The sequence below is a fragment of the Stomoxys calcitrans genome, chromosome 4 (assembly GCF_963082655.1).
Source record: "Stomoxys calcitrans chromosome 4, idStoCalc2.1, whole genome shotgun sequence".
Taxonomy (NCBI): domain Eukaryota; kingdom Metazoa; phylum Arthropoda; class Insecta; order Diptera; family Muscidae; genus Stomoxys; species Stomoxys calcitrans.
Window position 1 is genome coordinate 153,748,629 of NC_081555.1, and position 72,089 is coordinate 153,820,717.

At 39.0% G+C, this 72,089-nt stretch overlaps 2 protein-coding genes across 2 annotated transcripts; both read left to right on the plus strand.

Annotated features, from left to right (window-relative positions):
- The first annotated feature begins 905 nt into the window (after nucleotides 1-905).
- Nucleotides 906-53,452, plus strand: LOC131997055 (uncharacterized). The gene is made up of 4 exons (XM_059367321.1): nucleotides 906-1,154; nucleotides 1,210-1,377; nucleotides 1,452-1,560; nucleotides 53,373-53,452. The coding sequence occupies exons 1-4, from the start codon at nucleotides 906-908 to the stop codon at nucleotides 53,450-53,452; spliced, it is 606 nt and encodes a 201-aa protein (XP_059223304.1).
- Nucleotides 53,453-63,828: 10,376 nt separating this feature from the next.
- Nucleotides 63,829-67,512, plus strand: LOC131997302 (uncharacterized). The gene is made up of 2 exons (XM_059368016.1): nucleotides 63,829-64,789; nucleotides 66,909-67,512. The coding sequence occupies exons 1-2, from the start codon at nucleotides 64,170-64,172 to the stop codon at nucleotides 66,928-66,930; spliced, it is 642 nt and encodes a 213-aa protein (XP_059223999.1). The 5' UTR covers nucleotides 63,829-64,169; the 3' UTR covers nucleotides 66,931-67,512.
- Nucleotides 67,513-72,089: the final 4,577 nt, after the last annotated feature.

A 72,089-nucleotide genomic window follows, 5' to 3' on the forward strand; every position in this document is an offset into this window, starting at 1 on the left:
ATAGCTGCCATATAGACTGATCTGCCGTTTTTGGGTCTTAGGCCTATAAAAGGGCCATTAATTACCCGACTTCGTTGAAATTTGGAAAAGTGAGTTGTCTTTGTACTTGCTTTCCCTATGATTAATGCTCACTAAAAGTGGCATATTTCTTGGGTATTTATCCAAATGCTGGGTATTGACACTACTGCAGATTATTAAGTGAATAAACACATATTTCGCAATAACTTTCGATGTAATCCATATTCACTGTACAAGCTCCATCGATATCTCTTTCTTTCAGTTGGGGAATAGTGAGGACCGCATAATAAGTTTGAGGTCAGTGAAGCAGTAACTTGTCATCACGAGCATGCAGCTTACTTGCCGCCCCATCTAGTCAAGCAGAATGGGGCGGATGCATTAGGTCGTCTGCGCAATCTGGCTAGAAGAGTGAATGCCTGCTGACTGCAACCTATGTCAACTATGTAGCGTACACAAGTAAGAAGGGAAGGCAGTGTGTGCCAATTTCTGCGGAATAAGTCTTCTCCCCATCGCTTATAGTATACGTTTCAGCGTATCTTGTAAGCGATGAGGAATTAAAATCTAAAGTCAGCAAAAAAATGGGCTATATCAATGTGGTTTTAGACCATTGACCAGATGTTAACATTGACTGCATTGTGTTGTTCAAAGATAATCACTGTGTGTGTATATTACACAACAATATAACGATTATAGATATGTTCGGATAATCAACAACATTGGGGGTGGCTCGTCCGCACCTAAACACAGGTTGCTAAATTTTTGTATTCGTTTATTGTTGCTGATAAATCAAGCTATAGAAAGGTTTATGAAGTACCATATATAACAGCAATTTTCTGGCAACTTGAGTACACTCTGCTACTTCAGTAGAAAAAAGCAGAAGTTGCAAAATGTGGTTAGTTTATAAACCGGTAAGCGAATTGGTAAAAGTTCTTCTGCTGATCATATTAGTCGAAGGAATGCTATACGAAATAGTTTTGGAAAACGAGGAGATCTTCAGCAATTGTCCTGCATCCAATGGGATACATGACATTGTGGACACTACTGAGTTCTATTTCAAAATGGATGGTGAAGCTATCGATGTGGGTGGCAATGCAACTTGTAAAATGCAGGGTGTAAACAGTACAGATCGAATCGATGTAAGATACAAAAATTTCGAAAAAAAAATAATCGTATAATTAATTTTATATGCAGTTGGAAGTAGAAATATTTATATTTCGACGTGGAGTTTGGCAAATGACCCCATATTCAATGCGGATCAAAAACTTCTGTAGCTCCATGTTCAATCCAACGACTTTGTGGTATCAGTGGTGGTTTAAATATGTACCGGAAGATGAAAGGTTATGTTTGACTCATTATGGAGTAAGTATTGCTTCATGATACTACCGCCATAAAGTCATCGTAATTGGAAATTTCTTTGATATTTATTTGCATAGCATATTTATCACTTTACACCTTTTAGAGTGGATGCATCCATGGAATTTGCTCTAAATGTGGAGGGCCGTTATAAGGGCATTTTTCTGATGAAAACTTTTGCCAAGCATAGTATGCAGGCTCACAAAACCTTTTGTTTTGAAGTAATCGGTGATGTATATAAGAAGCCATAAAATCAATTGGCGGTAGACATGTAAGATAATCATAGCCAAAAATAAAAATAAAATAAAATTAAAAGACTATTCTTACTTGCCTTTATTTGTAGTTTGAAAATTGATTATCTTCTGTAGTGTTAGCTGAAATAGACAAAAAATCCTTGACAAAATTTGTGATAGTAGTTGTACTAAAGTTAAGTTCCCGTTGGAATGTTAAGTTCCAACAAGGTTAAAAAAATTCCAAACTAAGATTTTCTTTTACGGGTAACTTTTTTTGTTAATTAGAGCGCGCAACAAGCCGATTAACGGCTTAGGTGTATGTCTATAGTGGCATGGCAGAACAGAAAGACAGAAATATTGGGTTGCCCAAAAAGTAATTGCGGATTTTTCATATAGTCAGCGTTGACAAATTTTTTTCACAGCTTGTGACTCTGTAATTGCATTCTTTCTTCTGTCAGTTATCAGCTGTTACTTTTAGCTTGCTTTAGAAAAAAAGTGTAAAAAAAGTATATTTGATTAAAGTTCATTCCAAGCTTTATTAAAAATGCATTTACTTTCTTTTAAAAAATCCGCAATTACTTTTTGGGCAACCCAATAGTTAATTAGAGCGCACAACAAGCCGATTACTGACTTAGGTGTATGTCTATAGTGGCATGGCAGAACACAAAGACAGAAATTGTTATTTCTGACAGAAAATAGTTATTTTCAGCAGGAGATACAAGTTACCTACAGTGGCACCTGTCTCCTTGGGTGGAGAGAATATTCCATTTACATAAAGCGCAAAATACCAGAAAATTTAACTTTAAATCCAACATTTTTGAAAGGACAAGAAAGGCAACTCTTGCCCTATACACCTGTTAGATAGCGATTGGCCAGAGTTGGAGGTTTAGACCGCGCGTCATGCATTAGGTTTATACGGTAGAAGTCCGACCTATATGGTGTTGTGGTCTGGTGGACGGTACTTCAAAAGTCCACCTACTATTCAATAGGGCTGTGAGCATTCCAAAACCGCTTTGGTGTAGCTGGCTAGAACAGACATTTCAATTATTGGGTTCGACATGGCAAATCATCAGTCTGATCGCTAAATGCTGACAGACTGAAGATTGCAAGCAACAACGTTTGCAGGAGCTGTGAGGACTTCGAGGCAGAGGAGTCTATAAAACATCTGCTACGTGTGTGTCCCGCTCTGGCTGTCAGAGGGAGTTCCTGCGCCCTCTTGTCAACCTAATTTTACCTAACCAAATAAGGTTTAACAAGTAAGAGCGTGCTAAGTTCCGCGGGGCCGAATCTTATATAACCTCCACCATGGATCGCATTTAGCGAGTTCTATGCGCGGTATCTCTTTTTAGAAAAACAAAAGAATATTGAATATAAACTGTTATGCTTTTGGAGCTATATCAAGTTATCATACATGAATGCTGAACATTGTAGAAGTCATTGCGAAATATTTCAGTTCATTCGTATAAGAATTGCGCCTTGTAGGGGCTCAAGAAGCAAAATCGGAAGATAGGTTTATATGGGAGCTGTAACAAGCTATTGATCGATTCCGACCATATTACACACGTATGTTGAAGGTCATGAGAGAAGCTGTTGTACAAAATTTCAGCCAAATCGGATGAGCATTGCGCCATCTAGAGGCCCAAAAAGTCAAGATTCCAGATCGGTTTATATGACAGCTATATCAGGTTCTATACCGATTTACGACATACTTAGCACAGTTATTGGAAGTCATTACAAAATACCTCATGCAAAATTTCAGTGAAATCGGACTAGAATTGCGCTCTCTAGAGGCTCAGGAAGTCAAGACCCAAGATCGGTTTATATGGCAGCTATATCAGGTTCTATACGCATTTACGCCATACTTAACACATTTGTTGGAAGTGATACCACAACACTATATGCAAAATTTCAGTTAAATTGGACAAGAATTGCGCCCTCTAGAGGCTCAAGAAGTCAAGACCCAAGATCGGTTTATATGACAGCTGTATCAGGTTCTATACCGATTTACGTCATACTTGGCACATTTATTGGAAGTCATAACAAAATACCTCGTGCAAAATGTCAGCCAAATCGGATGAGCATTGCGACCTCTAGAGGCCCAAAAAGTCAAGATCCCAGATCGGTTTATATGACAGCTATATCAGGTTCTATACCGATTTACGACAAACTTAGCACAGTTATTGGAAGTCATAACAAAACGACTCATGCAAAATGTCAGCCAAATTGGATGAAAATTGCGCCCTCTAGAGGCTCAAGAAGTCAAGACCCAAGATCGGTTTATATGGCAGCTATTTCAGGTTTTATACCGATTTACGCCATACTTAGCATAGTTATTGGAAGTCATAACAAAATACTTCATGCAAAATTTCAGTTAAATTGGACAAGAATTGCGCCCTCTAGAGGCTCAAGAAGTCAAGACCCAAGATCGGTTTGTATGACAGCTATATCAGGTTCTATACTGATTTACGACAAACTTAGCACAGTTATTGGAAGTCATAACAAAACGACTCATGCAAAATGTCAGCCAAATTGGATGAAAATTGCGCCCTCTAGAGGCTCAAGAAGTCAAGACCCAAGATCGGTTTATATGGCAGCTATTTCAGGTTTTATACCGATTTACGCCATACTTAGCATAGTTATTGGAAGTCATAACAAAATACTTCATGCAAAATTTCAGTTAAATTGGACAAGAATTGCGCCCTCTAGAGGCTCAAGAAGTAAAGACCCAAGATCGGTTTGTATGACAGCTATACCAGATTATTAACCGATTTGAATCAAACTTACCACAGTTATTGCAAGTCATAACAAAACGACTCGTGCAAAATTGCAGCCAAATCAAATGAGAATTGCGCCCTCTAGAGGCCCAAGAAGTCAAGACCCAAGATCGGTTTATATGGCAGCTATATCAAAACATGGACCGATTTAAATCATACATAACACAGTTGTTGGAAGTGATACCAAAACACTACGTGCAAAATTTCAGTTAAATCGGATAGGAATTGCGCCCCCTAGAGGCTCAAGAAGTCAAGACCCAAGATCGGTTTATATAGCAGCTATATCAGGTTCTATACTGACTAACGCCATACTTAGCACAGTTATTGGATGTCATAACAAAACATCTCATGCAAAATTTCAGCCAAATCGGATGAGAATTGATATGGCCCATTTGAAATCCTCAACGACCTACACCTGTATTAAATAACTGTGCAAATTTTCAAGCGGCTAGCTTTACGCGTTCGATCTCTATCGTGATTTCGACAGACGGACATGGACATGGCTAGATCGATTATTATCGACAAGACGATCGGGAATATATGTATATACTTTATGGGTTCCTAGACAGATATTTCGAGGTGTTACTAACGGAATGACTAGATTAGTATACTCCCATCCTATGGTGGTGGGTATAACAAGTAAAAGTGTGCCAAGTTCGGCGGGGCCGAATCTTGGGAACCCACCACCATGGGGTTCCCATGGTGGTCATAGACCGATTTGGACCGTACTTAGTACAGTTGTTGAAAGTCACAATAGAACACTATGTGTAAAATTTCAGCCAAATCGGACAAAAATTTCGATTTCCAGGGGTTCAAGAAGTAAAATCGGGAGATCGGTTTATATGGGAGCTATATCAGGTTATAGGCCGATTTGGATCGTACTTGGCACAGTACGATGAAAATCACAACAGAATACTATGTAAAAAATTTAAGCCAAATCGATTCCAAGGGCTCTAGAAGACAAATCGAGGAGCTCAAAAAGTCAATCCCCAACGACCGATATCAGTATTAAGTATTTGTGCAAATTTTCAACCGGCTAGCTTTACGCGTTCGAACGCTATCGTGATTTTGACAAACGGGCGGACATGGATAGATCGACTCAGAATCACGAGACGATCAAGAATATATATACTTTATGGGGTCCAAGATCAATATTTCGAGGTGTTACAAACGGAATGGGAGGCCACCGTAGCGCAAAGGTTAGCATGTCCGCCTATTACGCTGAACGCCTGGGTTCGAATCCTGGCGAGACCATCAGAAAAAATGTTCAGCGGTGGTTTTCCCCTCCTAATGCTGGCAACAAAGAGTTGTCGCACTGCGGCACGCCGTTCAGACTCGGCTATAAAAAAGAGGTCCCTTATCATTGAGCTTAAAATTTGTATCGGACTGCACTTATTGATATGTGAGAAGTTTGCCCCTGTTCCTTAGTGGCAAAATTTGCATTTGCATTTTGCCCCATAGCCTGGCTCCTTGGCTTAGTGTGTTAAGACTCCCAACATTCGTCTTCCAAATTTGGTCTAGATCGGGCTATATATAGATATAGCTGCCATAGAGACCGATCTTCAGCTTAAGGGTCTAACGGCCTTAAAAGGCGCATTGATCCTCATATTGGTTGCCCAAAAAGTAATTGCGGATTTTTCATATAGTCGGCGTTGACAAATTTTTTCACAGCTTGTTACTCTGTAATTGCATTCTTTCTTCTGTCAGTTATCAGCTGTTACTTTTAGCTTGCTTTAGAAAAAAAGTGTAAAAAACGTATATTTGATTAAAGTTCATTCTAAGTTTTATAAAAAATTCATTTACTTTCTTTTAAAAAATCCGCAATTACTTTTTGGGCAAACCAATATTTTGCTTAAATTTGAAATAATGAGCACGGCCGAACTTAATGCATATTTACTTGCCAGTGTTTAGAGAGTGCATTAAGCCGATTACTGGCTTAGATGTATGTCCATATTGCCATGGGGCGGATTGATATCCCCACCCTCTTTTCAATTGAACCTAACCTTACCTTTGGACACTCTAAATGAAACTCCTTAATAGATATCTTGATGTCCCAAAAGCTTTAACCATTACACGATTTGAATTCTCCTTGGAATAGCACATACACATAAACATGGAAAACTTGTGAACATTTCAGCCTAGCCCAAAGTTCAAAATTAAATTTTCTTCATTGTTTTGTTTTTTGTTTTCGAACAAAATGCTCTTTAATCGTTTTTTCACAATCCTAAACCTGCTAATGCATTTCACTTTCAACTCTAATGTAAATATCCGTTCCATGACAAATCAAGCAAAGAAGCTAAGTGACCGACCCCATGACAATACCATTAAGGCAATAATTTAAGGTGCGGTAAAAGAAAAGAAACGAAGGAAAAAAACTTCAAAATTAGCATTTTTATGCCATACACCCAAAGTTGAGATAGCTGGAAAAAGGCGTTTAACGGCTACAAGCATTTAAGTTGATTTCCTTACACTCCTTACGCCAAGAAAGTGTGGTTTCTTGGCAAACTTCCGCTAAAACCAAAAAACTCCAGTTATGGAGTCGAATCTTCTTACTTGCTTTTCTTCTTCTTCCTCGTTTGCATAAGCACATATGTAGAAGATTTCCCCTTATACTTTTTTTGCATTATTATTGCTTGATTTTTTGTTTTCTTTACCACACGCCTTCCCACACCCATCTATCTCACCGTTTTGGCAGAGCACCAAACACCAACACCCAACAAAGGTAAGTTTCATTGAGTATTATCCTTAATGTTTGTTGTTACAACTATGAGTGCGTTTGTGTGTGGCAATGCGTTGGCACGTAGGTGTATACGGTTGAATGGGTTTTGCGCTGTTTTGCATACGCCACCACAGATGCTGCTCCTAGAACTTGGTATATTCCTGCCTTTTTTTTTACCTTCTCTGGAGTCCTGGCAATCGGAGCAATAGCAACACACATGTTAACATGGCTACATGTGTCTGCATGTTAAAGCATTATCCTTAGATGAGGTGTCTGCATTTTTGGCATTACCAATGTTTAGAGTGCTTCACCGGTTTGCCTGCTTTGTGCTTGTCTAACAACTGCTGCTGCTGTGTGTGAGTGTGTGTGTGTGTATGAGTGTCACTCATTGCTAGCATTTCCCATGAGAGCATATGAGGGCGACAGAGGCTTTAACGCCTGATTTCGCCTTTCCCATTAAAGGAAATGTCTATTTGAATGCATGTTTTGAATGTCATCTCCACAAAGTCAACGAGCCAAGTTAAATCGTGGTACACTTAGAAAAATAAGGATTTTTGGCATAAATGTAAATTATCATTAAAGCAATGGTGTACGCTCCTACAAAAGGAAGGGCGGTATACGAACTATGTTATTCATTTTGTAACATCTGTAAATCTTGAGAATACCATGGCGCAGAGGTTGGCATGTCTGCCTATGACGCTGAATGCCTGAGTTCGAATCCTAGCAAGAACAATAGAATTGGCTTGGTATTGGTGTTGGTAGGAAAAAGTAAAAGGCAATAAATTAAAACAAGTAAAAGCGTGCTAAGTTCGGCCTTGCCGAATCTTATATACCCTCCACCATGGGTCGCATTTGTCGAGTTCTTTTCCCGGCATCTCTTCTTAGGCAAAACAGGATATAAGAAAATATTTGCTCTGCTATTCGAGCGATATCAAGATATGGTCCGGTTTGGACCACAATTAAATTACATGTGGGAGACCTGTGTAAAATGGCAGCCAATTCGAATAAGAATTGCGCCCTTTGGGGGCTCAAGAAGTAAAATAGAGAGATCGATTTATATGGGAGCTGTATCGGGCTATAGACCGATTCAGATGATCATAATAAACACGTATGTTGATCATAATAAACATGAGAGGATCCGTAGTACATAATTTCAGGCAAATCGGATAATAATTGCGACCTCTAGAGGCTCAAGAAGTCAAGACCCAATATCGGTTTATATGACAGCTACATCAGGTTATGGACCGATTTGAACCATACTTGGCACAGTTGTTGGATATCATGACAAAACACGTCGTGCAAAATTTCATTCCAATCGGATAAGAATTGCGCCCTCTAGAGGCTCAAGAAGTCAAGACCCAAGATCGGTTTATATGACAGCTATATCAGGTTATAGACCGATTTGAACCATACTTGGCACAGTTGTTGGATATGATAACAAAACACGTCGTGCCAAAATTCATTCAAATCGGATAAGAATTGCGCCCTCTAGAGGCTCAAGAAGTCAAGACCCAACATCGGTTTATATGACAGCTATATCGGGTTATTGACCGATTTGAACTATACTTGCCACAGTTGTTGGATATCATAACAAAAGACGTCGTGCCAAAATTCATTCAAATCGGATAAGAATTGCGCCCTCTAGAGGCTCAAGAAGTCAAGACCCAAGATCGGTTTATATGGCAGCTATATCAGGTTATGGACCGATTTGAACCATACTTGGCACAGTTGTTGGATATCATAACAAAACACGTCGTGCAAAATTTCATTCCAATCGGATAAGAATTGCGCCCTCTAGAGGCTCAAGAAGTCAAGACCCAAGATCGGTTTATATGGCAGCTATATCAGGTTATTGACCGATTTGAACCATACTTGGCAAAGTTATAGGATATCACAACAAGACACGTCGTGCGAAATTTCATTCCAATCGGATAAGAATTGCGCCCTCTAGAGGCTCAAGAAGTCAAGACCCAAGATCGGTTGATATGGCAGCTATATTAGGTTATTGACCGATTTGAACTATACTTGCCACAGTTGTGGGATATGATAACAAAACACGTCGTGCAAAATTTCATTCCAATCGGACAAGAATTGCACACTCTAGAGGCTCAAGACCCAAGATCGGTTTATATGACAGCTATATCAAAACATGGACCAATATGGCCCATTTACAATACCAATCGACCTACACTAATAAGAAGTATTTGTGCAAAATTTCAAGCAGCTAGCTTTACTCCTTCGGAAGTTAGCGTGCTTTCGACAGACAGACGGACGGACGGACATGGCTAGATCGACATAAAATGTCACGACGATCAAAAATATATATACTTTTGGGGTCTCAGACGAATATTTCGAGTAGTTACAAACAGAATGACGAAATTAGTATACCCCCCATCTTATGGTGGAGGGTATAAAAATTAGTTTATTTTGTCTTCCTGCCACGTCTTACAAAATCTTCAGACTTTAGCTTGAAAGCCTAAATTAATGCCCTGTGATCGGTGTATATGCAGAACACTCTAACCTCCAAAAAGTATTGGAAATGCTTGAGAGCTAAATATGCTGCAAGAAGCTCTCTATCGTAGGCACTGTGCTTGGTTTAAGTAGGAATGAACTTTTTTGAATAAAACGCAGTTGACCTTCACTCATTATTTGCCAATTGTTTTAGCACTCCACCCATGCCGGTATCCGATTCATCTATCCAAAGCGAAGTTGGGGCATTATGTCTTGGATAAGGGAAAAGGGCCTAAAATGGCCAATTGCTGTTTGCGTTGTTCAATATCGTCGACTAATTCATCAGTCCAAGTGATTTTTGTATCTTTACAGTTTATGATGCCGTAGCATAGTTACGTGCAGATTAGATTTACACTGTGCTGCATTGGGCATGAACGGACGATAGAAGTTCAACATCCCTAGAAATCAACGAAAATTTTTTTCACTTTCGGGGAATTGGTGATTTTTGATAACTTCTGCTTTTGCAGGGAGAGGCTTTACACCATCGGTTGTCACCAAGTATCCCACAAATTCTATTGCAGAAACACCAAATACAGACTTGTTCTTATTAATGGTAACTACAAATTTAGAGAATCGTTGAAATAACTCTTTTAAGTGTTCATAGTGTTTCTATTTATGGTTTGAAGCGATGAGAATATCACCAATGTACGCATACGAGAAATTTAGCCCTTGGTAAAGCGCTAAAAGGATTGTGCGGCATTACATAACCCAAGGGCATCCTGGGAAACTTAAATAATCTTATTGCCCTCTTTTCAATAGCGGTTTTGTAGACAGACATCTGCTGGTAAGCCTTTACAAGGTCCACTTTGCTGAATATTTTCTTACCCCTCAACTTGTGACCAGAATCCTGAATATGAGTCACTGGGTAGTGGCGTATAATCGCCATTCTCTATTTACTTTTCTGACTAAATGCAATGGGCCGGTCCAAAGACTTTGTGAAGGGCGACAGATTCCTTTTTTCACCATCAAACCGAATTCTTGTTTCACAACTTTTAGTTTTTCAGATGGTAGTCTCCTTGCTTTCGAATACAAGGGTGGACCTGTTGTTTCGATATGATGTTTGACAGAGTGTTTGTTATTCGAAATCCTACCTTCAGCTGGCGTCAGAGGGTGCAGATATTAATCCGCCCCATGCCACTATGGACATACACCTAAGCCAGTTGTGCGCTCTAAAAACTACGAAGTAACCTTTAAAAAGAAAATTTTAAGTTAGGAATTCCGTGCTACTTACAAAATCCTTAATTGTTATCAATGCCATTCCCCTAAGTTATGCCTGATATGCCTAATATTGTGTCCCCACCTAAGTGCCGATTGGATCTGTTAAATGATCCAACGTCTCATCATCTTCCCATGCATGCCCCACACATTCTATCACTTGCCGCACCGATTTTACATAAGTGAGCTCGTAGTCCTATGTGTCCCGTTATGATACCGAGAGCTGTACTGACCTCCTTCTTGCTTCCTTTCAGTAATAGCCTCGTCTTCTCACGATCTGGATCCCCCCATAAGATTTTCGCCATCCTACCGACCCTTTCGCTGTTCCACAATGTTGAATGCGCATTCGTCGCCCACTCCCTTAACTCGCACTGCGTCGACCCGAAGGGCTTCGGGTTAACCAAGTTTATTGACGGCAGTCCTCTGGCCTTAACCGCCAAATCGTCTGCCCTTTCACTCCTCCTTAATCCGTTATGGCCTGGAACCCAAACGATGCTGATTTTGCCATCCTCAGAGAAAACGTTAATCTCCTTCTTACACTCCCAGACTGTTCGTGACTCTACCGTACTGGTTGTTATTATCCTTATGGTAATTTTACTGTCGGTAAAGACGTTCACACTCGACGTCCTTAGCCTTAGCACCACACCACTTCATGCATTCGGTGATCGCCCGAATCTCCCCCTGCAGGACCGTATTATGGCCAGGCAATCTAAAACAGATCTCAGTTCCTGGTTCTTGATGTAGACACCAGGCCCTCTGTGTGCTCTAGCTTTAATCTATGCGTGTAACATGATCTTCCAGATGGCAATACTAGGGATCCGTCAATCCAAGACTGTGCCTATGGCAGCAGTGCCTCGGACTCGACATCAAGGTTCATCTCAGGTATCCGATCGCAAACCTTTTTCCGTCCTTCCAGGTTTCTTGTCGATTATACCGCGATGGTATGAGCTGCTCCCATCCTTAATCCATTCTTCCATCGCCTTGAGTCTCATAGTCGCAGTGGCTGCCTCACACTTGATCTGTATGTCAATGGGTAGGTATCCGACCCATTGACATACAAATTAAGCTTGAGGCAGCCACTGCGGCAATGAGACCTTAGAATAGTCTCCAGTGCCCTAGTGGGCGTGGTCCTCATCGCTCCGCCTATGCTAAGACTTCCCTTTGGCCCTTCTGCATAGCTCGTTTGGATCCTTACCCCTTAGAAGTATTATAACATGGTCTGCGTAGCAAACGAGTACAAATCCCTACTCAATCAGCATCCGTAATAGGAGTGGCAATAAAATGCCCCCCCTGTGGCGTGCCTTGTGCCACCTTCTCGCTTATATTTATGCCATGGGACACACCCGTTTTATCCACCTGTATCTTAGCATATGGTTTATCCAGTCTCTAAGGACCGTTATTATTAACCTTCGATCAACGTCATTATTCCAAGATTCCGGTGTCTCCGTGAGTCCCATCGTATCGTGTTAGAAATGGGTCTCCATCAAAGGCCTAAACATGTCCTCCGTTATCTCTGCTCTCACTTTCAGTTTAAACATGAGTTTTGAGAGCAACTTTTTATACCCTCCACCATAGGATGGGGGGATACTAATTTCGACATTCTGTTTGTAACTCATCGAAATATTCGCCTAAGGCCCATAAAGTATATATATTCTTGATCGGCATGACATTTAAAGTCCAACTAGGCATGTCCGTCCGTCTGTCCATCCGTCCGTCTGTCTGACGAAAGCACGCTAACTTTCGAAGCAGTAAAGCTTGCCGCTTGAAATTTTGCACAAATACTTCCTATTAGTGAAGGTCGGTTGGGATTGTAAATGGGCTAAATCGGTCCACGTGTTGATATAGCTGCCATATCAACCGATCTGGGATCTTGACTTCTTGAGCCGCTAGAGGGCACAATTCTTATCCGATTTGGCTGAAATTTTGCATGAGGTGGTTTGTTATGACTTTCAACAACTGTGCTAAGAATAGTTCAGATCGGTCCATAACCTGATATAGCTGCCATATAAACCGATCTGGGGTCTTGACTTCTTGAGCCTCTACAGGGAGCAATTCCCATCCGATTTGGCTGAAATTTTGCAACAACTGTGTTAAGAATGTGACAAATTTCGGATAAGAATTGCGCCTTCTAGAGGCTCAAGAAGTCAAGACCCAGGATCGGTTTATATGGCAGCTATATCAAAACATGAACCGATTTGGCCCATTTACAATTCAAACCGACCTACACTAATAAAAAGTATTTGAATTTGACTTTTTGAGCACCTGGATGTTGTTATGACTTTAAAAAATCTTTGCTATAAACCGTATACCGCTAAATTTAATATAAACTCTGCATTGCCTTATCTTAGAGGTTGCCTTGTGTTTTTTTTTTTTCACCATGTACCAATTCCTAGGCAAAAATGTTGTTTCGATTTTATGAACATTAGGTGAACATAAATTGAATGTTAGTACATATTTACTTCCTGCTATCAGAACTTACAGAGTACTTACTTTCTACGAATGTGGGTGGAAAATAGGTGTGTGTGTATGTGTGTGCGTGTGTGTCAGCATTTGCTCCTTAGGTGTAAAATAAATATAATAATAAAAGGGAATCGATATTACAAATTTCCTTTGCAGACACATCTACAGCGTGATAGAGAGAGAGAGAGAGAGAGAGAGGGAGAAAGCGAGAGGGGAATATGATATTTGAGCTATTTTTGATGATGATTGGCATTAAAGTGCAAAATGATGGAATTTATGGCACAAATGAATTTAAATGTATTGCACTGGGATCACTTAGGCAAATCATTTAGGGAGCAATAACGGCAATGTTATTAATATTCTTTATTTTATTTTTTTATTTCTCTAGCTGGTGGCACATATATTTCGAAATTGTTATGGGCAATTAAATTGAAAATTATTTTGTTTGCCTCTGACAAAATGTTTTGTAATCTTATTGTATCAAAATTGAAAGCTATTTCTAGAACTTTTAGATATTAATGATTTAAAACCTGAAGCCAGTATTCTAGAACTGAGAACTAGCTAACATTACCGAAAATTTTCTACCCATCTTTCCCTTTGCAACACATCAAAATATCCCTTTACGATCCTTTAAAATACAAATTTTATGGATCTTCGTAAATTCTAAGACAATTAAACAATTTTATTATATTGTGTACTAGCTGGACAGGGGCCGCTCCGCTGCGCCTTCTTTAACTTCGCCCTGAATGTGGATATCGTGCTTCTGTAGCTTATGTCCGCCTATGGCGCTGAACGCCTGCGTTCGAATCCTGGCGGAATTTCGGACAATATTTAAGCGGTGGTTATCCCCTCTTAATGCAGGCGACATTTGCGAGGTACCATGCCATGCATGGTCTTGTAAAAAAATTCTCCACAACGAGGTGTCGCACTGCGGCACGCCGTTAGGACTCGGCTATGAAAAAGGTCCCTTATCGTTGATAAACTCAACTTGAATCGGAAAGCACTCACTGATGTGTGAGAAGTTTGCCCCCGCTCGGTTTCTGGGTAAATTTTACTCTACTTCCGAATGCCTTTCTTTTGAGTCCCATATTAGCGTTTTGGTAAATATTGCGGGTTTAGGGGGTTTTTCGGGCGTGGCCAATTGATCATTAAAGTAATCGTGCTCTACTTTCCGAAACATTTCATATGAGTCCCATAATGGCATGATCGGTAAATAAGTTGTGATTGACGGTCAACAAATTTCCACCCCAAATAGCTTTTATATAATAGGGAGGTATTTTGGGGTGGGGCGGCTCTCCTAATACATGGCTAAATATTGTCGTCATTGATCAAACGAACGCATTACCAATCTTCGAGATCTGGTATTTTTGAAATTTGGGTAATAAGAAATGATTTTTAGGGAGACATTTCGACCCAAATATGGATTTCAAATTCGTGTCCACCCTCAAATCCCTTTTACTTTGAACCCCATATTGCCATGGCCGGTATATATGAACCGTTTGGAGGGTGTTTTGGGGCTGGTGCGGCCACCGGCACTTTGCCCTGAAAATAGATATCAAATTCGTACTTTACTCCCAAATATCGTTAATTTCAGCACCATATTGCTATAGTCGGAAATAAAGTTCAGTTAAAGGGGTGATTTAGGACGTACCCCCAAAATTGGATACCACATTCATTTTCTACTCTCAAATACCTTTCATTCGAATCCCATGTTGCCATAATGGGTCAATTAACCCATTCGACGTATTTGTAGGAGGAAAAGCGATACCTTGACCTGAACGCAAATTTTAATGTCACATTTTTAATCTACTCCCAAATATCTTTCATTTGAATCTCATATAGCTATGGTACCCATTTTGGGGGTATTTAGGGGTGGGGCGACCTCCCATTACATGGACCTAATTTTTTATGCCATATTTGTAATCTGCCACCGGATACTTTTCATTATTTTTTGATTCTACAGAACAAACAAAGTCTCATATAGTCATGATGGGTCATGTGCCCATTTGGGGCTCTTTTGGGGGGTGGGGTGACCTCCTACACTTCGATCTGATTTTGTATGCCAGATTCGTAATCTACTCCCAAATACCTTTCATTTAAGCCCCATATTGATATGGACTACCAATTAGTCTGCTTTTAGACATTTTGGGGTTAGGGCGACTACTTGAACCCAATTTTTTATACCATATTCGTATTATACTTTTCATTACCTTATTACCTTTCATTTGGTATCCATATTGTCTTTATCGGTCCAGTTGTGATTTTGGCTGGTATTTTTGGGATAACGGGGAGGGTCCGCCTGACCATATTAGTAATCTACTCCCGAATACCTTTCATTTGAGTCCCATATTGTCATTATCGTCAAATAAACCTATTTTATGGGGTTTTGGGGCTGGGGCGGCCCCCCAGGTACTTGGACCCAACTTTTATTATGAAATTCGTACTCTACTCTTGAATACCTTTAATTTGAATGCCATATTGTCCTGATCGGTCCACTTTAATTTTTGGGTAGTACTTTTGGGGTAAGGGGAAGGGTCCGCCCTCTCCCGATATCAAAAAATTACATAGCCTATGTTTCCTTCCTTGTCGTTCCTTTTGCAACACATCGAAATATCGATTTCCGACCCTTTTAAGTAAAAATCTAAGACGATCTAGCCATGTCCGTCCGTATGTCTGTCTGTACGACCGTCTGTTGAAATCACGCAAGAGTCTTTAAAAATAGAGATACTGAGCTGAAACTTTGCACAGATTCTATATATAGGACTATATCTTGATATAGCCCCCATATAGACCGATCCGCCGATTTAGGGTATTAGGCTCATAAAAGCCACATTTTTTATCAGATTTTGCTAAAATTTGGAACAGTGAGTTGCGTTAGGCCCTTCGACATTCCTTCCGATCGGTCCAGATTTGGATATAGCTGACATATAGGCCGATTTCTCGATATAACGTTTTGGGCCCATAAAAGGCGCATTGATTGTCCGATGTCGCCGAAATTTGGGACAGTCAGTTGCGTTAGGCCCTTCGACATTTCTCTTCAATTTGACTCAGATCGGTCCAGATTTGGATATAGCTGACATATAGACCGATCTCTCTATTTAAAGTCTTGTACCCATAAAAGGCGTATTTATTGTCCGATTTCGCGCAAATTTGAGACAGTGAGTTGTGTTAGGCTCTTCGACATTTTTCGTCAATTTAGCCTAGGTCGGTCCAGATTTGGATATAGCTCCCATATAGTCCGATCCTCCGATTTAGGGTCTTAGGCCCATAAAAGCCACATTTATCATCCGATTTTGCTGAAATTTAGGACAGTCAGTTGTGTTATGCCCTTCGATATCCTTCTTCAATTTGGCCCAGATCGGTCCAGATTTGGATATAGCTTACATATAGACCGGCATCTCGATTTAAGGTTTTTGAGCCCACAAAGGGCGCATTTATTCTCCGATTTCGCCCAAATTTGAGACAGGGAGTTGTGTTAGGCTCTTTGACATTTTTCTACAACTTGGCCCAAATCGGTCCAGATTTGGATATAGCTGCCATATAGACTCATCTCTCGGTTTTAGGTTTTGAGCCCCTAAAATGCGCATTTATTGTCCGATGTCGCCGAAAAAAGGCGCATTTATTCTCCGATTTCGCCCTTAAAATGAACTTTAATCAAATATATTTTTTTTACACTTTTTTTCTAAAGCAAGCCAAAAGTAACAGCTGATAACTGACAGAAGAAAGAATGCAATTACAGAGTCACAAGCCGTTGAAAAAATTTGTCAACGCCGACTATATGAAAAATCCGCAATTACTTTTTGGGCAACCCATGGGTTTGTGTGATCGCACTTGTATCCCTCAATGTCCAGAGTCACTAGCACCAAGATCCGACGCTCGCTTCCAGTCACCCCTAATATGGGAACAGACGCAGATGTTGGCCAATAGTTATTTGAAGGTGCCAATAACTCGCCTTGTCATCTTTAGTATCCTTGGCACTCAGTATTTAATTTTGTTACTTACAATTGAACAATGACTTGTACTTATTAGTATTTGGTCCAATTCGGAAAATATTTTGAGATAGAGATATAGCTACTAAAAAGATTTTGTTACTTACAATTGAACAATGACTTGTACTTATTAGTATTTGGTCCAATTCGGAAAATATTTTGAGATAGCTGCTATGAGGCATAAGGTACACCTTTTTCACTGGATTTTGACGAAAAGTGGTTTACATATATACCCGAGGTGGTGGGTATCCAAAGTTCGGCCCGGCCGAACTTAACGCCTTTTTACTTATGTCGATTGCGTGGGTCGTCAACGTTAGGGGTGTCCGTTCTTACTATTCTTTTGTATCTCAAAGTAATTCTATTAAATTTCCGGAGATGGGTTACTGGCCCAGCGCCCCAACCGCATGGGTTTGTGTGATCGCACTTGTATCCCTCAATGTCCAGAGTCACTAGCACCAAGATCCGACGCTCGCTTCCAGTCACCCCTAATATGGGAACAGACGCAGATGTTGGCCAATAGTTATTTGAAGGTGCCAATAACTCGCCTTGTCATCTTTAGTATCCTTGGCACTCAGTATTTAATTAGGAGCCAGTGCCACCTGACCCCTCACTGAGACTGTCCTCATAAAATCGTCAAAGCTACTCCTCATAATATCGAAGATTTCCATTATCCGCAACCTGTGGATGCGCCCGGTTGCTTTCAGCTAAGGCTCCCGTGTTAACGTTGGACATCACACATGGGTCCCGTCGTATCCTGTGGAACATGCGTTTTCATCAAAGGCCTTAACATGTCCTTCGTTGTCTCTGTTACTACTTTCATGTCTTCTTCTAATGTTTCAGTTTGGTCATAGGATTTTGAGAGAAACTTTTTCATTTTGACAGCGTCATTAACGCTATCGATCTGTTCGCAGAACAACTTCCAGGATGTAGGTTTCGCCGCATTCCAATAAACTGCCATTTTGCTGATGATTATCGATAAAATGTCATTAAAATTTGTTTTTCTTAAAGAATTTTTTTGTTAAATTTAAAATTTAACCAAAATCAAGTATCAAAATTTCATTGACATTATTCTTAAATGTATTTTTTATTTCTGTGTTACTTTCTCTCCTCTTAACAAATTTCTTAATATGACTTAATATGTAATAACCTAAATTTTGGTATTACTTCATGAATTGTGTCAAATTTTGTGTCATTTCGTGTTAAACGAATCCTGGGAGATTTCTGCTGTTTTGGGCTAATTTTATTTAATGCCAACGCACCTTTTCAATTCATATACAATATTGCAATGGCTGTGTTATGCATACAGATACACACACACACACACACACACACAGACGCACACAAACACACATACACATGTACATGTTGTAATATTTATTTGAATGTGTAGCGTATTTTGCAACATTTATGTCCTGTGAATACCAAGCAACACCTTTATGGCCCTGACTTTCCATTTTATTGGGCTAATAAAATTTGTGAAAAATACACTCGCCATAATATGTCGACTCTGGGGAAATCTGCATTCGCATTTTGTAGCAGATACTCTCGGAATGGTGGTACACGCCAATTTCATTATTTTTACTTGGTTCACGTTTTTTTTTTTTTTTTGTCTTTCTTGCCTTTGTGGAGAGGTAATGGAGTTCAATGACATGCAAATGGTTGGCTGATTCAACATACATGCATATCCCCTCACCTCACTGGGATGCTGAATACTGATGACATGACCTTCATAGGCAGAGGGGTTGTGTTTGTTTGTACTTGAATATTTTTATTAAGATCGCGGTTGGTTGGATTTCTTTGCACTAAAATGGAGGGAGGCTTATTGACACAATCTGGTAAAGGATGGTGTGGTGGCTTTGTATCCTACTTAGAAATGCAATACACGTGTTGGAAGTTTTTGGTATTGTTATCTCTCAGTGTTAGAGCTTTATAGTTAAAAAGTCGTTACTTTACACATTTGAATTGCATTACAAGTGTTGGTAGGATGATATTTTTGCGGGGGTGAAGTGAGGTGTTCTGCAACTATTTTAGTGAATGCTAACAATGATAGCTAAGGAAAGCAAAACAAAAAATCTTTTTCAGACAGAACAAGTAAAAAGGTGTTGTATACCCAACACCTTGGGTACATATCAAAAACAACCTTTTGTCATAATCCGGTGAAAAATACATAACCTATGCCCTTATAGCAGCTTTATCGAAATATGGTCCGATTTGGAACAAATTTGACACAGATATTGAGTGGTACAAGTCACTGTTCAATTTTGTAGAATCATATGTTGGTCTTTTTGGTAGCCATATCCAAATATAGACCGATTTGAACTATTTAGAACTTGGATCTCGAAAAGCCTAACACAAGTCACAGTGTCAAATTTCAGCAAAAGCGGATTATAAATGTGACTTTGAAACGAGATATCGGTTTATATTGCAGCTACAATATATCAAAGTCTGAAGCGATTAGGGCCAAATTGAAGAGGGCTGACAAAGGGTCTAATACAACTCAGTGTCCCAAATTTTAGCAAAATCGGATAATAAATGTGTCTTTTATGGGCCTAAGGCCTTAAATCGAGAGATCGGTCTAATGGCAGCTATATCCAAATCTGGACCGATCTGAGCCAAATTGAAGAGAATGTCGAAGGGCCTAACAGAACTTACAGTCCCAAATTTTAGCAAAATCGGATAATAAATGTGACTTTTATGGGCCTAAGACCCTAAATCAAGAGATCGGTCTATGTGACAGCTATATCCAAATCTGAAGCGATCTGAGCCAAATTGAAAAATAATGTCGAAGGGCCTAACAGAACTCATTGTCCCAAAATTTAAGCAAAATCGGACAATAAATGTAGGTTTTATGGGCCTAAGACCCTAAATCGAGAGATCGGTCTATATGACAGCTATATCCAAATCCGGACCGATCTGGGCCAAATTGAAAATGGATGTCGAAGGGCCTAACACAACTCACTGTCCCAAATTTCAGCAAAATCGGATAATAAATGCGCCTTTTATGGGCCCAAAACCTTAAATCGAGAGATCAGTCTATATGGCAGCTATATCCAAATCTGGACCGATCTGAGACAAATTGAAGAAGAATGTCGAAGGGCCTAACAGAACTCATTGTCCCAAATTTAAGCAAAATCGGATAATATATGTGGTTTTATGGGCCTAAGACCCTAAAACGGAAGATCGGTCTATATGGCAGCAGTATCAAAATCTGGACCGATCTTAGCCAAATTGAAGAAGAATGTCGAAGGGCCTAACACAAGTCACTGTCCCAAATTTTTGGTAAAATCGGACAATAAATGCGCATTTTATGGGTCCAAAATCTTAAATCGAGAGATCGGTCTATATGGCAGCTATATCCAAATCTGAACCGATCTGGGCCAAATCGAAGGATAATGTCGAAGAGCCTAACACAACTTACTGTCCCAAATTTCGCCGACATCGGACTATAAATGTGTCTTTTATGGCCCTAAGACCTTAAATCGAGAGATCAGTCTATATGGCAGCTATATCCAAATCTGGACCGATCAGGGTCAAATTGACGAAGGATGTCGAAGGGCCTAACACAAGTCACTGTCCCAAATTTCAGCAAAATCGGATAATAAAGGCGGATCGGTCTATATGGCAAATATATCCTAATAGGAACCAATCTGGGCCAAATTGAAGAAGAATGTCGAAGGGGCCTAACACAACCCAGTGACCCAAATTTTAGCAAAATCGGATAATAAATGTTGCTTTTTGGGCCTAAGACCCTAAATGGGCTAATCTGCCTATATGGGGGATATATCAAAATATAGTCCGATATAGCGCATCTTCGAACTTAACCAGCTTATGGATAAAAAAAGAATCTGTGCAAAGTTTCAGCTCCAAATCTCTATTTATAAAGACTGTTGCGTGATTTCAACAGACAGACGGACAGACAGACGGTCATGGCTAGATCGTCTTAAATGTTTACCCTGATCAAGAATATATATACTATATAGGGTCGGAAATGGGTATTTCGATGTGTTGCAAACGGAATGACAAATAATATACCCAATCCTTCGGTGGTGGGTATAGAAAGGTTTTTTATGATGTGCCAAAAAGGGGTTTTGGACTTCCAATAACTGTGCTAAGTATGGCGCAAATCAATTCATAACCTGATATAGCTGCCATATAAACCGATCTTGGGTCTTCACTTCTTGAGCTGCTAGAGGGCGCAGTTCTCATCCGATTTGGCTGAAATTTTCTATGAAGTGTTTTGTTATGACTTCCAATAACTGTGCAAAGTATGGCACAAATCGGTTCATAACCTGATATAGCTGTCATATAAACCGATCTGGGATCTTGACTTCTAGAGCCAATAGAGCCCGCAATTCTCATCGAATTTGGCTGAAATTTAGCATGAGGTGTTTTGTCATGACTTCCAATAACTGTGCTAAGTATGGCGCAAATCGGTTCATAACCTGATATAGCTCCCATATAAACCTATATGGGATCTTGACTTCTTGAGCCTCTAGACAACGCAATTCTGGTCCGATTGGGAAGAAATTTTGTACAACGGCTTCTTTCATGACCTTCAACACATGAAATTTTGCACGTAGTTCTTTGGTAGCACTTCCCATAAGTGTGTTAACTATGATTCAAATCGGTTCATAATCTGGTATAGCTGTCATATAAACCGATCTTGGATCTTGACTTCTTGAGCCAATAGAGCCCGCAATTCTCATCCGATTTGGCTGAAATTTCGCATGAGGTATTTTGTTATGACTTCCAATAACTGTGCTAAGTATGGCGCAAATCGGTTCATAACCTGATATAGCTGCCATATAAACCGATCTGGGATCTTGACTTCTTGAGCCTCTAGAGGGCGCAATTCCCAACCAATTTGGAAGAAATTTTGTACGACGGCTTCTCTCATGACCTTCAACATACGTGTCTAATATGGTCTGAATCGATCAATAGCTTGATACAGCTCCCATATAAACCGATCTCCCGATTTTGCTTCTTGAGCCCCTACAAGGCGCAATTCTTATCCGAATGGACTGAAATATTACACAATGACTTTTACATTTACTGCCATATAGACCGATCTCTTGATTTAAAGTCTTGGGCCCATAAAAGACAAATTTATTGTTCAATTTTGTCGACATTTGGGACAGGGAGTTGAGTTAGGCCCCTCGACATCTTTAATAATTTGGTTCGGATGGGTCTAGATTTGGATATAGCAGCGATATATACCGATCCGCCGATTTAAGGTTTTGAGCCCATAAATGACACATTTATTTTCCGATTTCGCCGAAATTTGGAACAGTGAGTTGTGTTAAGCCCGTAGACATTATTTTTATACCTACCACCATAGTACACCGTCGGTCTATATTCCAATATAGCTGCCCAAAAGTCCCATATTTTGTTCTACAAAACTGTACAGTGACTTGTATTTATTAGACCACTCAATGTCCGTGCCGAATTTGGTGCCACTCGGACCATATTTCGAAATAGGGTCCATAAACTATGCAGTTTTCTCTGGACTATGATGAAAGATGTAAACCATGTATACCCGAGATGGTTGGTATCCCACGTTGGGCCCGGCCGAACTTAATGATCTTTTACTGTGTTGATTGAAACTCAAGTTCGAGGCCAAGTAAAGTTGATTTTGTTTCATAAAATCGTTTTTTTTATTTATTTATATCCGATATTCCGTCCTTCCGCTGAAGGACATCACATAGAGAAACGTTTCGTGTCAAAGTTCTTATATCAATCAGTAACAAAACAAAATTGAATATCATCATTTGAGTGAGAGATTTTTATGACCCCAACGTACGTGCGCCATGTGCAACAGTGCGAACGTTTAAATGGTATATCAAATACGACCATATTGTAAGAAAATCCCAACTGTCATAACTGTCGCCATTTTGGAGGACAACTTTGTTATGATGTCTTGTATTTCAGAAATTTTCATTTTTGTTGGTTTATTTTGACAGAAGGTTGGTAGGTTGTCGATGGAGATGTTCCTTCAATCAAGGTGATGACTTTTTTAACACAGTCCCATTACACGGTGAACGAAACACAACATTTGATAAAGCACCTTTCGTATGGAATACAAATAATTTTATTTTAGGAAACTAAAGAAAAATCACGTTTCACAACTTGAAGGTTTGTGGTAGGTGAGTAATTGAGGAATTAAGAGATTGTTGGAAACTGATATTAAAAGAAAATGTAAAAATTTGATTTTTAAAAGTTTTTAATAAATATAAAATTTTAAGTAAATATCATTAAAATTAGACTCAAAAAAAGTTTTATAAGATTTTTAATAAAATTTTATAAATGCTTTTTATCAAACAAAATAAAAACGAAATAAATTACAATAAGTAAAAATGTGTTAAGTTCAGCCATGCCGAACGTTGGATACCCACAACCATGGATAAATGAACCATCCTCTTTTATACGAACCCCATTATCACATCCCACGAACATAATATGAAAATGGGAGCTGCCCTGGATCATATTTGATTCAGCTCCCGACAACTCTTATACAAGTCATAGTTTCAGCGAAGTCGGGCAACAAATCTGCTTTTTATGGATTTAAGACTCTTAATAGGAGGATCGGTTTGTATGGCAGATATATCTAAATATGCCCTGATCTGAACCATATGCTGGTCGGATGACGGGAGGCCTAATACAATTCACAGCGTCAATTTCCAGGAAAATCGGGTTATAAATGCACCTTTTATAGACTCAAGATCCTTAATCGTCAGATCGATCTATATAGGAGCTATATCTGAATAAAAACCGATCTGAACCATATTTGAGTCGGATGTCGGGAAATTCTAATCAACTAACTCTTTCAAATTTCAGAGAAATCGGATAATGATTGTGTATTTTATGGGCATATGACCCTAAATCAGCAAATCTGTCTAAACGACAGGTATATCTAAATATGGTCCGATCTAAACCATGTTGAAGTGGGATGTCGGGAGGCTTAAAACAACTCACTGCTTCAAATTTCATCGAAATAGGATAATAAATGCTTAAGGGCTTAAGACCCAAAACCGGCATGTCGGTCTATGTGGCAGCATATGAGTGAAGATAAATTCCGAACTTAACTAGTGGAGACACAAACCACTGACTTAACAGCCCCTGTTACTGGCATAAGCAGAACACTGTTAAGCAATTTTGCACAGAATTAATTAATTAAAAAAAAAATTTGGTTCATGAAATGGTTATTTCAAACAATACAAAAAGCAACAATAAGATCTAAAAATAATAAAGTGATCAAACATTTCGGCTTGTTGTGCGCTCTAAATATTAACAAGTTAAAGATTCGGCCCTGCCGTACTTAGGGCAGGGCCGAATCTTGGAAAACCATTATCATGGATTGTGCTAAAAATGAATACAAAACAAGACTTTAAACCGAGATATCGGTCTATATGGCAGCTATATCCATATCTAGACCGATTTGGACCACGTTTCAGAAAAACTTCGAAGAGCCTAACACAACACACTGTCCCAAATATCAGCATAATCGAATAATAAATGTGGCTTTTATGGGCCTAAGACCCTTACTCGGAGGATCGGTCTATATGGCAGCTTTATCCAAATCTGGACCGATCTGGGCCAAATTGAAGAAAGATGTTGAGAGGCCTAACACAACTCACTGTCCCAAATTTCAGCAAAATCGGATAATAAATGTGGCTTTTATAAGCCTAAGACCCCAAAACGGCGGATCGGTCTATGTGCTTCTATATCTAAATCTGGACAGATCTGGACCAAATTGAGGAGGGATATCGAAGGGCATTACACAACTCACTGTCCCAAATTTCGGCGACATCGGACAATAAATGCACCTTCTATGGGCCCAAAGTCGAGAGATCGGTCTATATGGCAGCTATATCCAAATCTGGACCGATCTGGGCAAAATTTAAGAAATATGTCGAAGGGCCTAACACTACTCACTGTCTCAAATTTCAGCAAAATCGGATAATAAATGTGGCTTTTACAGGTCAAATTGCCTAAATCGGTGGATCGGTCTATATGGGGCCTATATCAAGATATAGTCCGATATAGCCCATCTTCGAACTTAACCTGCTTGCAAGGTAAGAATCTGTGAAAAATTTCAGCTCAATATCTCTATTTTTAAAGACTTTGCTGTTTCACATCAATACATGCGTACAAGCGTTCGTTGACCACGCCCTTAACTCTGACGGCGTCGACCAGAAAGGCTTCGAGTAAACAAAGTTTATTGCGCGCAGTCCTCTGGCCTTCACTGCCAAATTGTCTGCTCTTTCATTCCCCCTTACTCCAATATGACCTGGCACCCAACCGATACAAATTGTGCCATCGAAAGAATTCGTTTATCTCCTTCTTACACTCAAAGACTGTTCGTGACCTTACGGTCCTGGTTTTTATTGCCTTGATTGCCAGTTTGCTTGTCGTAAAGATGTTAATACTTGACGTCTTCGCGTTAACACCACACCATCTCACGCGTTTCGTGATCTCAGTGCCTGGGTTCTCAGTGTAGACCACCAGGCTCACTTTGTCCTCTAGCTTTGATAAATATGTATAGCACGACCTCCCTGATGACATTACCAAGAATTCCGTCAATCCAAGCAGTGTCTCGCACTCAACCTCAAGTGTCGTCTCAGGTATGCGATGGGAAACGTCTTCCCTTCCTTCCAGGTTTCCTATCGCCGCCTCTGTTATACCGCTGTGGTATGACCTGCTCCTATCCTCTATGCATTCACCCATCGCCTTAAGCTTCATAGCCGCAGCGGCTGACTTACACTTAATATGTATGTGAAAGGGTCTGACATCTAAAATAGTCTCCAGTTCCCTAGTAGGGGTGGTCCCCATCGTTCCGCCTCTGCCAAAACAGCATGTGCTCTGAACCTGTTGTACTATCCTTATGTTGGACTTTTTCTCTATCGCTAGCTATTTTCGTCCGCCTGTTCGTCCGTCCATCTATCCGTCTGTCTGTCACCCTATAGTCTTTTAAAATAATGATATTGAGCTGAAACTTTGCAATGATTTTTTTTTGGCCATAGGCACTTTAACTTCGAAGATTATATCTTAATATAGCCCCGATATAGACCGATCTGCCGATTTAAGGTCTTAGACCCATAAAGCCAACCAAAGACGTACTACCCAAAAATAAAAGTGGACCGATCGGGACAGTATTGGATTCAAATGAAAGGTAGTCATGAGTAGAGTACGAATTTCATAATAAAAGTTGGCTCCAAGTACCTGGGGGCCCCAAAACCCCTTAAAATAGGTTTATTTCACGATCATGACAATATGGGACTCAAATGAAAGGTATTCGGGAGTAGATTACGAATATGGTCAGAAAGTAGGAATAGGCTTTATAATTTATTGATGACGGAAGGGGGCAGACCCTCCACCGTTACCCCAAAAACACAACCCAAAATCAAAAGTGAACCGATCGGGACAATATGGGTATCAAATGAAAAGTATGCGGGGGTAGATAACGAATCTGGCATACAAATACACACCCAAAAAAACACCCAAAATGGACACATTAGCCAATAACTGATACATGGGGCTCGGTTTGTTTGTTTCGTATAGACTGAAAAACGGCAGAACCGACTTTCTCGAAATTTTCGCATAATGTGTAGGATGGTCTGGAAGGAAACATAGGCTATATAATTTTTCCTTACCGGAAGGGGAACGGACCCTTCCCCTTACGCCAAAAACACAACCCAAAATCAAAAGTGGAGCGATCGCACAATATAGGTATCAAATGAAAGGTATTGGAGAGTAGAATACGAATATGGTGTTAAAATTTGAGTCTAAGTACCCATCGGGCCGACCCAACCCCAAAACTGCCCCAAACAGACATATTGGACGATCTTTTCAATATAGGGCTCAAATGAAAGGTATTCGGGAGTAGATTTCGAATCTGGCATACACAATCAGATCGAAATATAGGAGTCATGCCACCCCTCAAAAACGCCATTAGACCCATTAGGACTATATGATACTTGGCTGAAGCGATTTTCTTAAAATGTTCATAGATTGCGTACGTTTCTCTGGAAGGAAACATAGGCTATATAATGTTTAGATATCGGGTGAAGGCGGACCCTCCCTTTTACCCCAAAAACGCAACCCATATCCGAAAGTGGTCGGATGGGTACAATAAGGGTATCAAATGAAAGGAATTGGAGACCGAAACATGAATATGGTATTAAGTACGGCAGAAGATTAGGTTAGATTACAAAAATGGCATAGAACTTTAGGTTCAGGTTGCCCACCCCCAAATACCACCAACAGGGCATATTGGCCGACCATGGTTATATGGGACTGAAATGAAAGCTATTTGAGAGTGGATTAAGAATATGCCATTAAATTTGCGTTCAAGTCTAGGTGCCGCTTTTCCTCCTACAGATACGTCAAATGGGTTATTTGACCCATAATGACAATGTGGGACTCAAATGAAAGGTATTTGAAAGTAGAAAACTAATTTCATATCCAATGTTGGAGCCAAGTACGTTTTGGGGGAACGCCCTAAAGCACCCCCTAAACTGAACTTCATTTCCGTTGGAAATAAAGAACGAATTCGATATCTATGTTCAGTAAAAAGTGCCAGTTGCCGCCCCACACCCAAAACACCATCCAAGCGGTTCATATTTACCGGACATGGCAATATGGGGCTCAAATTAAAGGGATTTGGAAGTGCAGCACGACTTTGATATCCGTATTTGAGTGGAAATGTCTGAGGTGCCATTCCTCACCTAATGAGTACACTACCCTTAGGAAGAACTTTCCACCAGGAATCGAGAAGTGGCAAATTCTTACACATCAATGAGTGCTTTGCGATTTAAGTTAAACTCAATGATAAGGGACCTTTTTTATAGCCGAGTCCGAACGGCGTCCCGTAGTGCGATACCTTTATGGGGAAAATTTTTTAAATGACCGTCTGTCTGTTGAAATCACGCTACAGTCTTTAAAAATAGATATTGGGTTGCCCAAAAAGTAATGCGGATTTTTCATATAGTCGGCGTTGACAAATTTTTTCACAGCTTGTGACTCTGTAATTGCATTCTTTCTTCTGTCAGTTATCATCTGTTACTTTTAGCTTGCTTTAGAAAAAAAGTGTAAAAAAAGTATATTTGATTAAAGTTCATTCTAAGTTTTATTAAAAATGCATTTACTTTCTTTTAAAAAATCCGCAATTACTTTTTGGGCAACCCAATATATTGAGCTGAAACTCGCACTGGGCTGTATAAGACTATATCTTAATATAGGACCATATAGACCGATCTACCGATTTAAGGTCTTGGCTCCATAAAACGGAAATTTTTTATACTTTTTCGCAGAAATTTGCCATAGTGTGTTGTGTTAGGCCCCTCAAACAACCGTGCCTTGGCTCCATAAAATGGACTTTTATTACGCCATTTCGCTGAAATTTGCCTTAGTGAGTTGTTAGGAACCTCAACAGCCGAGCTGGATCACATTTCTATATAGCTGCCCTTGATCGAACCCCCGATTTTCCTGAAATTCGGAACACTGAGTTGTTTCACACCTTTTAAACGTTTTTGCCAAGTTTGGTCCTGATAGGACTTTATTTTGTTCGACGCACCACCAAAGGATTGAAGTGTACTCATGGAGATATTCTGCTTGAAACACCTCGAAATTTTGATATAGGACCCCATAAAGAATTTATATTCTTAATCGTCTTGACATTCTGAGTCGAACTAGCCATGTCCGTCCGTCCGTCTGTCGAAATCACGATAGCTGTCGAACGCGTAAAGCTCGCCGCATGAAAATTTGCACAGATACTAAATGGGCCTTATTGATTCAAATTTGGATAAAGCTCCCATATAAACCGATCTCCCGATTTGACTTCTTGAGCTCTACCAAGCCACAATTTTTGTCGGAATCGGCTGAAATTTTTCACATGAAGTTCTGTTATGACTTCCAACAACTGTGCCAAGTACGATCCAAGTCGGTCAAGAACCTGATATAGCTGCCATATAAACCGACCTCCCGGTTGGACTTCTTGAGCCCCTGGAAGCCGCAACGTTTGTCCTGTTTGGCTGAAATTTTGCATGCGGTGTTCTGTTTTGATTTCCAACATTTGTACCAAGTACGGTCCAAATCGGTCAAGAATCTGATATAGCTCCCATATAAACCAATCTCCAGATTTGACTTCTTGAGCCATTACAAGCCGCGATTTTTATCAGCGGTACAAATCGGAGTATAACCAGATATAGCTCCTATTTTGTAGCAGAATCCATGGTGGTGGGTTCCCAAGATTCGGCCCGGCCGAATTTAGCATGCTTTTAGTTGTTATAACTGCCATGGATTCATATATCTGGAATTTTTCCCCAGATTTGACTAAATATGGTAAATACATACATATATCCAAGGTGGTGGGTATTCACAGTCAGGCCCATCCTACTTAATATTAAATTTGTGCTCTACTCCCATATACAACTTTTTTAAGTTCCATATTTAACCCTGGATGAAGCTTCACTCCTTAACAAAATTCTTAAACCTTGAAACAATTTCCTATATTACAGCTTCATCATTCATATTCAAACTCTCTATGCTGGTCAAAATTTTATTTCAAACCACCTCGTTGTTGCAATTGTTTGCAAATCCTTTGAAATTGTAAAAACGCCAATAAGGGTAAAACCAAAAAAAAAAACTCTCAAACAAAACTTTCAATGATTGTAAACCTTGAGGCTGCCTCAATGTTGAAAACTAAAAGCACCAAACAAAACAAAGCCCATGGCCATGGACCATTGGCCAATGTTATCAGTTACTCGCTGGACCACAATGTGCAACAGATGGTTTACAGGACCCTGAATGTTATATCTCGGCGCTTATTCAGTCAATAAATAACAAAATGTTACACTCTTTCATGCATATTTTGGGAAAATTGGAAAGAGAAAAATCCGGCAGCAAAAAAAAACAAAATGGGGAGAAAAAAAGCAAATTTCATTGAATTCAATTGGAAATTCAATTGCATTGCAAACAACCTAGTCCTAGCCACCTTCACCTCAGCCACAGGATATGCCAATGCATACATGTACCGAGCCTTCACCTCCGCCTCAGCCAATGCTTCCGTTTCCTGCTTCTCTTCCACTTCATGCTTCCTGCCATGCCAAGCAACCCATCAAAAGGGGAGAGAACACATTATCATTTGGCATTCTTGTGGGTGCAACATTGAAAACCCAAAAACAAACAAACAAACAGCTTCCATAAAGGATGGAATCGGGGGGGAGAAAAAAAAGAATCCCTGAAAATAGTGATTGTGATGCTGGATTTAGAATTCGATACGAATGTTGTGAATGCAGTTTTTTGTGGTGTGTCCTTCTTTGGTCCAGCCTTTGATGGGCCCATGGCCACACACACTGCCCACCCCTTAAGGTTTTTTTCATAGCACGCCGACGCCTATTTGGATCAGACAACAATTCAGGACTCGAGAATTCCGTAAATGCAACAAATGTTGGTAATGATTTTTTCCTATGCCATGTTAGTGTTGTTTTTTTTTTGCATTGATGGCAATTGCTGTAGTTTTCATTGAGATTTGCAAATAACCAAAAAAAAAAGAGAGAACGAACATATGTCGATGTTTCTTTAATTTGGGGCTTATTTTTATGTTTATAGGCTATTTTTATTGTTACGGAAAATTATTTTCTATATTTGTTGGGAGTTTTCAATGAAGTAATGAAAATATGGGTTTTAAAGCTGAAAGCATTAAAGGCGGAATAAGGGAAGTGCTGGTATGTAATTTAAGGTCCTTTTAGTTGATGTAGGTCCTGACTAAAGCTGACCTATCTCTCAAATGATGTAAATAAGGATCAATTTTTTTTCTTTTATTGAAATTAACAAGTAAAATCGCGCTATGTTCGGCCGGGCCGAATCTTGGGGACCCGCCACCATGAATTCTGCCAAAAATTTATACAAAACTAGCTGAACCGGACCCGCTCCGCTGCGCCATCTTTAACTCTCTAATATCTTTTTAGGGTGGGTACACTTCGCCCTTAATGGGGATATCGAATTCGTGCCATTGTAGCCTATGACGCTGAACGCGTTCGAATCCTGGCGAGAACATCGAACAAAGCGGTGTTTATCCCCTCTTAATGTTGGCGACATTTGCAAGGTCAATGCCATGTATGGTCACATGAAAAATTTTCCCCAAAAAGGTGGCGCAATGCGGGACGCCGTTCGGACTAGGCTATAAAAAAAAGTCCCTTATCATTGAGTTTAAACTTGTATCGGAAAGCACTCATTGATGGTGGTAATGTTCTTTCTTAGGGTAATGTTTTCAATAGGGAAGGGATGGCACCTCAGACATTTCGACTCAAATATGAAAATCAAATTAGTGCTGCACTTCCTAATCCCTTTAATTTAAGCCCCATATTGCCATGGCCGGTATATATGAACCGTTTGGAGGGTGTTTTGAGGCTGGGGCGGCCACCGGCACTTTGCACTGAAAATAGATATCAAATTCGTTCTTTATTCTCGATGGAAATTAAGTTCAGTTGGGCGTACCCTAAAACCTTTGCATCCAAAATTGGATATCAAATTCGTTTTCTACTCTCAAATATCTTTCATTTGAGTCCCATATTGTCATAACGGGTCAAATAACCCATTACCGTACCTTTAGGAGGAAAAGCGCCACCCAGACTTGCCATAATGAGTCAAATGGCGATTTTGGGAGGTGGCGTGACTCTCTATAGTTTGACCTGATTTTGTATGCTAGATTCGAAATCTACTCTCGAATACCTTTCATTCGAAATGAACGTCCAATATGTCTATTTGGAGGAGTTTTGGGGTTGGGGCGGCCCGATGGGTACTTAGACTCAAATTTTAATACCATTTTCGTATTCTACTCTCCAATACCTTTCATTTGAAACCTATATTGTGCCGATCGCTCCACTTTTGATTTTGGGTTGTGTTTTTTGTATTAGGGGGAGGGTCAGCCCCCCTTCCGATAGCGAAAATTTATATAGCCTATGTTTCCTTTCTAACCAAACTACTACGCAAAATTTCGAGAAAATATTGGGTTGCCCAAAAAGTAATTGCGGATTTTTCATATAGTCGGCGTCGACAAATTTTTTCACAGCTTGTGACTCTGTAATTGCATTCTTCTGTCAGTTATCAGCTGTTACTTTTAGCTTGCTTTAGAAAAAAAAAAATTGTAAAAAAGTATATTTCATTAAAGTTCATTCTAAGTTTTATTAGAAATCCATTTACTTTCTTTTAAAAAAACCGCAATTACTTCTTGGGCAACCAATAGGTTCTTCAGTTTTTCAATCAATACGGAACAAACACACTGAGTTCCATATATCCGCGATTGGCTAATGTGCCTATTTTGGGCGTTTTTGTCTTGGTGGGGTGACCCCCTATACTTCGTCTTGAATTTGTATAACAGATTCGTTATCTACTCCCACATACTTTTCATTTGATACCCATATGGTCCTTATCGGTCCATTTTTGGCTTTGGGTGATGTTTTTGGGGTAACGGTGGAGGGTCCGCCCCCTTCCGTCATCAATAAATTATTAAACCTACTCCTACTTCCTGACCATATTCGTAATCTACTCCCGAATACCTTTCATTTGAGTTCCATATTGTCATGATCGTCAAATAAACCTATTTTAAGGGGTTTTGGGGCAGGGGCGGCCCCCCAGGTACTTGGACCCAACTTTTGTCATGAAATTCGTACTCTACTCTTGAATACCTTTCATTTGAATCCCATATTGTCCCGATCGATCCACATTTAATTTGAGTAATACTTTTGTGGTAAGGGGGAGGGTCCTCCCCCTCCCTATATCAAAAAAATGTATAGCCTATGTTTCCTTCCAGACATCTATGCAAATTTCAAGGTAATCGGTTCAGTCGTTTTTGAGTCTATACGGAACAAACAAACAAACACAAATTGAATTTTATATATAAGAAGATAAATTTAGTTGAAGGGCATAATCTTATTCCACGTACCAAACTTCTGTCAAACTAACCGGTTTACATGAGAGCTATGTCAGGTTACAGACTGATTCTCTATATACACCGATTCGGATTGTACTTGGCTTAGTTGTTGAAAGTCTTAACAGAACACCATGTGCAAAAATTCAGCCAAATCCAATAAAAATTGCGGCTTGTAAGGACTCAAGAATAAAAATCGGGACATCGGTTTATATATGGAGCTATATCTAAATCTGAAACGATATGGCCCATTTGCTTTTCCCAATGACCTACATCAATATTTAGTATCTTTGCAAAATTACAAGCGGCTAGCTTTACGCTCTCGTGATTTCGACAGACGGACGGAAATGGCTAGATGGACCCCGAACGTCGAGACGATCATGAATATTTATTCTTTATGGGGCCTTAGATGAATATTTCGAGTATACCACCATACCATAATAAGTTACAACGTCCTAAGTTCGACCGGGCTGAGTTTTGAGTTATGCCATTTAAAGTTTTCAAAGTAAAATTTAGATTTTTAATGGATTTTTCATGAAATTTCGAATGATGGCGTTTGATGGCGTTACGAATTAAGGACCATTTCCCTCTAGAACGAAGGTTTAGGAGATACAGCCATTTTAAGTTTTCCAAGTAAAATTTTGATTTTTAATGGGTTTTCAATGAAATTTCGAATTTTTTTATTGGAGTCACGAATTAAGGCCCATTTCCCTCTAGGATGCATAGTTATGGAAATACATATCGGACCATATCGGTCCATGTTTTGATATAGCTGCCATATAAACCGATCTTGGATCTTCACTTCTTGAGCCACTACAGGATGCAAATTTTATCCGATTTGGCTGAAATTTAGCATGAGGTGTTTTTTTTATTATTTTCAACAACTGTGCTAAGTATGGTTGAAATCGGTCCATAATCTGATACAGCTGTGATATAAACCGATCTTGAATCTTGACTTCTTGAGCCACTAGGGGACGCAATTGATATCCGGTTTGGCTGAAATTTCGCATGTTTTGTTATGATTTCCAACAACTGTGCCAAGCACGGGTGAAATCGATGCATAACCTGATATAGCTGCCATGTAAACCGATCTGGGGTCTTGACATCTTAAGCCTTTAGAGGGCGCAAATCCGCTCCGATTTCGCTGAAATTTTGCATGACGTGTTTCGTTATGACTTTCAACAACTGTGCAAAGTATGGTTAAAATCGGTTCATAACCTGACGTAGCTGCCATATAAACCGATTTGGGATCTTGACTTCTTGAAATCCTTATTCGATTTGGCTGAAATTTTACACAATGACTTCTACTGTGGTCTCCAACATTCATTCCATTATGGTCCGAAGCGGATCATAACTTGTTATACCCACCACCGAAGGATGGGGGTATATTCATTTTGTCATTCCGTTTGCAACACATCGAAATATCCATTTCCGACCCTATAAAGTATATATATTCTTGATCAGCGTGAAAATCTAAGACGATCTAGACATGTCCGTCCGTCTGTCCGTCTGTCCGTCTGTCTGTTGAAATCACGCTACAGTCTTTAAAAATTGAGATATTGAGCTGAAATTTTGCACAGATTCTTTTTTTATCCATAAGCAGGTTAAGTTCGAAGATGGGCTATATCGGACTATATCTTGATATAGCTCCCATATAGACCGATCCGCCGATTTAGGGTCTTAGGCCTATAAAAGCCACATTTATTATCCGATTTTGCTGAAATTTGGGACAGTGAGTTGCGTTGGGCCCTTAGACATCCTTCGTCAATTTGGCTCAGATCGGTCCAAATTTGGATATAGCTGCCATATAGACCGATCCTCCGATTTAGGGTCTTAGGCCCATAAAAGCCACTTTTATTATCCGATTTTGCTGAAATTTGGGACAGTGAGTTGCGTTAAGCCCTCCGACATCCTTCGTCAATTTGGCCCAGATCGGTCCAAATTTGGATATAGCTGCCATATAGACCGATCCTCCGATTTATGGTCTTATGCCCATAAAAGCCACATTTATTATCCGATTTTGCTGAAATTTGGGACAGTGAGTTGCGTTGAGCCCTTCGACATCCTTCGTCAATTTGGTTCAGATCGGTCCAAATTTGGATATAGCTGCCATATAGACCGATCCTCCGATTTAGGGTCTTAGGCCCATAAAAGCCACATTTATTATCCGATTTTGTTGAAATTTGGGACAGTGAGTTGCGTTGAGCCCTTCGACATCCTTCGTCAATTTGGCCCAGATCGTTCTAAATTTGGATATAGCTGCCATATAGACCGATCCTCCGATTTATGGTCTTACGCCCATAAAAGCCACATTTATTATCCGATTTTGCTGAAATTTTGGACAGTGAGTTGCGTTGAGCTCTTCGACATTTTTCGTCAATTTGGCCCAGATCGGTCTAAATTTGGATATAGCTGCCATATAGACCGATCCTCCGATTTATGGTCTTACGCCCATAAAAGCCACATTTATTATCCGATTTTGCTGAAATTTGGGACAGTGAGTTGCGTTGAGCCCTTCGACATTCTTCGTCAATTTGGCCCAGATCGGTCCAAATTTGGATATAGCTGCCATATAGACCGATCCTGCTATTTATGGTCTAGGCCCGTAAAAGCCACATTTATTATCCGATTTTGTTGAAATTTGGGACAATGATTTGCCTTAGGCCCTTCGATATCTTTCTTCTATTTGGCCCTGATCGGTTCAGATTTGGATATAGCTGCCATATAGACCGATCTCTCGATTTAAAGTTTTGGGCTCATAAAAAGCGCATTTATTGTCCGATGTCGCCGAAATTCGGGACAATGACTTGTGTTGGGCCCTTTGATATTTGTCTTCAATTTGGCTCAGATCGGTCCAGATTTGGATATAGCTGCCTTATAGACCGATCTCTCGGTTGAACAATGACTTGTACTTATAAGCATTTGGTCTAAATCGGATGATATCTATAGAGCTGCTATGGGGCTTAAGGTATGCTTTTTCACTGGATTTTGACGAAATGTGGTTCACATATATACCCGAGGTGGTGGGTATCCAAAGTTCGGCCCGGCCGAACTTAACGCCTTCTTACTTGTTTTTTATCCTTTTCTTTTCTTTATTTGCTTAAAAAGAGACACCGGGAAAAGAACTCGACAAATGCGATCCATGGTGAAGGGGTATATAAGATTCGGCCCGGCCGAACTTAGCACGCTTTTATTTGTTTTCTACGTAATAATTATACACTACACCACTACTGTGGTACTGGGTATTATAACTTAGTGAATTTGTGTGTAACACCTAAAAGGAAGAGAGACAGACCCATTGATAAGTATACCGATCGACTCAGAATCACTTTCTGATTCGATTTAGCTATACCCGTCTGTCTGTCCGTCCGTCTGTCTGCCCGTCTGTCCATGTTAATTTGTGTGTAAAATACAGGACACAGTTTTCATCCGATCGTCTTCTAATTTGGTACAGGTATGTTTTTCGGCCTAGAGACGAAGCCTATTGAAATTGGAAAAAATCGGTGCAGATCTGGATGTAGCTCCCATATATATGTTCGTCCGATTTTTCAGTAATAATGCAATATAATGGTCATTTGTTAACCGATTCTCACGAAATTGGCAGGAGGGATTTTTTCTTGACTCTCGACATTACTGATGAATTTCATGGAAATCGGTTCAGATTTAGATATAGCTCTCATATGTATATATCGCCCGATTTTCACTGCTAGAGCCACTGCAAGCACATTTATTGACCAATCTTGCCAAAATATTGCACAACGCTTTCCTCGATGACTACCACAATATACATAGAGTTTGGTAAAAATCGGTTCAGATTTAGATATAGCCCCCATATATATGTTCGTCCGATTTCAAGTAATATTACAATTCAATGGTCTTTTGTTAACCGATTTTCTCGAAAATTGACAGGAGGAGGGATTTTCTCTTGACTCTCGACATTACGGTGAATTTTATAGAAATCAGTTCAGATTTCGATATAGCTCTCATATATATATATCGCCCGATTTTCACTCCTAGAGCCACTGCAAGCACATTTATTGACCAACCGTGCCAAAATAGTGCACAACGCTTTCCTCTATGACTACCACAATATACATAGAGTTTGGTCAAAATCGGTTCAGATTTAGATATAGCTCCCATATATATGTTCGTCCGATTTGCAGTAATATTGCAATTAAATGGTCTTTTGTTAACCGATTTTCTCGAAATTCGGCAGGAGTGATTTTTTCTTGACTCTCAACATTACTGGTGAATTTCATAGAAATCAGTTCAGATTTCGATAAAGCTTTCATATATATATATATCGCCCGATTTTCACTCCTGGAGCCACTGTAAGCACATTTATTGACCAACCATGCCAAAATAATGCACAACGCTTTCCTCTATGACTACCACAATATACATAGAGTTTGGTCAAAATCGGTTCAGATTTAGATATAGCTCCCATATATATGTTCGTCCGATTTGCAGTAATATTGCAATAAAATGGTCATTTGTTAACCGATTTTCTCGAAATTCGGCAGGAGGGATTTTTTCTTGACTCTCAACATTACTGGTGAATTTCATAGAAATCGGTTCAGATTTCGATATAGCTCTCATATATATATATCGCCCGATTTTCACTCCTAGAGCCACTGCAAGCACATTTATTGACCAACCGTGCCAAAAAAATGCACAACGCTTTCCTTGATGACTACCACAATATACATAGAGTTTGGTCAAAATCGGTTCAGATTTAGATATAGCTCCCATGTATATGTTCGTCCGATTTGCAGTAATATTGCAATTAAATGGTCTTTTGTTAACCGATTTTCTCGAAATTCGGTAGGAGTGATTTTTTCCTGACTCTCGACATTACTGGTGAATTTTATAGAAATCGGCCCAGATTTAGATATAGCTGTCATATATGTATATCGCCCGATTTTCACTTTCAAGAGCGACTGCAAGCGAATTTATTGACCAATCTTGCCAAAATTTTGCACAACGCTTTCCTCGACGACTACGACATTATCTGAGAAGTTTGCTCGGAATCGGTTCAGATTTAGATATAGCTCCCATATATACATTCGTCAGATTTTGGGTTATTTGCCATAATGTTGTCATTTGTCAACCGTAGTTTTTACAGTTGGAACATATTTGCTCGCCGAGGTCCATCAAAATTGGTTCAGAATTGGATATGGCTTCCACATTGTACTTATAGGGTAGGTGTGTGTGGTATTATACAGTCGACACCGCCCGACTTTTGCCCTTCCTTACTGTTTTTTTTTTTTTCTAGTCCTTTCTTTAATTCTCCACCTTCCTATTGCACCTAACACAGTTCTCGCTCAGCAAATCTATTCGCCATCACCCTTGTATACACACAGTACACACACACACACACTCACATACACACATTACTAGGCCCACATTCACAACCGAAACCCTTCATAGTCAATGAAAGGGACTTGCTGGTTATTCCACTCAGATTTTAAATCTGCGTTAAGTTCTTGTTTTGTTCTTTGGAGTTGCTGAGTTTTATGGTTCAATAAAATTTTATTACATTTCGATATTTCCCAACATGGTGTTAATTTACACCCAAACAACGGTCATTCCAACTGCCGTTACGGTTGCTGTTGCCGCCCCCTCTTCCCTAGCCAACATTTCTGGTTTCCTTCCTTTTGATTTTTTTTTTTTTGGCGTGTTGGTGTGTTCGTGCTTTCACAATTGATTGTGAAATTGGAAAATCTATGGAAATGGGAAAAAAAGGATATGCATGTGTTGTGCTGGACAACAGATGTAGCTGATTTTTTCTGCGTTTTTCTGATTTTTTGTTGTTTTGTTGTTTTGAAAATGTTTACAATTGTTTGTGTGTAACGACTATTGTTAGTGGCTGTGATTAGTTTGTTGCCTGGCTGCCGTTGTTGTTGGTGTTATTTTCCGGTACGACATCAAGGCAAACGTCATTATTACCACTAGAGGACTCGAACGGCAATCACAACCCACTAAGCAAAGCTCTTCAAATCACTACTTGGAACACTTAATTGGAGATTAGGAATGTGAAAAGTGGGATATAAAAATCAGTTAAATTTTGAAATTGAAACATATCGAAATTCTATGAAATAGGAAATTTTATAGGTATTACAATTTAGTTAGTTAGTAAATTTTGCCTTTAGAGAATTTTTCACTGAAATTTTGTTTCTAGAAAAAATTTTACTCAAATTTTGTCGAAATAATTGTAGAAACAACTTCATTGAAATTTTTTCTCTAGAAATTATTTTGCGGGGCAGGGCCTGGGCAAAAAAATTTAATTTTCATTTAGGAGCCCGATTCCTTCAGTCTCTAGAGAACACATTTTTTTTATCAGATTTTGCTGAATTTTGCTAAATGACTTTTATGCTATGAAATTTTATCACGAATCCAAATCCTGCATAAAAATCAAAATCGAACCTCAATTGCCTTTGAAAATTGCTAAATACGAAGCAAGTCTCGGTCAAAAAAATAACAGGACGAGGCATTGAATATTTTAAGGGGACCTTGTTGTAAGAAAATTTGAGCACTATCCAGCAAAACAAAACAAATAAACCACCTCGGGTATATATTGGGTTGCCCAAAAAGTAATTGCGGATTTTTTAAAAGAAAGTAAATGCATTTTTAATAAAGCTTAGAATGAACTTTAATCAAATATACTTTTTTTACACTTTTTTTTCTAAAGCAAGCTAAAAGTAACAGCTGTTAACTGACAGAAGAAAGAATGCAATTACAGAGTCACAAGCTGTGAAAAAATTTGTCAACGCCGACTATATGAAAAATCCGCAACTACTTTTTGGGCAACCCAATATATAAACCACCTTTCGTCAGAATCCGGTGAAAAATGCGAAATATGGTCCGATTTGGACCAAATTCGACATGGATATTGAGTGGTCTAATAAGTACAAGTCATTGTTAAATTTTGCAGAACAAAATATTGGTCTTTTTGGTAGCCATATCCCAACATAGACCGATCTAAACCATATACGACACGGATGTCGAAAAGCCTAACATAAGTCACTATGTCAAATTTGAGCGAAATCGGATAATAAATGCTCCTTTTATGAGCCCAAAACCTTAAATCGAGAGATCGGTCTATATGGCAGCTATATCCAAATCTGAACCGACCTGAGCCAAATTGAAGAATAATGTTGAAGGGCCTAACACAACTCACTATCCCAAGTTTCGGCGACATCGCACAATAAATGCGCCATTTATAAGTCCAAAACCTTATATCGAGAGATCGGTCTATATGGCAGCTATATCCTAATCTGGACCGATCCGAGCCAAATTGAAAAAAAATGTTGAAGGGCCTAACACAACTCACTGTCCCAAATTTCGACGACTTTCGACAATAAATGCGCCATTTATGGGAACAAAACCTCGGGAACAAAAAAATGCGCCATTTATGGAAAACAAAACCTCGAGAGATCGGTCCATATGAGAGCTATATGTAAATCTGAACCGATCTGGGCCAAATACAAAAAGGATGTCGAAGGGCTTAACAAAACTCACTGTCCCAAATTTCGGCGACATCGCACAATAAATGCGCCTTTTATAGGTCCTAAATCCTAAATCGAGAGATCGGTCTGTATGGCAGCTATGTCGTAATCTGGACCGATCCAAGGCAAATTGAAGACTAATGTCGAGGGACCTAACACAACTCACTGCCTTAAATTTCGACGACATTCAACAATAAATGCGTCTTTTATGAGTTCAAAACCTTATATCGAGAGATCGGTCTATATGGCAGCTATATCCAAATCTGAACCGATCGGGGCCAAATTGAAGATGGATGTCGAAGAGCCTAACACAACTCACTGTCCCAAATTTCAGCAAAATCGGATAATAAATGTGGCTTTTATGGGTCTAAAACCATAATTCGGCGGATCGGTCTATATGGGGGCTATATCAAGATGTGGTCCAAACTTAACCTGCTTACGGACAAAAAATGAATCTGTGCAAAGTTTCACCTCAATATCTCAAAGGCTGTAGCGTATTTTCAACACACAGGAGGACGGACATGGCTAGATGGTCTTAGATATTTACGCTGATCAAGAATATATATTCTTTATAGGGTCGGAAACGGATATTTCGATGTTTTGCAAACTGAATGACAAAATGAATATACCCCCATCCTTTGGTGGTGGGTGTAAAAAAAATTAAAAATCGGACCACAATTGAAGATTTGGCAGCCTCAAGTTTTAACCGTTCCAAATTTCAAAGATATATTTCTTCCCGTTCTCACAAGGCATATTTTAACTAGTTTTTTTTCAGTTCTATCCCACTGTGCGTCATAATGATTCAAATAATATTTCTCAAAATTGTTTCTGCAACTACGCAAATTGTTTTCGCTTATGGAATCCCTAGATGTAATAAAATTTGTTTGCTAGAATGTATGTTTTAATAGTTGTTCTTTACTTTGTCCTTGCACCACTAACACTATTACAGCTTTGCAATTGCTACTACTAAAGGGTGATTTTTTAAAAGCTATAAGAAAGTTTTTTTTCAGAATAAATCCTGGAAAGAGTTCTGCAGCTCCGTGAAGGATACATCTGAGGCCTCTAGGCTAAGGAAGATTCTGTCCTCGAGACCTATTACGGTGGGATATATTCAAAAGTCAGAGAATGTATGGACAATGTCTGGTAAGGAAATACTAGAACTAATCGTTGATACACATTTCCCGGGAAATTCTCCCACGGACAACGTGGCGCCAGAAGAGGTTGTCACTGGTATGCATTTGTCGAAGGTTAATCGGGAAATTGTGTCTGAGCCGAAAATCCTTTGGGCTATAAGAAGTTTCGTCTCCTTTAAGTCGCCAGGCCCTGATGATGTATTACCGGTTGAATTACAAGCTGTGTCTGATAGACTGGTTCCCAGGCTTAGGGAGATATACTCTGCTTGCATCAGATTGTCATATAAACCTGTGGGATGAAGGGACACGAAGGTAATTTTCATTCCGAAGGCCACACGAAGGCGAAAGATTTTCGTCCTATTAGTCTGTCATCCTTTATGCTGAAGCCTCTTGAGAGATTGATAGAAACATATCTTAGAGCAAAAATCCCTGGAGATTGCCTGTCGCGCCAGCAGCATGCATATAATAAAGGCCAATCCACTCAAATAGCCCTTCACGACCTAGTCGGCTACATAGAGGGTTCTCTCGCTGTCAAAGAATATGCAATGGTAGCATTTCTTGACAATAATGATAAACCGACTTCACTCATGAAGGATTTGGAGTTTCTAGACATCAACTCTACCGTAAGAAAGTTTATTAAATACTTACTTACTAAAAGATGCATTACGGCTGGCTTGGGATCTGTGGATCTAAAAATATGGGTCAGCAGAGGAACTCCTCAGGGAGGAGTCCTGTCTCCTCTACTTTGGAATATAGCCCTTAAGAATATATTATTGTCTCTGGAAGTAAAAGGTGTAAAAGTGGTCGCGTATGCTGATGACGTGGCAGTTGCGGTTAGGGGAAAGTTTCCCAGCACTCTAAGAGATATACTTCAGGAAGCTCTACGTGCAATAGGGAAGTGGGCTACCGAAAGTGGTCTGGGAATAAATCTGTGCAAGACAGAAGTCGTTATTTTCAGCAAGAGATACAAGTTGCCTACCGCGGAAACTGTCTTCTTGGAAGGGGGGAATGTTCCGTTTACAAAATACTTGGGTGTTTTGCTGGACAGGAAATGAACTTCAAATTCAACATTTTGGAAAGGGCAAGAAAGGCCACTCTTGCCCTATACACCTGCAAGAGATCCATTGGTAAAAGTTGAGGATTTAGACTGAGTGTCATACATTGGGTATATACTGCAGTTGTCAGACGTATAATGCTATATGGTGTTGTGGTCTGGTGGACGGCGCTTCAAAAGTCCACCCACTGCTCAATACTTAACCGAGTCCAATGGATGACTTGTATGTGCACAGCCGCACTGAGGACGACACCATCTGATGCACTCAATTTAATGCTACATTTTATGCCTCTGAACATTGTGGCTACCCAAATAGCAGCGACCACTGCCATGAGTTTAAGGGAGCTTTCTCATTGAACATGTGGCGGCTACAGACACTGTGTTATCCTCGATACAATAACCGATGTTCCAGGCAGTGTGGATTACACCCTACCTGAGCCGCTTTTTGTTAAAAAGTACTGTACCACTATTCCTGATAGAACCGATTGGAATTACGATATCCCTGGTAACAGAAGCTACATAGACTTCTATATGGATGGCTCTAAACTAAAAGACCAGGTGGGCTTTGGGGTGTACTTCAAAGATCTAGAACTGGTCTTATCGAAAAGATTACCCGACCACTGCAGTATGTATCAAGCAGAGATCCTTGCAATTAAGGAAGTGGTGGAATGGCTAAGATAAAATGTCATTACGACGATTGGCGTAAATATCTTCTCAGATAGCCAGGAAGCCTTTAAATCCTTGGAGAACGTATCTCTGAACACAAAAAATCTTCCTTACTGTCGCAGATCTCTCAACGAGATGGCGGAACAGTTCAAAATTCACCTGTTCTGGGTGCCGGACCACAGAGGTATCCCGGGAAATTGTAAAGCGGACGAGCTTTCGAGATGAGGAACTCCCCTACACATTTCAGGGATACTGGAATCTGTGGGTATGCCTCTAGCTACATGTAAGCTAAGTTTTCAGAACAAGGCCCTAAGGACAACGAATGATAGATGATCACAAAGAGGGGGCTGTTTGCATTCCAAAACTATGTGACCTCATCCAGACTTGAAGAGGTCTACTGCTTTACTGTCATTGGCTAGAACAGACGTCTAAGTCAATGTGTCCATCATGACGGGTCACTGTCTAATCGGAAAACATGCTGACAGATTGAAGGTTGCCACCAATGACTTTTGCTGAGGCTTTGAGGACATCGAAGAAGAAGAGACTATAGAACACCTTCTGTGTGTGTGTCCCGCACTAGCATTTGGAAGGAGTTCCGCTTTAGGTTCTCATTTCTGTGAGATCCAGTCTGATTTAGCGGAAGTGAACATTCGCAAGTTATTGGGCTTTTTAAAGCGATCTGGATATTTCAACGGTAGGAACTAAAAGGCATCTTCGTTCTTCTGTTCCTGTGGTATCACAATGGACGGAAACGTCTAAGTGAATCTGATGGCAGACTGCTACTTAAACCTAACCGAACATAGTCGCACACAAAATACTCTAAGGGCGTTAAATCGCACCATCTAGGCGGCCAATTGACCTGTCCCGAAGTTGAAATAAAATGTTCACCAAACTCGACTCTTAATTATCCATCCATTGTTACGCGTGTTGTGTTGCAAGTCAAGCTCTTGCTGGCATCATCATCAACCATTCGCATCATCTTTGAAGAAGTACGTTCCAATGAAGCCACCAGCCCATAAACCGCACCAAACTATGACTTTTTCCGGATGCATTGGTAGCTCTTGCAATGCTTTTGGCTGATCTTCACTTCAAAATCGACAATTCTACTTATTAACGTACCCATTGAGCCAAAAATTAGCTTCGTCACTTAACACAATAAAGCGCGCGATGAACTTTTTTAACAGAGCACGCATTTTGATAAAAAATAAGTAAAAGCGAGCTAAATTCGGCCGGGCCGAATCTTATATAACCTCCACCAAGGATCGCATTTATCGAATTCTTTTCCCGGTGTCTTTTTTAGGCAAACAAAGGAAAGGAAACGATAAAAGAAAAGACTTGCTATGCTATTGGAGCTATATCAAGTTATGATCCGATTCGGACCATAATGGAATGAATGTTGGAGATCACAGTAGAAGTCATTGTGTAAAATTTCAGCCAAATGGAATAAGGATTTCGCCATTTGCAAATTGCAAATTTTGCCCATGAAGATTCCACTAAGGAACAGGGGCAAACTTCTCACATATCAATGAGTGCAGTGCGATTCAAGTTTAAGCTCAATGATAAGGGGCCTTCCTTTTACAGCCGAGTCCGAACGGCGTGCCGCAGTGCAACACCTCTTTGGAAAGAAATGTCAAAATGTCAAAGTACCTCACAAATGTTGCCAGCATTAGGAGGGGAAAACCACCGCTGGAAATTTTTGCCGATGGTCTCGCCAGGATTCGAACTCAGGCGTTCAGCGTCATAGGCCGCATGCTAACCTCTGCGCTACGGTGGCAGCCAACCCCTTCACCCTTTAGGGCCTCAAAAAATAACATAGGGAGGTCGTTTTATAGGGAAGCTGCATTAGGTTGTGAACGTATTCGGACCATAATTGACACGAATGTTGAAGGTCATGGGAAAAGCCGTTGTACAAAATTTCACCGAAATCAGATAATAATTGCGCCCTAAAGAGGCTCAAAAAAAGGCTCCCAGGTTTATATGGCAGCTATATCAGGTTATGAACCGATTTGAACCATACTTTGCACAATTGTTGGAAGTCATAACGAAACACGTCGTTCAAAAATTTTAGCGAAATCGGATAGGATTTGCGCCCTCTAAAAGCTCAAGAAGTCAAGATCCAAGAAAGGTTTACATGGCAGCTATATCAGGTTATGCATCGATATCACTCGTACTCAGTACAGTTGTTGGAAATCATAGCAAAACACCTCATGCAAAAATTCAGACAAATCGGATAAGAATTGCGTCCTCTAGTGGCTCAAAAAGTCAAGATCCAAGATCGGTTTATATGACAGCTATATCAGGTTATATACCGACTTATCGGTTTATCTGGCAGCTATATCAGGTTATGGACCAATTAGAACCATACTTGGCTCAGTTGTTGGACTCCATGACAAAACATGTCGTGCAAAATTTCAGCCAAATCGATTAAGAATTGCGCCCTCTAGAGGCTCAAGAAGTCAAGATCCAAGATCGGTTCATATGGCAGCTATATCAAAACATGGACCGATATGATCCATTTACAATCCCAACCGACCTACACCCATAAGAAGTATTTGTGCAAAATTTCGAGCGGCAAGCTTTACTCCTTCGAACGTTAGCGTGCTTTCGACAGATAGACAGACGGACGGACAAACGGACAGATGGACGGATAGACTGACGGGCGAACGGACAGACAAACGGACGGACAGGCGAACGGACAGACGGACGGACAAACGGACGGGCAGACAGACAGACGGACGGACAGACGGACGGTCAAACGGACGGACGGACGGACAGACAGACGGACGGACAGACAGACAGACAGACGGACGGACGGACGGACAGACAGATAGACAGATAGACAGATAGACAGACAGACGGACGGATAGACGGACGGACAGACGGACGGATAGACAGATGGACGGACAGACAGATGGACGGACAGACAGATGGACAGACGGACGGACAGACAGATGGACAGACGGACGGACAGACAGACGGACGGACGGACAGACAGACAGACGGACAGACAGACAGACAGACGGACAGACAGACAGACGGACAGACAGACAGACGGACGGACAGACGGACAAACGGACGGACAGACGGACAAACGGACGGACAGACGGACAAACGGACGGAGGCACAGACGGACGGACGGGCATTGCTAGTTTCTTGCCACGACCATCAAGAATATATGTACTTTAAGGGGTCTGAGACCAATATTTCGAGGAGTTACAAACAGAATGACGAAATTAGTATACCCCCATCCTGTGGTCTTGCGGATAGCTTTACTCCTTCGAAAGTTAGCATGCTTTCGACAGACAGACGGACGGACGGACGGACGGGCATGGCTACATCGACATAAAATGTTATGACGATCAATAATATATATACTCTATGAGGTCTTAGACGCATATTTCGAGGAGTTACAAACAGAATGACGAAATAAGTATACCTCCATCGTATGGTGGAGGGTATAAAAATACAATAATTTCCAAGCGTTGTTCGTTTGTAAGACGATTTATGGTCAAATTATAGACCAAACTGAAGATGTTTGACATTGAAACAAAACACGTAACGTGTGAGCTGTTTAAACCAGTGTTGCCAAAAAGATAATAGCTAAAAAAACACCCTTTAGTTGATCTTTACTTTGTCCTTGCACCAGTAACACTACTACAGCTTTGCAATTGCTTTGACTATAACACAAAGAAAACTTTAAGTGTATCATTGTTTTGTGTAATCATAAAAAAGGATGTTTACACATTTTCGCTCCCCTTTCATTCTCGTTCCCATACACGCACACACACACACACACTGCAGCAACATCCTTTCAGTATTGTTTACATTATGTTGTTCATTATTACCATGGCGGGAGTAACTATTAATTGTTGTTTGTTTTTTTTTTTTTTTTGTACCAGTTGCTGCAACAAGTTTCTCCCTTCTGATAGTTTTTTTTTGTTGTGTTGTACATATTTAGAAATTGCCACTTACTGCTGTTGCTGGTTTTTTTTTACATGTCCTTGTTGATGATGTTGTTTGTTCTTTGGCGTTTGTTTAGTTTCACTGGATGTCTATAAAACTATGCCGTAGCAATCTTTTCGCATAATTGGTTTGTTATTGCCCTGTTCATTTTGTTATTTGGTTGAGTGGAGTCCTTTTTTGCATTTGTTTGCATGCGTCCGTTTGTCTTGCTCAACACTTTGTTGCATACTTAAGATTTATAATGTTGTTGAAAGGACAACTTTGTTTGGCGGGCCTGGGGTGACCATAATACCTTTCCCTAGAGCCACTTACCCAACTTTCAGGTTGTGCAGTGCATTTCGTTGTGTGTAGGAGTACCTTGCATTGTATGTGTGTTGTGTTTGCTTGTTTGTTTATTATCCTTTTGACAGCTCATCTTTATTAGTCCTGTTGTCTGTCGTTGTCGTTAGTTGCTCTTAAGAGTTGTTCACTTCATAATGTTAAGTGCAGTTTTTGTTGATCTTAGCAAAGCAATAAGAAGTCATTAGTCAGTTAAATTAGTAGTTTGACTATCGTTGGTCTTGTTGCATAGATTTTTGTTGCTTAATGGACTTATCAATAGTTTTAATTGATTTACTACCTGAAGAGACTTGCTCTTATAAAAGTTAGGTAGACAAATAAAAAAAAAAGATAAGCAAGGAAGGTAAGTCCAAAGTAGAGTAAATAAGTAATTGAGAAGTATAAATAGTCATTAAAAATAAAAAAAGGAAAGTTGCTTACCAACTTGAAATGTTTTTAGTAGTTGTTCAAACACTTACCATTTATGTATGGATGAAATCTTTAGCTGAAAAGAGAGTTAAAGGTGTTTTAATTGGAAGTATAAGAAAAAATTTTAATTAATTAAATGGAGATATCAGAAAACAAGTAAAAAGGCTTTAAGTTCGGCCGGGCTGAACTTTGGATAACCGCCAACTCGAGTATATATGTAAATCCCATATCGTCACAATCCGGCGAAAATTGGGTGACTTAAGCACCCAAATTCGGCACGGACATATGTCACTATTCAATTTTGTATTGGGTTGCCCAAAAAGTAATTGCGGATTTTTCATATAGTCGGCGTTGACAAATTTTTTCAACGGCTTGTGACTCTGTAATTGCATTCTTTCTTCTATCAGTTATCAGCTGTTACTTTTAGCTTGCTTTAGAAAAAAAAGTGTAAAAAAGTATATTTGATTAAAGCTCATTCTAAGTTTTATTAAAAATGCATTTACTTTCTTTTAAAAAATCCGCAATTACTTTTTGGGCAACCCAATAGAACAAAATACTGGTCTTTTTGGCAGATTAATCCAATTATTAAACGATCTGAACTATATAACGGTCGGATGTCGGGAGGTCTCAACCAAGGTCAGTCCCCTTATCGGCAGATTGGTCTATATGACAGCTATATCTAAATATAGTCCTATCAGAACCATACTTAGGTTGAATGTTGGGAGGTCTTAACCTACTCACTGTTTCAATTTTCAGCGAAATCGGGCAATAAATAAAACTTTCATTCGGTTCAGACCCCTTATCGGAAGATCGGTCTATATGGCAGCTATATCTAAATATAGTCCGATCTGAACCATATTTAGGTCGGGTGTCAGGAGGCTACAAATAATTAACCTTTTCAAATTTTAGCGAAATCGGTAAAAAAAAACAAGTAAAAGCGTGCTAAGTTCGGCCGGGCCGAATCTTATATACCCTCCACCATGGATCGCATTTCTCGAGTTCTTTTCCCGGCATCTCTTCTTAGGCAAAACAGGATATAAGAAAAGATTTGCTCTGCTATTAGAGCGATATCAAGATATGGTCCGTTTTGGACCACAATTAAATTATATGTTGGAGGCCTGTGTAAAATGTCAGCCAATTGGAATAAGAATTGCGACCTTTGGGGGCTCAAGAAGTAAAATAGAGAGATCGATTTATATGGGAGCTGTATCGGGCTATAGACCGATTCAGACCAAAATAAACACGTATGTTGATGGTCATGAGAGGATCCGTCGTACAAAATTTCAGGCAAATCGGAAAATAATTGCGACCTCTAGAGGCTCAAGAAGTCAAAATCCCAGATCGGTTCATATGACAGCTATATCAGGTTTTGAACCGATTCGAACCATACATGACACAGTTGTTCGATATCATAATAAAACACGTCGTGCCAAAATTCATTCAAATCGGATAAGAATTGCGCCCTCTAGAGGCTCAAGAAGTCAAGACCCAAGATCGGTTTATATGGCAGCTATATCAGGTTATGGACCGATTTAAATCATACTTGGCACAGTTGTTGGATATCATAACAAAACACGTCGTGCAAAATTTCATTCCAATCGGGTAAGAATTGCTCACTCTAGAGGCTCGAAAAGTCAAGACCCAAGATCGGTTTATATGGCAGCTATATCAGGTTATGGACCGATTTGAACCATACTTGGCACAGTTGTTGGATATCATAACAAAACACGTCTTGCAAAATTTCATTTCAATCGGTTAAGAATTGCGCACTCTAGAGGCTCAAGAAGTCAAGACCCAAGATCGGTTTATATGGCAGCTATATCAAAACATGGATCGATATGGCCCATTTACAATACCAACTGACCTACGCTAATTAGAAGTATTTGTGCAAAATTTCAAGCGGCTAGCTTTACTCCTTCGGAAGTGAGCGTGCTTTCGACAGACAGACGGACGGACATGGCTAGATCGACATATAATGTCACGACGATCAAGAATATATATACTTTATGGGGTCTCAGACGAATATTTCGAGTAGTTACAAACAGAATGACGAAATTAGTATACCCCCCATCCTATGGTGGAGGGTATAATAAAGCTTTTATGGGCTTCAGACTCTTATAGGCAGATCGGTCTATATGACAGGTATATCTAAATATAATCCGATCTGAACCATATTTGGGTCGGATGTTGGAAGGTTTCAAACTGCGCACTATTCTTAATTTCAGCGAAATCGGATAAACAATAATGCTTTAAGGCCTTCAGACCCATTATCGGGAGATCGGTCTATATAACAGCTATATTTAAATATAGTCCGATCTGAACCATATTTAGGTTAGATTTCGGGAGGCTTAAAATAACCCACTGTTTTAAATTTCAGCAAAATCAGATGAAAAATAAAGTTTTTGTGGGCATTAGACCCTTTATCGGAGAATCGGTCTATATAGCAGCTTTATCCAAATATGGTCCGATTTGGTCCGTTCAAGAACTTAACCAGCGTGCATCAAAAACACGTATCTGTGCCAAATTTTAGCTCAATATCTCAATTTTTGAAGACTCTAGAATGATTACAACAGACGGACGGACAGACGCATAGACGGACAGACACAAGGACATCTTTAAATTGTCTTAGAATTTTACGACGATCCGAAATATGTATACTTTGTAGGGTCGGAAATTGATATTTCGATGTGTTGCAAACGGAATGACTAAATGAATATACCCCCAATCCTAAGGTGGTGGGTATAAAAATGTTGTTTATACCTTACACCACTACTGTGGTACAGGGTATTATAACCTAGTGCATTTGTTTGTAACTCCCAGAAGGAAGAGAGATAGACCCACTGATAGGTATAACGATAGACTCAAAATCACTTTCTGATTCGATTTAGCTGTCCGTCTGTCTGTCTGTCCGTCTGTCCATGTTAATTTGTGTACAAAGTACAGGTCGCAGTTTTCATCCGATCGTCTTCAACTTTGGTACAGACATGTTTTTCGGCCTAGAGACGAAGCCTGATGAAATTGGAAAAAATCGGTTCAGATTTGGATATAGCTTTCATACTTATGTTCGTTATACTTATTTGCGGTAATATTGCAATAAAATGGTCATTTGTTAACCGATTCTCTCGAAATTCGGCAAGTAGGATTTTGTTATAACTCTAGACGTTACTGGTGAATTTCATGGAAATCGGTTCAGATTTAGATATAGCTCTCATATATATATATCGCCCGATTTTCACTCCTAAAGCCACTGCAAGCGCAATTATTGACCAATTTTCCCAAAACTTCGTACAACGATTTCCTAGACGACTTCCACATCAACTGAGAAGTTTGCTCGAAATCGGTTCAGATTTAGGTATAGCTCCCATATATATGTTCGTCCGATTTGCAGTAATATTGAAATGAAATGGTATTTTGTTAACCGATTCTCTCGAAATTTGGCAGGAAGGATTTTGTTTTGACTCTCGACATTACTGGTGAAATTCATGGATATCGGTTCAGATTTAGATATAGCTCTCATATATATACATTGCCCGATTTTAACTTCTAGAGTCACAGCAAACACATTTATTGAACCATCTTGCCAAAATTTTGCAAAACGCTTTCCTCGACGACTGCCACAGCATCTGAGAAGTTTGCCCGAAATCGGTTCAGATTTGGATATAGCTCCCATATATATGTTCGTCCGATTTGCAGTGATAATGCAATAAAATGGCCTTTTGTTTACCGATTCTCTCGAAATTTGGCAGAAATGATTTTCTTATGACTCTCGATATTACTGGTGAAGTTCTTGGAAATCGGTTCAGATTTAGATATAGCTCTCATATATATATATCGCCCGATTTTTACTCCTAGAGCCACAGCAAACACATTTATTGAACCATCTTGCCAAAATTTTGCAAAACGCTTTCCTCGACGACTGCCACAACATCTGAGAAGTTTGCCCGAAATCGGTTCAGATTTGGATATAGCTCTCATATATATGTTCGTCCGATTTGCAGTAATAATGCAATAAAATGGCCTTTTGTTAACCGATTCTCTCGAAATTGGCAGAAAGGATTTTCTTATGACTCTCGATATTACTGGTGAATTTCATATTAATCGGCTCAGATTTAGATATAGCTGCCATATATGTGTATCGCCAGATTTTCACCCCAAGAGCTACAGCAAGCGCATTGTTTGACCATTTTTCCCAAAACTTAGTACAAGGATTTCCTCGACGACTACCACATTATCTAAGAAGTTTGCTCGTAATCGGTTCAGAATTAGATATAGCTCCCATGTATTCGTCAGATTTTGGGTAATTTGCAATAATGTTGTCATTTGTCAGCCGTAGTTATTACAGTTTTAACATATTTGCTCCCGAAGTTAATCAGAATTGGTTTAGAAATGGATATAGTCCCACATTGTACTTATAGGGTAGGTGTAGGGTATTATACAGTCGACACCGCTCGACTTTTGACCTTCCTTGCTAGTTTAAGAAATAAGTTTGACAACAGGCCCATAGAAGGCCCATATTTATGTCCACAGTTGAGAGGAGTCATTGTGCAGGAGAGACTAAGATTGGCCTGGGCCATTGCCAAGTTAAAGCAAATGGGAGCCTTTACTTAGTATTCAACATTCACTTTGTCTAGAAAAGCAAAAATTTGCAAAATTTTTCGTTCATATTTTACAGTGTCGTTCATATTTTTACAGTGTCTGGTAAGTAAACTGCTCCAATTTGTATTGAATTATTGTCATATAAACCATATTGGCCATATGTCCATATTGCACAACGAGCATATTGCATTCTTATGTTTATAGGGATTTTATGGCTCTTAAAAAGACAAACCCCTTTTTAGCATTTGGCTTAAAATGGCAAACGAAGTTATTGGTCTTGGCCACTAGCAATTCGAGTTGAATGTGTCATAAAAAAACCAGCATACAATCCTTTGCAAATCAAAAACACATAGACACACACAGGGATGTGTGGATGTAAAGGGTGATTTTTTAGCAAGTATGTTTTTGGCAACACTTTTTTAACAGCTCACAAACGATTCGGGGTTTGTTTCATTGTCAAACATCTTCAGTTTGGTCTATAATTTAACCATGAATCGTCTTGTAGTCTATTTAGGCTTGGAGAAGGCAGGCTTGGAGCAGGCAGGCTTGGAGCAGGCAGGCTTGGAGCAGGCAGGCTTGGAGTAGGCAGGCTTGGAGCAGTTACATATATGCCGGATGACCTTGCTTTATTGAATGTCTCTTTGGAGGAATGCTATCGAATTTATACCAAATTATCGGCTCTGCCGGCATCTATCGATGGTTCCCCAAAATCAATATTTTCAATACACTTACGACTAATACATACAAATATCTCTCACATCTAAGTCTTTGTACAAAATATGCATCTAGAGCGTTTATGAAGTCCATTTCTTTACAAGGTCAATGCCTTTGAATTCTCCCGAAAAGTGCATAAGAATTGTAGCAATATCAGCAAAAAGAGCTTAGCGGCCTTGACAGTGAAAAGAGTTCACTGGCAACCATGATGAAGCATTTTCGCATTGCTTTTTAAGCTTAGCTAACGTTTGGGCATTCACTCATGTTAAGTATTGCCTAGTGCAATTTGACCCTCTCTGTGTTTGAACCATTCTTGTTGGTTGTGCCATTGATTCCATGATATGAGTACGCTACAAGTAACATTCATTCTATGGTATGAATGCATGAGTACGCTACAGTCTTACAAATGAACAATGCTTGCAAATTATTGAATTTTATTATCAAAGTGTGTGCTCTGTTAAGAAAGTTCATCGCGCGCTTCTTCTGTTGAGCGACAAAGCTCATTTTTGGCTCAATGGGTACGTAAATAAGATGAATTGTCGATTTTGGATTGGAGATCAGCCAGAAGCATTGCAAGAGCTACCAATGCATCCAGAAAAAGTCACAAATTGGTGCGGTTTATGGGCTGGTGGCATCATTGGACAGTACTTCTTCAAAGATAATGCGAACTGAAACGTAACTTTGAATGGTGAGCACTATCGTGAGATGATATTAAACTTTATTTATGCCCAAATGGAAGAGCTTGACTTGTATGACATGTGGTTTCAACAAAACCATGCCATACAGCACTCGTAATAATGAACTTATTGAGAGGCGAGTTTGGTGAACATTTCATTTCACTTTCGGGATCGGTCAATTGACCGCCTGGATCGTGCGATTTAATGTATGTTTGAGGGGCTATCGCAGTGCAGAGCTTAGCTTGTCCGCCTAGACGCTGAATGCCTGGGTTCGAATCCTGGCAAAACCATCAGAAAAACATATCTGCCGTGGTTTTCCCTTCATAATGCTGGCAACATTTGTGAGTTACTTTGCCATGTAAAACTTCTCTCCAAAGAGGTGTTGCACTGCGGCACGCCGTTCGGACTCGGCTATAAAAAGGAGACTTATCATTGAGCTTAAACTTGAATCGGTCTGCACTCAATGATATGTGAGAAGTTTGCCACTGTTCCTTAGTGGAATGTTCATAAACAAAATTTGCAAATTTACATTTGAAAGTTGAAGCTCATGTTTATACAGACAAGCCCGCTTCAAATGAAGCATTGGAAGACAACATTGAAACATTTAGTTGTGAGATACCGGTCGAAATTTTGGAAAGAGTATGCCAAAATCGGACTTAGCGGATGGACCATTTGAAGCGCAGTCACTGTCAATATTTTTATACCCACCATCGTACGATAGGGGGTATATTCATTTAGTCGTTCCGTTTGCAACACCTCGAAACATCAATTTTCGAGTATATACATTTCAGATCGTCGTAAAATTCAAAGACGATTTAACCATGTCAGTGTGTCTGTCCGTCCGTCTGTTGTAATCACTCTACAGACATCAAAAATTTTAATATTGAGCTGAAATTTGGCACAGATACGTCTTTTTGATGTACGCTGGTACATTTTTTTGAACGGGCGAAATCGGACCATATTTGGATATAGCTGCTATATAGATCGATCTGCCGATAAAGGGTGTGAAGCCCATAAAATCTTTATTTATTATCCGATTTCGCTGAAATTTTAAACAGTGCGTTGTTTTGAGCCTCCCGATATCCGACTTTAATATGATTAAGACCGGACTATACATAGATATAGCTGTCATATAGACCGATCTGCCGATAAAAGGGTCTGAAACTCATAAAAGCTTTAATTTGTATCCGCTTTCGCTGGAATTTGAAACAGTTTGGCTCCAAAATCTGACCCAAATATGGTTTGGATCGGACTATATTTGGATATAGCTGCCATAAAGTCCGCTATCCCGATAAAGGGTCTGAAGCAAATTAAAGCTTTATTTATTACCCGATTTTGTTGAAATTTGAAATATAAAATTTAAGTGACTTATATTAATGAGACCACTCAATGTCCGTGCCGAATTTGGGTGCATAAATTATCCAATTTTCATCAGATTGTGACGAAAGGGGGTTTACATATATACCCGAAGTGGTGGGTATCCAAAGTACGACCTGGCCGAATTTAATGCCTTTTTACCTGTTATACCCTCCACCATGGGATGGGGGTATACTAATTTCGTCATTCTGTTTGTAACACCTCGAAATATGCGTCTGAGTGCATAAGTTATCCAATTCTTGATCGTCATGTCATTTTTAGTCGAGCTAGCCATATCCGTCCGTCCGTCCGTCTGTCTGTCGAAAGCACACTAACTTTCGAAGGAGTAGAGCTATCCGCTTGATATTTTGCGTAAAAACTTTTTATTAGTGTAGGTCAGTTGGGATTGTAAATGGGACAAATCGGTCCATGTTTTGAAATAGCTGCCATATAAACCGATCATGGGTCTTGATTGCTTGAGCCTCTAGAGAGCGCAATTATCCTCCGATTTGTTTGAAATTTTGCACGTGGTGTTTTAGTATCACTTCCAACAACTGCGCTAAGTATGGTTGAAGCCGGTCCATGCTTTGATATAACTGCCATATAAACCGATCTTGGGTCTTGACTTCTTGACCCTCTAGAGGGCGCAATTCTCGTCCGATTTGACTGAAATTTTGCACGTAGTGTTGTGGTATTACTTCCAATAACTGTGTTTAGTATAATTCAAATCGGTTCATAACCTGATATTGCTGCCATATAAATCGATCTTGGGTCTTGACTGCTTGAGTCTCTAGAGGGCGTAATTCTTGTCCGATTGGAATGAAATTTTGCACGACGTGTTTTGTTATGATTTCCAACAACTGCGCTAAGTATGGTTCAAGTCGGTCCATGTTTTGATATAGCTGCCATATAAACCGATCATGGGTCTTGACTGCTTGAGCCTCTAGAAAGCGCAATTATCCTCCGATTTGACTGAAATTTTGCACGTGGTGTTTTAGTATCACTTCCAACAACTGCGCTAAGTATGGTTGAAGCCGGTCCATGCTTTGATATAACTGCCATATAAACCGATCTAGGGTCTTGACTTCTTGAGCCTCTGGAAGGCGCCATTCTCATCCAATTTGGCTGAAATTTTGTATGAGGTGTTTTGTTACGACTTCCAGTAACTCTGCCAAGTATGGCGCAAATCGGTACGTAACCTGATATAGCTGCCATATGAACCGATTTGGGATCTTGACTTATTGACCCTCTAGAGGGCGCAATTCTCGTCCGATTTGACTGAAATTTTGCACGTAGTGTTGTGGTATTACTTCCAATAACTGTGTTTAGTATGATTCAAATCGGTTCATAACCTGATATTGCTGCCATATAAATCGATCTTGGGTCTTGACTTATTGAGCCTCTAGAGGGCGCTATTCTCGTCCGATTTGACTAAAATTTTGCACGACGTGGTTTGTTATGATTTCCAACAACTGGGCTAAGTATGATTCAAGTCGGTCCATGTTTTGATATAGCTGCCATATAAACCGATCTAGGGTCTTGACTTCTTGAGCCTCTGGAAGGCGCAATTCTCATCCAATTTGGCTGAAATTTTGCATGAGGTGTTTTGTTACGACTTCCAGTAACTGTGGCAAGTATGGCGCAAATCGGTAAATAACCTGATATAGATGCCATATGAACCGATTTGGGATCTTGACTTCTTGAGCCTATAGAGGGCGCAATTATCACCCGATTTGGCAGAAATTTTGTACATCTGCTTTTCTCATGACTTTCAACATATGTGTCAAATATGGTCTGAATCGATCAATAGCTTGAAACAGCTCCCATATAAACCTATCTCCCGATTTGGTTTCTTGAGCCCCTACAAGACGCATTTCTTATCCGAAAGAATCGAAATATTACACAATGACTTCTACAATGTTCAGCATTCATTTATGATCCGAATCGGACTATAACTTGATATAGCTCCAATAGCATAACAGTTCTTATTCAATATTCTTTGTTTGCCTAAAAAGAGATACCGCGCATAGAACTCGACAAATGCAATCCATGGTGGAGGATACAAAGGTTAGCACGCTCTTACTGGTTATATATAAGAAGATAACGATTTCATGAATTTTTCTGAATTTTATGTGTGTTTTTTTTTTTTTTTTTGAAAAACTTTCCTATATCTCTTAAAAAATCACCCTTTTTATGCATGTGGTTCTTTCGTATGCAAAATATGTGAATTATATTCTTTGTGATATCCCTTTGTCATCTAACTTTTGTTATTTTCCATGTAAACATGTTTTTGTTCTCTGGCCAATCTGTATGTGTGACATTTGATGATGAAAATACAAGGGTTTGTTGTTGGTGTGGATGTTGTTGTTTGTCTTATTGTTTAAGTCTTTAAGCTTTGTCCATTTTTTCCAGAATTTCTCGGTCTTTTTTTCAACTTTGATATCTTTTTCCCTGTGTGTTTTTTTCTCCAAAAGAGGGAATGTAACAAATTTTATGTTAAAATTTTATAAACTTTTTTTTCCCCATAATCACATTATGGTCCATAACTTTGTCTTTTATGGGGCAAATTGTAATGTTTACCCTTTTGCTGAGTTTTGTGTTCTTTTTTTTTATTAAAGTTTTTCATTTGTTTTTGATAGTGGCCTTTGTCTCATTGCAACATTTACTTAATGCTCGTTTCATACATTGTTTCTGGAGTACATAGAGCAAGGAACTACAACAACAATAGTCAACAACAAGAAGAACAATAACTTGTATTTTTAGGGCTTATGAAAAATTTGATTGAAGAATTATTGCAAAAAAAAAAAAAAAGGAATTGAAAATTTTTATTCTACACAAGGCTTTATTGTTCTGCATATTACTGTTCCTTGTACAGGTAAAAGCAATAAAGATTTAGACAATTTGGCATACAAAAGGAAATATTTCTAAAGATATATTGTATGCATAAAAAAAAATTTTTTAAATATTAATTGAAACTGTAAAGTTCTTTTTTATGTATCCATGGAAACTTACTCGTAAAATGATGAGGTTATATTTGATATGCTCCACAAAACATAGTCTTTACTTCATATGTTATAAATAGGAACACTGAATGTACAGTTTCATTATTTCTCTTTCTAGATGTAGCAGGGAAAATATTTCATTAATTAATTTCATTAATTAATTTTCCAGTTTTATTTAATGTTGCCTTCAAAAGGTTAATGTTCATGCAATAGAATTTCCTTCTATGTTTTTGAGATTTTTCGACATAATCTACTTTTTATCTCTGTTTTCTTCAGAAGTTTTCCTTACATATGTATCTACAAAGGAAATTGATTCTATACCCTCCCCCATAGGATGAATGGTATACTAAATTCATCATTCATCATTCGGTTTGTAACAACTTGTAAATATGATCTAGGGCCATATAGTGCAATGAAAATCTAGCTCACAAACGATTTAAGGGCTATGATTTGATCACGATTTCCGGATCTGCATCTTAACTGTCGGAATAGTTTACAGAAAAGATGAAAATACATTTTACATAGTTTGATATTATTGCATTTCACAGAGGTATTGTTGCAATATCTTCCACAATATCTACCAATGTACGATATTTGAAGCCTCCCACATCTAAAGATTTCCGATAATGAACACCCATTTTACCAAGGAGTAGAAACACGTCAATTCATGGTTGGTGTGGTGTATCTCCTGTGACATTAATTTTTCCATTGCATAAAATGTTCAATCATAAAGCTAATCTCGAAACAGAAATTAATACAACATTAGAAAAATGATTCTTCCCCTAACAGGGAAAACAACATTCCATTTGCAAACATCAGTTTCCGATCCTACGAAGTGCAAAAATGTTCCTGATGGTACACTCATAGAAAATAGTTTGCTGAAAACAGCAAACACTGTCTGCTGAATATTAAAGTAAATGTTGCTGCTATTGTAGCTATTACTGCTATTACAGCAGTAATACTGCTATTTAAGAGTAGCAGGATTACTGCTGAAAAGTCAGTTGTTTGCTGAAAATGACTGCTGCTTAATTGTGAAGGGGATGTTAGAAGAAAGAAGTAAAAAATTGTTAAGTTCGGCCGTGACGAACTTTGGATACCCACCACCAAGGATATAATAATCATTCTATTTTAGAACTACTATGAGATAAAAAGTAATAACAAGTAAAAGCGTGATAAGTTCGGCTGGGCCGAATCTTATATACCCTCCATCATGGATCGCATTTGTCGAGTTCTATGCGCGGCATCACTTTTTAGGCAAACCAAGAATAATGAATAAGAACTGTTATGTTATTGGAACAATATCAAGTTAAGGTTCATTTCGGACCATAATTGAACTGAATATTGGAGATCATTGTAGAAGTCATTGTGTAAAATTTCAGCCAAATCTAGTAAGAATTGCGAACTTTAGAGGCAGAAGAAATAAAAAAATTGAGATCGGTTTATAGTGGCTCAGAAGTCCAGATACCAGATCGGTTTATATGACAGCTATATCAGGTTATGGACCGATTTGAACTATTTTTAGCACAGTTCTTGAAAGTCATAACAAAACACCTCGTGCTTAATTTCAGCTAAATCGGATAAGAATTTATCCCTGTAGAGGCTCAAGATGTCAAGAACCAAGATCGGTTTATATGGCAGCTATATCAGGTTATGGACCGATTTGAACTATGTTTAGCACAGTTGTCGAATGTTATAATAAAACACCCCATGCAAAATTTCAGCCAAATCAGATAATAATTTCGTCCTCTAGTGGCTCACGAAATCAAGATCACAGATCGGTTTATATGACAGCTATATCAGGTAATGAACCGATTTCAACCATACTCAACACAGTTGCTGAAAGTCATAATAAAACACCTCATGCTAAATTTCAGCCAAATTGGATAAGAATTGTGCCCTCTAGCGGCTCAAGAAGTCAAGACTCCAGATCGGTTTATATGACAGCTATATCAGGTTATTGACGAATTTGAACTATTCTTAACACAGGTGTTGTAAGCTGTAACAAACCACCTCATGCAAAATTTGAGCTAAATCAGATAAGAATTGTGCCCTCTAGCGGCTCAAGAAGTCAAGACCCAAGATCGATGTATATGGCAGCTATATCAAAACATTGACCGATTTGAACCATACTTAGTACAGCTGTTGGAAGTTATACCAAAACACCACGTGAGCCCTCAAGAGGCTCAAGAAGTCAAGACCCAAGATCGGTTTATATGGCAGCTATATCAAAACATGGACCGATTTGGCCCATTTACAATCCCAACCGACCTACACAAATAAGAAGTATTTGTGCAAAATTTCAAGAGTCTAGTTCTAGTTCTAGTTCGAATGTTCGTGCTTTCGACAGACAGACAGACGGACAGACGGACTGACATGGCTAGATCGACTTCAAATGTCACGACGATCAAGAATATATATACTTTATGGGGTCTCAGACGCATATTTCGAGTAGTTACAAACAGAATCCCCCAACATCCAATGGTAGAGGGTACAAAAACAAAAACTCTAGTCGGCCGATAGATACTGTCAAGATGTAACTGTATCGCAATTTTTATCCAACCATAAATAAAGTACCATTTTGTACCTTAATGTACAAATTTCAAAACAATCTTCTAGTCATCCTTTACATACTGCCAAGATGTATCTGTATCCCTAATTTCACAGATGTAGCTCAGTTTGTAAATAAAGTACCACTTTGTACGTTTTAGTACCAAAATGAACGAATATCAAAAAAATGTTTCTAGTCGCTCGGTACATACTGCCTATTTGTAACTGGATTCCAAAGTTCAGAGCTGTAGTTCAATCCGTAAAGAAGGTGCCATATTGTACGTTTTAGCATCAAAATGTGCGAATATCAACAAAATCTTTTAGTCGTACGGTACATACTTCCAAGATGTGCGTGTATCCCGAATTTCAGATCTGCAGCCCAATCTATAAATAAAGTACTAAATAGTACCAATTACAGCACTTAAGTACTTTTTATTCCACTCCTGGTAGGGTTTCAACATTTCATATTTGGTTCAACTGATCGTATATTTGTCAAAAAACGATAATTTTTGAGAATTTTTTCATTTTTACTCTTCTCCCTGCACTTTTTGGTACCAAAATGTATGATTTGCTAAAAAAACACTTAGTTAGCCAACATATATTTCTAGAGCTCTGAAATTTAACACGTTTGAATCTACGTGTTAAATTTCAGAGCTCTAGTTCAATTCGCAAAGAAAGTATGAAATGGTACCACATACGGTACTAAACATACGTTTCTTTCGTTTCCATTACTATTTTTCAAAAATTTGTCTATCTACCCCCTTTATTTTGCAACAACAACCATTTAAGCCAAATGTCGAAGTTCTAAGTGTACCCGTTCGCCCTATGCAAAGTTCACCTATTTCGTACCTTTTTTGGTCCTTTTTTGTTTCTAAATGTCCAAAAACTCATTTTGCATCCCAATTTAGATTGCCATGGTGCACCTAAATTCCAAAATTCAAAGCTTTAAATCAACTAACAAAATATGTACCAAAAAGTCCCATTGCGGTACTAAACGTACCATTTCTCCATATCCGGTACTATTTTGGGAAATTTTTGTCACCAAATCTTATTTTTTCAAGACGCTCTTTAATTTGAGCCCATCCTTTCGCGCTGCATAAAAAGTCACAATTTCGTACTTTTTAGTACCAAAAAGTCCCATTGCAGTTCTAAACGTACCATTTCTCCACTTCCCGTACTATTTTGGGAAATTTTTGTCACCAAATCTTATTTTTTCGAGACGCTCTTTAATTTGAGCCCAAATTCATAACTTTAGCCCCAACCGTTCACGCTGGGTAAAAAGTCACAATTTCGTACTTTTTAGTACCTAAAGGTGCGAATCTCACAAAACCCCGTCTTATCGAACGCCTACGACCCAAGAGCCACATTTGTGTCAAATTTCATGACTTTGGGCTTTGAGTTAGTCGATCACGTGTCTCTTTTATATATAGAGCTAAAATTTCACTAACATCGAACAACGGAATCGAGTGTCAGGCGTAATAGGTTAAAATTTTGTCTTTAAAAATATTTATTGAAATTTTTCTATAGAAAACATTTTAGGAAAATGTTGTTTGGGACAGATGATCATAATAAAAAAACTTTAAAAATGTTTATGCAAAATTTAAATTTTGGTTTCAAAAATTAATCTCGAAGTTAGGTTGCCTTTAGAGAGTTTTTCGCCCTCCCCCTCCCTTGGCTACGTCCCTGGCTTTATATAAACGGATCTTCTTGAGCCCCTGGAAGCCGCATTTCTTGTCCGATTTGGCTGAAATTTTGCACATGGTGTTCTGTTATGACTTTCAACAATTGTGGCAAGTACGGTTCGAATCGGTTTATAACCTGATATAGCTCCCATATAAACCGATCACCCGATTTGGCTTCTTGAGCCCCTGGACGCCGCAATTTTTTTTCGATTTGGCTGAAATTTTGCACATGGTGTTCTGTTATGACTTCCAATATTTGTGCCAAGTACGGTTCAAATTGGCCTATCACCTGATGTAGCTCCCATATAAACCGATCTCCCGATTTGGCTTCTTGAGCCCCTGGAAGCCGCAATTTTTGTCCGATTTGGCTGAAATTTTGCACATAGTGATTTGTTATGACTTCCAACAACTGTGCCAAGTATCAGTCTATAACCTGATATGGCTCCCATGTAAACCGGTCTCTCAATCATCTTTGTTCGGTTCCTAGAAGCTTTATTTCTTGCTGGTTTGACAGAATTTTGGTATGAAGAATAAAATTATGCCCAACAAATAATTTTGTCTAAATTTTTAGCAGAATCCATGGTGGTGGGTTCCCAAGATTCGGCCCGACCGCTTTTACTTTTTTCAATTCCATCCCACTTGCGACGGAGATGGTGATCCTCTCCTTTGTGAGGTACTAGGTCATGTAAAAACTTCTCCCCAAAGAGGTGCCGCTCTGCGGCACGCCATTCGGACTCGGCTATGAAAAGGATCATTGAGCTAAATCTTGATTTGGACTGCACTCATTGATATGTGAGAAGTTTACCCCTGTTCCTTAACGAAATGTTCATGGGCAAATATGCATTTGCATCCCCCTTGGAACACAAGTTTTGATAGAAAATATCTCTTCCTACTCTAAACCGGAACATAGATGTAATGATTAAAATATCCCCATATTAAAATAGTGCCTACATAATATTGTTGTTGCTTTACATACGGTCGGGTGTGTTACTTGTTGGTTCCCAAGTTTTCTGCCAATTTTTCGTGTCAGGCGTATCATCCATTATTGGAAATAACTCTAAGCCATAGAGCTACGTTGGAGGTTGCCGCAGTAGAGTTTGCAGCATACATTCGACTCCCGTTGTCGTTAAAAACCACATTTAAAAAATAAATTATTTTATTAAACTTTGTAATATCACTGGAAGGCGCTGGTAATACTAATACAACGAATAGCTATAAGTAAACAACAGCTGCGCTCTTCTATCAAACCACATTGTCGATAACGATCAAACAGCTGTCCGATATAATCGTTCAACGTAAAACACAGGGTGTTACGTATTAGCAAATGAATAATAAGAGAACGCTATTATCGATATCACCAGAAAACAGTCACAGTACCCCAAAAAAGTATTCACCATATCAAAAAATGAACATAAATAACCAACAAGATGTTTTTTCGTGGAGTAAGCTGGGCGATGTGTTGGATGATAAGTTGAAAGATGTGGCCAAAAAAGAGGACCTTACTGCAATCAAATATGAAGTGGAAGAACTTAAACAGGAAAATTGTAAATTGAGAGAAGATATCAAGAAACTAACAAATCGCTTAGAAACCTTAGACAGAAAATCTCGTACTACAAATATTGTGGTGAGTGGACTTAGAAGTAGAACTACATTTACGGCAAAAAAAGAATTCCTCGACATCTGCAACAACAAATTAAACATCGTAGTTAACATATCGTACGCTAGAATGTTATCTTCAGGAAAATCGTTCGTATTTACACTGGACACCAATTCCCAAGTGCAAAATATTTTAAATACGAAAGAAAAATTGCATGGCCAATTTATATATATACAAAAGGATTATACTGCTGTCGAACAGTCTACCAGATACAACCTGCGTCAAGTTGGCAAAATCGTATCCCAGCATAAAAAAGACGTTAAAGTTAGGTTAGGAGAGTTCTGTCTCTTCTTGAATGATAAAAGATATTGCTGGGCCGACGGAAAAATACTAGCTCCAACTTTAAGTGATGCCAAATTTCTGAGCAACATTCTTGTTGATAACGGTAGTCCCATTGAGGTTTATTGCAACAATGCTGAAAATGTTACCCTTAATGTTCCCCCATCATCGCAATAGCAATTTGATTCGTGCCATTTGTTAGCATATAATGTTTCAAATCTCGAAAGTTCTTTAAATTATGGAAATTTTATAACCTACCTTAATAATTTTGATATTTTCTTTCTCTTTGAAACACATGTATTACCCAATAAACAAACGTATCTCTCGTCTTATTTACAAAACTACTATTTGCAGTGGCAGGACGCAACTAAAGTGAATAGATTTGGGCGTGCCAGTGGTGGATGTCTTTTCGGCTTCAAAAAAGAAATTAAAAAGAAATACAAATTAAATTTTATCGTCTCTGATTCTCAGTACACAATGCTGTCAGCTAGTCTAGATGGAAATATATTTTATTTTATACCTACGTATTTGAACTGTACGCGTTGGAAGGTGGATGTAGAAAGGTTTGGTTCTTTTTTGGAAGACCTTAACCCAACGAATTTTTGTATAATGGGTGATATGAATGCAAGAATAGGCGAAGAACAGGTTCTAGATTACAACATTGTTAAAGGTTGTCCCCACATTAGCTATTCTAGACGCTCCAAAGACAGAAACGTTAATACCCAGGGAAGGAATCTCCTACGTATTGTTGATGACATAGGCGGTATTATCATAAATGGCAGAACTTTAGAGGATATAGATGGGGAGTTTACTTTTTGTGGTGCAATGGGTAGTTCTGTCATAGATTACTGTATAAGTTCGGCGAGTTTTCTGTCATATATTGACAAGTTCAAGGTGGCCACTGAACCCTTTTCTGATCACATGCCCTTATGCTTAGATATTAAGATTCCGAAAAGTTCGACAGAAACTACTCAACAGCCTATACAGAAGCTACACTGGGATGAAAGGCATAGATCTCAATACAATCACAACTTAAGTTTACTTGCAGAGCCAGTAAATGATTGCGTCTTTTTATCGTCAGAGGATTTGGTTGAGAACATTAAAAATAAAATTAGGCGGGCTCAGGTAAAGAAGACCAATAGAACATTTTTTGAGCCTAAGCAGAAGTGGTTCGATTGGACGTGCTTTCGTTTAAGATCCAATATGCATAAAAATTTAAAGATATACAGAAAGTCACACACTGTTATCAACAGAAGGCGTTATTATTCATCCAGATCTAAGTTTCATAGAATGTGTAACGAGAAGAAACTGCAATATTTCAATGGCAACCTCAGAGAACTAGATACTGTTTCCTGCAGCAAGGATTGGTGGAATCTGGCAAATTCTCTGAATAAACGTAATGTTAAGGGTAGAGGAAATCTAGACGCAGATGATTTCTTAGCACACTTTAACTCTTTACTAGTTAACGAAGATAATTCCAAAATTATCAGCTGGTGTATACCGTTTCATGTAGACCCACTTTTAGACTCCCCTTTTGAATTTTGTGAGCTACTCTCCGTTTTAAAAGGACTTAAATCGAATAAGGCCCCCGGGAACGATGGTATACCTTACGAATTTTATAAATTTGCTCCTCGCCGTTTTCTGCAAGAAATACTTGTAGTATTTAATAAGATATTCCTCCATGAAAATGTTCCTACTTCCTTCAAGAAGTCAATATTGATACCTCTATTTAAGAAAGGTGATATAAACTTGGCGTCAAATTATAGAGGTTTGTCACTTCTGGATACTATCGGAAAAATTTTTAACTCTGTTCTGCTAAACCGTATAACATTTTGGCTGACGAGACACGATGTTTTAAATGAATTTCAGGCTGGATTTAGAAGAGAGTATTCTACTATAGATAATATATTTAACCTCGTGAATATTGTTTCTTTGAACCAGCTACAAGGCAAAATTACATATGCGTTTTTTGTCGATTTCTCTTCTGCATTTGATTTGATTCCCAGAAACAGCCTTTTTTATAAACTATCTAGTCAGGGTCTATCTACGAAACTTGTAACTATATTAAGAATGCTGTATGATGGCACAGAAAGTAGAGTATGGGATGGAAGTACGTTCTCTGAATACTTTCCTGTTGAATCTGGTGTGAAACAGGGCTGTATTCTCAGTCCTGTACTCTTTTCGTTATACGTGAATGACCTTCCCTATATATTGCCTGGTGGTGTAAGAGTAGCGGACACTACGGTCAAAGTCTTATTATACGCCGATGACATTGTGCTATTATCTGACTCTCCATTGGGCTTACAAGAGATGATTTATGAACTTGAGAGGTACTGTTTGTTGTGGAGCTTGAAAGTAAACCTTTCTAAATCGAAAATTCTTGTTTTTCGTAGAGGTTCTAGAATCTCTTCGAATTTAAGGTGGTGCTTTGGAAATCAGAATATTGAAATTGTTAATAGTTACACATACCTGGGCGTTGAAATAACTTACAATTTGTCATTTAGAAAACACTTACAGAAGAAGCTTGCGGATTCCAAACTGGCCATAAATAGCACATGGTCGAAGTATATAAGTCACCCTAGTATTGCTAAAACTAATAAGATGAAGATATTCGATGCATGTTCCAGATCTATAATGTTTTACGCTGCACAGGTTTGGGGTTACACAAGGTTTGATGATGTAGAGAAGCTCTTTCGCTTTTTTACTAAGAAAATGCTTTATTTGCCTAATAATACACCAAAATACATGTTGTATCTAGAAACTGGATTTTCTTCTATGTTTTGTAACACTCTTAGAATCCATTTTAACTACATTAATAGAATATTGCGACTTAGCTCTCACCGCTTGCCCCGCTTGCTGGCGGAGAAAATCATAGAATTGAATGCATTATGGGCAAAAGAATGGTCAAATATTTGCCAAACCCTACAATATATTCCTGCTAATGCTACAAATCCGATATGCATGTATTCAGACAAAATAGTAGAACTACTGAGAATTCAAGAACAACGTGAATTTGAATCAGATGCAAGAAATTCACAGTTCCACGATCTTTATTCTGTGCTTGAGTATAATATAATTCCATTTCATATTGCTGACTTATCTTCACGAGCTACTAGCTTAATCATTAAAGCTAGAGGTGGTTTACTCGACCTTAACTCGAGATCATTCAGAAGTAACACCCATGGCACTTGTTCTATGTGTAATACAGATCAAGATGAAAATATACTTCACTTTATTGGCGCCTGCCCACTATACAGAGAATTTAGAAAAAGTTATTTCGGAAAATATTCCCTTAATGAGTCCGAAGTATTAAATATATTAAATGGCACGAATAACTCATCACTATATAAATACATAGAAAATTGTACTAAGTATAGAAAATTAATCATTAATGAATTCAGTTTTTAATAACCAAAATGAAAAAAGAAAAAGCAAGAAACATATAGAAACAAACAACAATTTAGTGATAAGCATTGTATTACGGCTAACAGCATTTTTGCTAAGCCTAACATAGATTGTATTTAAGAACTTTATGAAATACTATTCTTGAATTGTAATTTGAATTCAATCTATTAATAAATAAAAATAGTGCCTACATAAACATATTTCACACTCCACTCCAAAATCTTAATAGGGCCCTTAAATAGACAACTTTATTTGCCTAAATGCAAATTACCATTCTTTGGCTTTCACTGCGACAGACAGATAGCAATTTCACACATAGCCCCCAAAGAATTTCAACAGATTTTATCCATTTATAACTAAAGTTTTGCTATCAGATTTAATTATACTCAACTTTGCCAAGTTTGGAAATGTGTAACCCTGAATTGCACATTAATGTCGCAAATTTACTAAGCTCAACGACAGACATTTAGCATTTCAGGCTCGTAAACAATTACCACAATGACCTCAACAATGAAATGAATGGAGATTCCTAAAAGTCCAAATTATATGTATACTGCATACCTAAAAACAGACTTGGCATAATTATTCTAAATAAATGAGAATGAAAATGGGAATGAAACTGTTAAGGACATTGTTTGCCGAAAGGATTCCAAAATAGTACTCACATGGCTTCTTAGCTGGTAATGCAATTGCTATTTATGGTCACTGTGGAGATGGTGGGCCATGCTTTGTTCTATAGCCTCACCATATTTATCAGAAAAATAATTACTTTATTAATATTGCTTTTCTAGTTTTCCAGTTATTCAAGTAAAAGAAACTAGGTTGGTGACAAGGTTTGAGTATGGGTAATGATGTTCTATTCTTGTATTTGGAGGACAATGGCCTAGGTATTGTTTTATCAAGGCCTTCACTCTCAGAAAAAAATGTCCTCGGATTATTGTGGGTTCTATAAACACCCGAGGCTTGGGTCCGATGCTGCTGTGGTATCACCTTAGACTGAAACTGTCGAAGTGAATCTGTATACAGTCTGCCACTCAAACCTAAACTTAGTTGAGCTAAAACTAGAATCAGAAGGTTCTCATTGATATTAGAGAAATCTTCAAGGTATTCCTCAATGTTCAAGCAATACCAATTGCCACTAGTGTTTATCCATGATGATGAATTAACTGCGTTTTTAGTTATAACAAGTAAAAAGGCGTTAAGTTTGCATACCCACCACCTCGGGTATATATGTAAACCATCTTTCATTAAAATCCGGTGAAAAATTTATATCTAAAAATAAACCGTTCCAAACCATATACGACACGGATGACGAAAAGCCTTGCATAAGTCACTGTGTCACATTTCAGTGAAATAGGATTATAAATGCGCCTTTTATGGGGCCAAGACTTTAAATCGAGATATCGGTCTATATGGCAGCTATATACAAATCTTGACCGATTTGGGCCAAGTTGCAGAAAAATGTCTAAGAGCCTAACGCAACTCACTGTCCCAAATTTCGGCGACATCGGACAATAAATGCGCCTTTTATGGCCCCAACACCTAAAACCGAGAGATCGGTCTATTCGGCAGCTATATCAAAATCTTTGCCGATCTGTGCCATATTGCAAAAGTGTGTCAAGGGGCTTAACTTTACTCACTGTCCCAAATTTCGGCGACATCGGACAATAACTGCGCCTTTTATGGGCCTAAGACCCTAAATCGGAGGATCGGTCGATATGGAAGCTATATCCAAATCTGGACCGATCTAGGCCAAATCAACGAAGGATGTCGAAAGGCCAAACAGAACTCACTGTCCCACATTTCAGCAAAATCGGATTATAAATGTGGCTTTCATGGGCCTAAGACCCTAAATCGGAGGATCGGTCTATATGGCAGCTATATTAAAATCTGAACCGATTGGAGCCAAATTGAAGAAGGATGTCGAAGGGCCTAACACAACCTTCTGTCCCACATTTCAGCAAAATCGGATAATAAATGTGGCTTTTATGGGCCTAAGACCCCAAATTGGAGGATCGGTCTATATGGCAGCTATATCCTAATCTGGACCGATCTGGGCGAAATTTACGAACGATGTCGAAATCCCTGAGACAACTCACTGTCTCAAATTTCAGCAAAGTCGGATAATAAATGTGGCTTCTATGGGCCTAAGACCCTAAATCGGAGGATCGGTCTATATGGAAGCTATATCCAAATCCGGACCGATCTAGGCCAAATCACCGAAGGATGTCGAAGAGCCCAACACAACTCACTGTCCCAAATTTCAGCAAAATCGGATAATAAATGTGGCTTTTATTGGCCTAAGACCCTAAATCGGTGGATCGGTCTATATGGCAGCTAAATCCAAATCTGGACCGATGTGGGCCAAATTGAAGAAAGATGTCGAAAGGCCTAACACAACTCACTATCCCAAATTTCTGCAAATTCGGATAATAAATGTGGCTTTTATTGGCCTAAGACCCTAAATCGGAGGATCGCTCTATATGGCAGCTATATCCAAATCTTGACCGATCTGTGCCAAATTTACGAAGGATGTCGAAGAGCCTAACACAACTCACTGCCCCAAATTTCAGCAAAATCGGATAATAAATGTGGCTTTTATGGGCCTAAAACCCTAAATCAGCCAATCGGTCTATATGGGGACTATATCAAGATATTGTCCGATATAGCCCATCTTCGAACTTAACCTGCTTACGGACCAAAAAAGAATCTGTGCAAAGTTTCAGCTCAATATCTCTATTTTGAAAGACTGTAGCGTGATTTCAACAAACATAGGGACGGACGGGTCTAGAACGTCTTAGATTTTTACGCTGATCAAGAATATATATACTCTATAGGGTCGGAAATGGATATTTCGATGTGTTGCAAACGGAATGACAAAATGAATATACCCCCATCCTTCGGTGGTGGGTATAATAACCATAAAAACTTCTTAAGCCCTTAAAATCTTCTTGCATTTGAAATATTTTAAAGTTGAAAAATTCCTGTAAAATTTAATTTTTTGAAGGCCCCATTAACTTTTTGTCAGAAGAGAAGAGTTGCACACAAACAGAATTTCCTTTCTGCAGGACTCATTTTAGTTGTCACATTTACACGAATCCTTCTAGATAAGACATGTGCATAAAAAGGGGTATTTGAAATTAGTGGGCTAAAAAAAAATTGAAAACATATGCCAAAGACATTCTGGTTGCTGCCAAATGGTGTATGACAAAATATTTATTGAAAATTTTAAGCAAAATCAAATATAAATAGGAGGACCGTTTCATAATCATAAATAGTATCCGTTCTTTAATTCGTCTACTACTAGAGTGCCCAGTCCCCATAAGCAAAGATTTGGTATGATTTGTCATGTTACTCATAAATGCAAAGGCAAATTTTGTCCATGAACATTCCACTAAGGAACAGGGGCAAACTTCTCACATATCAAAGAGTGTAGTCCGATTCAAGTTTTAAGCTCAATGATATGGGGCCTCCATTTTACAGCCGAGTCCGAACGGCGTGCCACAGTGCGACACCTCTTTGGAGAGAAGTTTTCCATGGCATAGTACCTCACAAATGTTGCCAGCATTAGGAGGGGAAAACCACCAGATGAAATTTTTTCAGATTGGTCTCACCAGGATTCGAACCCAGGCGTTCAGCGTCATAGGCGGACATGCTAACCACTGCGCTACGGTGACCTCCTACTTACTCAGTCCGAAATTTTATGCAAAAACGAAAATTTGCCTTTTTTATTTGGCAAGTGCGGTTGTATCCTGTGATAAAATTAAATTTCGTTTACATAAAATGACTGCCGAAGTTCATATTCGCATGAATGTCTGCAAATTACCACATCATTTGCGGAATAATAGATGGCAACCTATCGATTTTGCATAAAAATCCGGACTTTACATACAACTGATTTGA

Bases quoted from the DNA above. Each gene is read 5' to 3' on its own strand.
- LOC131997055 (XM_059367321.1), top strand. From the start codon at position 906: ATGTGGTTAGTTTATAAACCGGTAAGCGAATTGGTAAAAGTTCTTCTG. The intron at 1,155-1,209 runs GTAAGATACAAA...TTTTATATGCAG, and splicing joins ACAGTACAGATCGAATCGAT to TTGGAAGTAGAAATATTTAT. The intron at 1,378-1,451 runs GTAAGTATTGCT...TTATTTGCATAG, and splicing joins TATGTTTGACTCATTATGGA to CATATTTATCACTTTACACC.
- LOC131997302 (XM_059368016.1), top strand. From the start codon at position 64,170: ATGAATAATAAGAGAACGCTATTATCGATATCACCAGAAAACAGTCAC. The intron at 64,790-66,908 runs CTTCTTGAATGA...TTCTCTGAATAC, and splicing joins AGGTTAGGAGAGTTCTGTCT to TTTCCTGTTGAATCTGGTGT.